Below are 72,089 nucleotides of genomic sequence, written 5' to 3' on the forward strand. Positions count from 1 at the left end.
TGTTTAAGTTCCTTGTAGATTCTGGATATTAGCCCTTTGTCAGATGGATAGATTGCAAAAATTTTCACCCATTCTGTGGGTTGCCTGTTCACTCTGATGATAGTTTCTTTTGCTGTGCAGAAGCTCTTTAGTTTAATTAGATCCCATTCAAGAAAAAAAAAAAAACATCAAAAAGTGGGTGAAGAATATGAACAGACACTTCTCAAAATAAGACGTTTATGCAGCCAACAAACAGTTGAAAAAAGCTCATCATTACTGGTCATTAGAGAAATGCAAATCAAAACCACAATGAGATACAATCTCACACCAGTTAGAATGATGACTATTAAAAAGTCAGGAAACAACAGATACTGTAGAGGATGTGAAGAAACAGGAATGCTTTTACACTGTTGGTGGGAGTGTAAATTGGGTCAACCATTGTGGGAGACAATGTGGCGATTCCTCAAGGATCTAGACCCAGAAATACCATTTGACCTGGCAATCCCATTACTGGGTATATATCCAAAGGATTATAAATCATTCTACTATAAAGACACATGCACATGTATGTATATTGCAGCACTATTCACAATAGCAAAGACTTGGAACCAACTCAGTGCCCATCAATGTTAGACTGGATAAAGAAAATATGGCACATATACACCATGGAATACTATGCAGCCATAAAAAAGAATAAGTTCGTGTCCTTTGCAGGGACATGGATGAATCTGGAAACCATCATTCTCAGCAAACTAACACAGGAACTCAGAAAAACAAACACTGCATGTTCTCACTCATAAGTGGGAGCTGAACAATGAGAACACATGGATATAGGGAGGGGAACATCACACGCTGAGGCCTGTTGGTGGGTGGGGGGCAAGGGGAGGGAGAGCATCAGGACAAATACCTAAGGCATATGGGGCTTAAAACCTAGATGATGGGTGGATGGGTGCAGCAAACCCCCATGGCACATGTATACCTATGTAACAAACCTGCACGTTCTGCACGTGTCCCAGAACTTAAAATATAATAAATAAATTTTAAAAAGTAATAGCATTGAATCTGTAGATTACTTTAGGAAATATGGCCAATTTAATAATATTGAATATTGCTATTCATGAGCATAGAATATTTTTTCCATTTGTTTTTGTCATCTCTGATTTCTATGCACAGTTTTTTGCAATTCTCTTTGTAGGGATCTTTTACATCCCTGGTTTGCTGCATTTATACATGTTTAATTCTTTTTGTAGCTATGGTGAAAGGGATTGTGTTCTTGATTTGCTCTCATCTTGAACATCATTGATGAATAGAAATGCTACTAATTTTTGTACATTGATTTTATTTCCTGAAATTCTGCTGAAGTTCTTTATCAGATCTAGAAGCTTTTGAGCAGAGACTATGGGGTTTTTGGCATAGAATCACAACATTGACAATCAGAGATATTTTGACTTCCTCTCTTTCTATTTGGATGTGTTTTATTTCTTTATCTTGCCTGATTGCTCTGGCCAAGACTTCTAGTACTATGTAGAATAGAAGTGGTGAGAGTGGCATCTTTCTCTTGTTTTGGTTCTCTAGGGGAATGCTTCCAGCTTTTTTCTTATCAGTGTGATGTTGACTGTCATTTTGTCACAGATTGCTCTTATTATTTTAATGTATGTTCCTTCAATGGTTAGTTGGTTGAGGGTTTCTAACATGACGTACTGTTGAATTTTATTGAAAACCTTTACTGCATCTATTAAAATGATCATGTGTTTTTGGTTTACTTGTTCTGTTTATGTGATGAATCACATTTATTGACTTGCATATGTTGAACTAAATTTGCATCTCAGGGGTAAAGCCTACTTGATTGTGGTGTATTAGATTTTTGATATGCTGCTGGATTCAGTTTTCTAGTATTGGGTTGAGTATTTTTGCATCTATGTTTCTCAAGAATATTTAAGTTTTATTTTTATGTTGTTTCTCTGCCAAGTTTTGATATCTGGATAATGCTGGCCTTATATGAGTTAAGGAGGAGTCTCTTTACCTCAATTATTTGTAATAGTTTTAGTAGGAATGGTACCAGCTCTTTTTATACATCTGCTAGAAATTCACTGTATCTGGCCCTGGGCTTTTTCTGGCTGGTAGACTTTTTATTACCGATTCAATTTTGGACCTCCTTATTAGTCTGTTTAGGGATTCAATTTCTCTCTGATTCAATATTGGGAAGTGTAATTTTTAGTAGCCTCTGAAAGTTTTTTTTTTTTTAATTTCTGTGGGTTTGATGGTAATGTCCTCTTTAACATTTCTGATTGTGTTTATTTGAAACTTTTCTCTTTTTTTCTTCTTGGGTAATGTGATACCTCCATCTTTGTTCTTTTTGCTTAGAATTGTATTCTCTAGTCTACTTAGTTGTCTATCAGTCTTATTTATTCTTTCAAAGAAAAAAGTTTTAGATTTGTTGATCTTTTGTATAGTTTTTCCTATCTCAGTTTTCTTTAGTTAGACTCTGATTTTGCTTATTACTTGTTTTCTGCTAGTGTTGGGTTTTAATTGCTCTGGTTTCTCTAGTTCCTCTAACTGTGATTGTGATGTTTAGTTATAAATTTAAGATCTTTCTAACTTTTTTTATGTGGGCATTTAGTACTAAAACTTCCCTCTTAATACTTCTATAGCTGTGTTGCAGAGACTCTGATATGCTGTATTATGGTTATTAGTTTCAAATAATTTCTTTGTTTCTACATTAATTTCATTGTTCACCAAATAGTCATTCAGGAGCAAGTTGTTACATTTTCCTGTTAATTGTATGGTTTTGAGAAATATTCTTTGTACTGATTTCCATCAAAAGTGTGCTGGGTATGATTTTTTTTTCAATTTGCTGAGAATTGTTTTATGGACAAAAGTGTGGTTGATTTTAGAGTATGAACCGTGTGTAGATGAGAATGCATATTCTGTAATTTTTGATTGGTGAGTTCTGTAAATGTCTGTTAGGACCAATTGGTCATGTGTTGAGTTCAGGCCCTAAATATCTTGGTTAATTTTCTGCCTTGATGATATGTCTAACACTGTCAGTGGGGTGTTGAAGTTTTATACTCTTATTGTGCAATTATCTAAGTTCCTTTGTACATCTCTAATAACTTGCTTTATGTATCTCGGTACTCCTGTGTTTGATGCATATATATTTAGGATACTTAGATCTTCTCATTAATGTCAACCCTTTACTATTATCTAATGATCTTCTTTGTCTTTTTTATTGTTGGTCTAAAGTCTCTTTTGTCTAAAATTATAGTAACCCCTGCTTTTTTCTGTTTTCTATTTACTTTGTAGATTTTTCTCCACCCCTTTACATGGAACTTATAAATACCATGGTTTGTGTTGTGTGTCTCTTGAAGACAGCATACGATTTGGTCTTGCTTCTTTATGTGACTTGCCACTCTGTGCCTTTTAAGCAGCATTTAGTCAATTTAGTTTTTGGTTGTAAAAGTTAATATTGATATGTGTGGAGCTGATACTGTTATCATGCTGTTAGCCAGTTATTATGCATATTTGATTGTGTGGTCACTTTATAGTGTCACTGGTCTATGTACTTAAGTGTGCTTTTGTGGTGGCTAGTAACAGTCTTTCCTTTCCATATTTAGTCCTCCCTTAAGGACCTCCTTTAAGGCACGTCTGGTGGTGATACATTACCTTAGCATTTTCTTTTCTGGAAAGAAGTTTACTTTTTATTTGCTTATGAAGTTTATTTGGGCTGGAAATAAAATTTTTGGTTGAATTTTTTTTTTTTTAAGAATGCTGAATATAGGCCCACAATCTTCTGTGGCTTGTAAAGTTTACACTGAAAGGTCCACTTTTAGCCTTATTAGGTTTCATTTGAAGGTGACCTTTCCCTTATGCCTAGCTGCCTTTATCATTTTGTAAAAAATGTCTACCTTGGAGAAACTGATATCTATTTGTCTTGGGGATGCTCATCTTGTATAATATCTTTCAAGAGTTCTATGCATTTCCTGAATTTTAATGTTGGCCCTTCTAATAAGGTTGGGGAAATTTTTATAGATGATATTCTAAAATATGTTTTTCAATTTGCCTGCTTTATCTCTCTCCCTTTTAAGGATGCCAATGTGTTGTAGATTTGGTCTCTTTACATAATCTCATATTTCTCACAGGTTTTATCCATTCTTTTTTAGTTTTTTTTTTATTGGTTCATCTGACTGAGTTATTTTGGAGAACCAGTCTTTGAGCTCTGAGATTCTTTCCTCAGCTCCATGAAGTCTGCTGTTAATATTTATGATGATACTAGGAAATCCTTGAAGTGCATTTTCAGCTCTATCATATCAGTTTGGTTCTTTCTTAAAATGGCTGCTTTGTCTTTCAGTTCCTGTATCATTTCATTATATTTCTTCAATTCCTTGGAGTTTCAACTTTCTCCTGGATGTTGATGATCTTCTTTCCTATACACATTCTAATTTCTATTTCTGCAATTGCAGCAATTTCAGCCTGGTTAAAAACCATTGCTGGGGATCTACTGCAGTTTTTTGGAGGCTGTAAGACCCTCTGGCCTTTTTAGTTTACAGAGTTCTTGTGCTGGTCTTTCTCATCTGTGTGGGATGGTGTTTCTTCAGTCTTTCAAGTTTCTGTCGTTTGGATGTTTTTGTTGTTGTTTTTGCTTTTATCTTTTTTGAAGCCCATGAGGGTTTGATTGTGGTATAAAGTGAGTTCAGTTGACTGGGTTTGTTTCTGGAAGATTTTAGAGGGTCAAGGCTCAGCTCATCACTTCTGCTCTGCATGATTTAAATCTGGGATGATGGTATCAGGCTGTGACTTTGTTCTCTGGCCCCTCAGTTTTAGGAACTTACTGGGTTGGAGGGGCCAAATTGTTCCTGTTCCATTGGCTATCACACTGTGTTGGGTGTTTCCAGCCAAAGCACTTTTTCAGGGCTGTAGCAGCAGGATCAATGCTTGCTCATACATGCCAGCAGGCATAGCAGTGCAGAGGAGAACATGCACATTAGCTGGGGTGGGGTTAAATTGGCAGCTTTAATATTTCTACATAGCAAACATTTTTTCTTTTTACTTAACTAGATGTATAAATATATGTGTAATATATCTGCAAATACCATTTGTTAAGATATATTTAACTTTTATTAAAAAGTCAATATCTAATAAATAAGATTTTTCAATATCTTAAATCTTTAATAAAATAATCTTGTTTTTATCAAATATTATTTATGGCTGCATTATTGCTCACAATAAAGCCAGACATTATTGACAACTATTTATTGAGCACCTTCTATATGTTATTTAATTAATCTACAGTGCTTTAAAAATTCAGAGCCATTAAATTAAATAGCTGAAATTAAGTAGCATGTCTTTTCTCAAATATAAAACATAGTGAAATAATAAAGATAATTTTTTTTCTAGTTAACTTTTTCAGGTTAATATGATTTATGTAACACATACTTTCTGAGTATACACAAGGTCCTAGGCATTGTAAAGAAAGGAAGTAAGTACAGCAGATGAAATGAATAACTAATTGAGGGCTTCCAGGTGACTTCACAAGAGAAAGGACCTATTAAGCTGTATTTCTCTCCAACTTTACTGAGGTGTGATTGACAAATAAAGATTGTATATATTTAAGATGTATAACATGATGTTTTGGTATACATATACATTGTAAAATTATTGTTACAATCAAACTAGTTAATATATCCATCAGCTCACAGTTATACTTTGTGTGTGTGTGGCGAGAACAATTGAGATCGAGTCTTAGCAAATTTCAAGTATGCAATACACTAATTAACTATAATCATATGGTGCACATTTGGTCTCTAAAATTTATTTACCTTGCAACTGAAAGTTTGTATACTTTGGCCAAAGTTTCCCCATTATTCTCACACCCCAGGCCCAAGTAACCTGATTTTGCCAAGTTCTGTATCCAGGTTTTCCTGTATCTGGTTAAGCTTCCTTAAAACTATTATTTTGAATTATTTACCAATCAAATTCTAGATCTCAATTCCTTTGAAGTTTGTTACTGGGTGATTATTATGTTCTTTGAAAGGCAGCTATGCTCACCACTTTACCACCAGTGCCATTTATTGTGTTTCTTTGGTGTTGTCATGTTTCCTTGATTTTACCTGTTTCTTGAAATCTTCTACTGCTATCTTCCCATTTGAAGAAGCAGTCACCTCTTTACTGACTGGCTTTAGAAACAAAAAATGCCTTTACCAGTAAGTCTTGTCAGGGATTCTGAAGTTTTCTCACACCTTTTCTGTGAATATGTCTGTTCTACACCTCTTATTTATTCTTGGTGGTGGGGGAAGGATTCTTAAGATTGTGTACCTTCTCCCTATTCTGCAAAGCCAGGACAGATGCTGAGAGTCTCTTATTGGTTTTCCATAGAGTGGTCCCCTAAAATATTCAAGTTTGTGTGTCTTCTTCCAATCACACAGTGTCAAGTTTGCTGTGTACAAGTGCTCACAAGCCATTTTCGGAGGCTCACATATACTGTCTGTGGAAATGAACATGGGGAGCAAGCCACATGTTTGAGGGGCAGAGTGTGAAGTGAGTGGAGCTTTGGGGTGCCTTTGGACCACTTGGGGGGGTCTCCAGGTAAGGGTCATAAGTGGGCTTTCTGTTTAAGTCTATGAAGCAGTTTGTAGAATTTATGACTGTTTTTGAAATTCCAAGCCCTGGTTGCTGTGAGTTTCTGCCTCCCTTTTCTGCTTCCAGCCTTTCCCAACCACTCAGTCATGCTGATCACCTCAGTACTGAGTGAAGCAAGTAAGAATGCTTGCCCTCTTGAGCAGTATACCACCTGGCTTGGAAGCCAGATGCTCACTGTCTAGCCCCCCCACTTTTCACTTTTCTCTGTGAGAGAAATTGTGGGCTGAGTTTATCTCCATTGGCAATTAGCTGAGCCACCTCAGAAGAGTGGTGGTGTGGGTAAAGTAAAGGTGTTCTTTCTATCCTCTTCAGTGCATCTATTATTGAAATATTATTTTTATCCAGTGGTGTGCTAGAACTTCTACCCTAGACTCCCACACAAGCACTCTCATCAATCTGTGATTGCCAAAATTGATGTTTCTGTGAAAACATGACAGTAGACTCCTAGTCTGTCATATTGCTGATGTCACTCTTGAACAATTATTTTCTAACTGAGTAATTCTTACATGTCATACAGGAGTAAACAATTAGCTGTCCATTTTAGTTACAGAAATATAAGTTTAACCTATATCGATACTACCAATTCAAATACACTGTTATTGCTTTATTTCCTCATTTTTTCTTAAAGTTTTATGATTAAAATTGTAAAACATCAAAATGTAATCGTTGAAGATACCAGTTTCTATCATTCAAGCTTAACTTATATATTTTATTATGTATACTTTCAAATAAAATTCTACATGGCTTTTCCTAAAAATCAAATATATACTAGTAGCCAAACACTATAGAAGGAACCAGAGTCCACAGACACATAAAGACATGTTTACAAAAGTGAGTGATATATTTTTAGAATAAGAAAACTATCTTAACTGTATCTTTTGAAATAAAGATGAGCTTAAAACTTAGGACTCATGAATTCCAATGTTCTTGTTGGTCTTACTTACAGCTACTAAAATTCTAAATAAACAGTAAAAAAAAATGACATGATGGCAAAATTAGTTATGTGTACATTTTATTTACATTTATAGTCTTCCTAAGTGTCAGAAGAGTGAGATTGTTTAAATTTCTCTATAGATATCTAAGGAAGCTCTTAGGGTACCTGAAAAACTACTTACCCAGTGAGTAGATAGTTATTATATGTGACAACACATACTCAGTATCTTTACAAAGGAACTAACAACTCTTCAGCAAACCCCACACAAAAGTTCATTTTGTAAAGCTAACATACACTTTTTAATAGCATCGACTTATCCGACACTAAGACAAGTAATCAAAATAGTGCAGTTCATTAGCATGAGTAAAAGAAAAACATCATTTGCCTAAGCCTAGGCAGATATTTCTTTTATGAATAGCAATAATTTTAATTTGTAAAATAATCTTACAGAATGACTTATTTAAAAATCTTTATAGATATAACCTCTCTATATTCATTAATAAGTCCTCAAAATATTGTATTTTATCACCTTAAAGTTTAATTTACTGTTAATATTTACAAACATAGTTTTTATTTGAAATAATTTTAGCACTGAAAAACAATGTTATCTGAAAGCAATCATTTTCTAATGATGTTTGTCACTAAATGAAAGTTTGTTGATATTATACTGAGATGGTAGATTTTTATGTTTCTGATCTATGGGTACATAGCTCTTAAAATATATTTTCCATGACACCCTTTTCTTGAGATGATGCTAGGTAAATATATTAACTCCACAACTGTGCTAAGTAAGAATCTTTGAATAAACAAAACTTTACAGTGAGAAGTCTTATCACTGCATAATAATGTAAGCAGTATTTCTCCTTGAAATACTTTATAATTTTTCCGGATACTTGAATTTGATTGGTCTAAGACTGTCTATTCAGCATATCCTATTTTTGTTTCAAGTAGGCTTTCCATGTTTAGCAAATAAATCCTAGTCTCAAGCTGCCCCTTGACTATTATTTGGCTGTCTACTGTTTCTTCTCATATTGGTTTATATGATAAAAAAAAATATTGGCATAATCACAGGGAGAGATACTGATATGTAGATTTCTATGGTTTAAATGTTTCCCCTCCTAAATTCAGGAGTTGCAGAATTTATTATCGGGTTGTGTCTTTAAGAGGTGATTAGGCCATGAGGGGTGCTCCTTTGAGGATGGGATTAAGGCTCTTATAAAAGAGGCTTTATGCAGTGTTTGTCTAGCTTACTCTTCCATATTACTTTAGAAGAGGAAAGTAGCCTTCACCAGACAATAGAACCTGCTGGTTCTTTGATCTTAAAAGGGGACAGCACTGTCACACATTATGCAGTACATGTTTGTGCTTAAGCTGGTGCTAAATCATTCAAAGATGACCTACTTCCGGGTCACAAAGTTGCCTTAGGTCTTTGTTTCCTGCATTCTAGCCTAGTGCTCCTTGCCCCAGTTGTAGTTCAAGTGGGCCTAGGCATGGCTGAGGCTAGCACTTCAGAAGGCACAGTAATGAGCCTTGGTGGTAATTTGGTGCTAATGGAGTGCTAACTCCATGTGGTGCTAATTTTACAAATATGCAGAGTGCATGAGCTATGGAGGCATGGCATGGTTCACTTAAATGTCAAATAATGTCTTAGACAGTTTTGGGGTCTGGGCAGAGACCTGCCACCAGATCAGAGTTGTTGCAGAAAGCTCTCTCGAGCAATACTTAGAGTGGAGCTGTGGGATTAGGGCCACTCCTGAGACCCGAGACCTCTAGAGCCACCAACATGCAATGTCAGCTTGGGAGAGCCACAGGTATCTCACTGCAACTTGTGAGAGCTGTGTCATGGGCTGCGTCCAACAAAGGGGTGAGTTTACCTGGAGCCTTAAGGACCCTGCCCCCACTGCAACTTGTATGGAAGGTGGGACATGGAACAAAGAAGATTATTCAAGCCTCAAGATGTAATAATTTTTGCCTTGTGTTTTGGACTAACCTATGACCTGTTTCTCCTTTCTCCTTTCCTATTTCTCCCTTTTGGAATGGAAATGTCTGTTCTTGGCCTACACTGCCACTGTATTTTAGAAAGACATAACTTGTTTGATTTTACAGGCTCACAGTTGGGGGGAGATTTTTCCTCAGGATGAATTGTACCTTGAGTGGAACTCATATGATATTTAGCTAAGACGTTGGACTTAGACTTTAAAGTTGGTGTTGAAATTAGTTAAGAATTTTGGGGCTAGTTAAATGGAATAAATGTATTTTGCATGTGAGAAGGACGTGAATTTTTGGGAAGCCAGAAGATGGATTTTATTGTTCGAATGTGTCCTCTCCAAAATTTGGGTGTTGACAATTTGATAATATTAACAGGTAGGACCTTTATTATATAATTAGGCCTGCTACCCCATCAGTGGAATTTAAGGCCCTTTTAAAAGTGGCATAACAGTGTTAGGTTTACGTGCTCTTCTGACTTCTTTGGAAGCAGAAAGAAGCTCTAACCAGAAAACTGAACCTGCTGAAAACTTGATCTTAGCCTTTCCAGCCTCCAGAGTTCTGAGAACATAAATTTATGTTTACAATTACCGAGTCTCAAGTACTTTGTTATAGCAGTACAAATGGACTAAGACACAAATGAATGTGAGCATTTTCCATCAGTTTAATACATACTCATTCTGATTTCTGGAAGATAGATCCATTTTGATCATCTGTGTTATTTAGATAAAAGTAAAGTTTTATATTCAAAATTATGAGCAAGCATTTTTGAGATATTATTTCTGCATTCACTATACATTCATTTATTAAGGACCTTGACCACCCATGTATTCTTCATTAATAGATTCTTTCTTCTAGAATCACGTGTAAGCTTGACATCTTTAATATTTGTTCCTATCACAATTCCAGCAAGATATTTTCTATATGCATAAGGGAAAGGAATTACCAGCCAAATCATTGAATTTATCTATAACATGTGCAATACCATTCACTAAAATTCACACATTATCTACATCCACTGAATAACTTGTAGGGGTTTTCTGACAGAAGAAAATCATTTCTGTTTGCTAAATTCCTTGATTTTTTTTGAACTTGACACAAATAATAAAGAAATATTTTTTGTGAGGAATACAGAATTGAAATGATAGTATTTCTTCAGTATTTTCTTTTTTCAGTCTCTCCTTAAACTCTCATTTTCAAGCTTGAAATACTTCATTTTAGTGAGGTTGTTGTAGGATTAAATTAGATAATATATGTAAAGAACTTAATGCAGTTTGTGTCACAATAATTAATATTAGCTCTTTGTGAAATGATGTAAATAATGACATCAGGCACACAATAATGATGATGATAATGAAGGCTATAACAATATCAATCGTAACTAAATTGCTGAATCATCGAGTTTCCAAGATACACGTTCAAATTCTAGCCATGGAGTAGAGATGCTCCATGTTGCTCATTCAGTTGTTCCGTCATAAGTGCTAGCTTTTGTTCCATCCACACATTGTCATCTCTCAGCCAATTTGTGCATTGCACCATGGGTACAACTGTGCGCTCATCTGGCCCAAAGTTTCCTGACTGCCGATATTTAATGGTTGCCACAGTTACCTGAATAGTATTGTTGAATGGCTGCTTTTGCTTTATGTTTGCCTTTTTTTTCCTGGTGAATATTTGTCAGGATTGTTTATTTCTCATGAAGTAACCAAGATCAAATTATATACATTTGAAAAAAGTATATGTATATATATATATGTTTACAAGGATAGAGAAAAATAAGTTGAAAGCTTTCATTGATACATTAAAATAATTTTGTCTAATTAGGCCCCCACTATTTCTCTTTGTTTTTGTTGCAGTTGTTTTTGGGTTCTTGGTCATAAATTCTTTGCCTAAGCCAATGGCTAGAAGAGTTTTTCTGATGTTACCTTCTAGAATTTTTATGGTTTCAGGTCTTAGATTTAAGTCTTTGATCCATTTTGAGTTGACTTATTTTATAAGGTTAGAGATAAGGATCCAGTATCACTCTGCTACATACAGCTTGCCAATTATTCCAGTACAATTTGCTTAATAGGGTGTCTGTAGGGGTTCTGCCAGTTGCTAAGTATGTCTATGCTAATTATGCATTCTGGCACTGGGTAAATGACCACAGGATGAGTCTGGGGACCAACTGGACCCACTGTAAGTCAGACCTGAGATAAAACTCCATTAATTACCTGTCCTCCATAAGCCCCTACTTTAAGTGGAGGACCACAGTGACATTTTGGATCCCCTGGAAACAACGTAAGCTGAGAGCCGGTGTCCAGTAGTCCCTGATATGTCTGATTCATTTCCCTTTCCTCAGTGCACAGTTACCCTGGTAAAAGGCCAGAGGTCTCCTTGCAGAAGGTTGGGAGGAAGATTCACTGCATAAATTGTTGGTAATGTAGTGGAGTCCTTCCTCAAGGGACCTGGCCTCCCCTTCATTCAAGGGGTTCTGGGTCTGTAAACTGGCTTGAGTATGGAAATTGATCGAGAGGCTGTGATTTTCTGTTTTTATAATTCAAATTAGTCTTTTGTCCATTTGACCTAGAAGTTTTCTGTTTGTATAAATTAAGTAGCAGTCCAGAAGGCTTCCTATTAATTTCACTTATAGGAGCACTGTGATTAATTAGCCAATGCCACAGCTCTACACGAGTGAGACAATTCTGATTGCCACTTTGCCTCTGCTGTCCATTATGGTAGTTACACCCACCTTGCCTTTGATGGCTGAGTGCTACCACTTGGCCCTCGCCACCTCGGGATCCAATTATTCCGTTGTAATTAAATTTTGTAATTGACTGACTATGGCTCCCACCGTTAGATCTGACATACAGAGAAGAGCAATTACAGGGCTCTTCAAAGACGCAAGTGCTGTCCTCACAAATCTATTTTGCAAGGCATTGGTAAAGGGTATATCTTCTGGACCCTCCAAGCTGGGATGAGTAGGTCTAAAATTACTACTCCACTCCACCATCCCAATCTCCTTAAGCCTTTGGATCCCTTTCTCTACATTAAACCTAGGGAGATCAGGCATTTCCAGCTCACTCACATGGGCCATCTTTTAATCTGTATTTCAGCTAACCAAGCAAATAAACTATTAGAACCTTTGTTAACTCCCCAAGCTACAACATCAAAGGCAGAGTCCCTACTTAGTGGGCCCAAATAAATAAATTCAGCCTGATCCAACTCTATGTTCCTTCTACCATCATCCCACGCCCTTAATATCCATTCTCATGCCTGTTCTCCAGATTTCTGTTTATATAAATTAGAAAACTCAAGCAGGTCTTTTCAAGTGTAGTGCACCTCCTCATGGGTCACAATCTTAACCCCACCTCTAGTGACCCACCAGGACTTTAGTCTAGTTATAGGTTTAGAAGCAAACAGGGGTGTTGGGGGTGGCTCCTAAGGAGAATCAACATTATCTTGCCTGGCAACTGTCTCAGGGGAGGTCATCACTGTTGCCTCAGGCAGTGAAGGGTTTATCTCCTCAGACAAAGGTGGAAAGGTTTATGGTAGCAGGGGTTGAGGAGAGGATGGGGAAGCTGTTTCTTCTGGCAAAAAAGGTTCATCAGAGTTTACAAACTCAGTGTCCCCAGCTTCATTAGGGTCCTCCCACACATCACCATACCAAGTTGCAGGGTCCCATTCTTTTCCAATCAATGCCCTCACTTTATCAGTGGACACCTGGTGAGGCTGTGTAGGCACCTTTTGTTGCAGGTCAGACACTTGCATGATAATAGCTTGTGTCTGTTTTTTCCACAGTTTCAGTTATTTCTCTACAAGAGATAAGGCTCTCACTCAGGACAATCTTAGCAGACTTGCGGCTCTGTGTCTGCTTCTGAAGCCCAGATATAGAATCCCTGAGTTTATCATTTTCTTTCATCACTTTGTCCACTGAACTTAGGAGCAGTCAACCATCTTCATTATGTTCCTTGGTTCTCCATATATGGTCAAAGGTATTATGTATAGAGTCACTAAACTCCTTGCCTCTCATGGGCAATGAATCAGGAGTGTCAAATGCATTTATTTTGCCTAACTCTCTAAACAGTTCATGCAAAGGACTATCAGTGTTCTCCATACTATTAGAAGTAGAGTTCTTAGCATTTGGGGGCCTAATCATATTAAGCAGCCAACTCCAGAAACCCCAAAACCAGTGAAAGAACTCCATCCTTAATATTCTGTTCCTCTAGAACCCCTCCTGGTACCAAAATCTGTATTAGTCAAGGTTCTCTAGAGGGACAGAACTAATGGAATAGATATATAAATAAAGGGGAGTTTATTAAGTATTAACTCACACAATCACAAGGTCCCACAATAGGCCATCTGCAGGCTGAGGAGCAAGGAGAGCCAGTCCAAGTTCCAAAACTGAAGAACGTGGAGTCCAATGTTCAAGGGCAGAAAACATCCAGCATGGGAGAAAGATATAGGCTGGGAGGCTAGGCCAATCTCTCTTTTCATATTTTTTTTTACCTGCTCATTTATTAGCTGAGTTGGCAGCTGATTAGATTCTGACCACCCATATTAAGGGTGGGTCTGCCTTTCCCAGCCCACTGGCTCAAATGTTAATCTCCTTCAGCAAAACCCTCACAGGCACACCCAGGATCAATACTTTGTATTCTTCAATCCAATCAAGTTGACACTTGGTATTAACCATCACAGTGTCCTTCACTGCACTTGATGTTTTTGTTAAGTTTCTGCACAGCAAAATAATAATAATAATAATCAGCAAAGTAAACAGAGAACCCCAAAAGTGGGAGAAAATACTCACAAATAATGCATCCAACAAAGAACTAATATCCAGAATCTATAAGGAACTCAATCAAATCAGAAAAAACAAAACAAATTATCCCATAAAAAAGTGGGCTAAGGACATGAATAGACAATTCTCAAAAGAAGATATACAAGTGGCCAACAAACATATGAAAAAATATTAAATATCATAATGATCAGGGAAATGCAAGTCAAAACCACTGTGCAATACCGCCTTAGTCTTGCAAGAAGGGCCATAATTAACAAATCAAAAAATATTAGATGTTGGCATGGGTGAGGTAAAAACAGAACACTTTTTTTTTTAATACTTTAAGTTCTAGGGTACATGTGCACAACGTGCAGGTTTTTTACATATGTATACATGTGCCATGTTGGTGTGCTGCACCCATTAACTCGCCATTTACATTAGGTATATCTCCTAATGCTATCCCTCCCCCGCCCACCCCACTGCTCATGAAAATCTAAACTAATACAACCACTATTGAAAACAGTATGGAGTTTCCTTATAGTACTAAAAGTAGTGCTACCATTGATCCAGAAATCCCACTACTGGGTATCTACCCAGAGGAAAATAAGTCATTATATAAAAAAACACTGGCATGTACATATTTATTGCAGCAAAATTTGCATTGCAAAAAGATGGAACCAGCCTAAATGCCCATCAATCAATGAATGGATAAAGAAAATGTGGTGTCTATACATAACATGGAATATCACTCAGCCATCAAAAGAAATGAAATAATGGCATTCACAGCAACTTGGATGGAGTTGGAGACCATTGTCCTAAATGAAGTAACTCAGGAGTGGACAGCCAAACATCATATGTTCTCACATATAAGTGGGATCTAATCTTTGAAGATGCAAAGGTGTAAGAATGATATAACAGTCTCTAGGGACTCAGGGAAAAAGGTGGGAGGGGGTGAGAGATTAAAGACTATACATTGGGTACAGTGTACACTGTTCGGGTGATGGGTGCACCAAAATCTCAGAAATCACCATTAAAGAACTTATTCATGCAACCAAACACCACCTGTTTCCCCAAAACTATTGAAATAGTAAATAAATAAATAAAAATAAATAAAATATAAAAAAAGAAATAATTTTTTCATTAGTGAGTTAAGGCAGCAGATTTACTTGATTCAAGATGCAAAATGCTAAATATAAAATGATGATAGAATTTCTTCTGTACTTGTTTGAATTTCTGTATAAATAGCACACTGGAGAGTCAATGAATAAAATGTGCATAACATGTATGATGTCAAACAGACTGGCATTCTATTCCTTGTTTTGCATCTCTTGGACAAGTAGTTTTCTAAGGTATAGCTGCTTATCTGTAAAATGTAGAGGATATCTATCTCAAAAAGGTTTCTGAGAGGTTTAGAGAGAATGTAAAGTACAGCTACCTGTATAAAATTCTATAATTTTTTGTTCACATATTATCACTTTGGGTGTATCCTAAATGTAATAGTTTGTTTTCACATTGCTATAAGGAAATACCTGAGACTGGGTAATTTATAAAGAAAGAGGTTTAATTGACTCACTGTTCTACATGGCTGGAGAGGCATCAGGAAACTTAGAATCATGGCATAAGGCACCACTTTGCAAGGCAGCAGGAAAGACAATGGGTGCAAACAGGGGCAATCCCAGACACTTATAACACTATCAGATATGGTGAGACTCACTCATTATCATGAGAACAGCAAGGGAGAAACCACCTCTATGATTCAGTTACCTCCATGTGGTGCCACTCTTGACAAATGGAGATTATGGGGATTACAATTCAAGGTGAGATTTGGATGGGGATACAGAGCCAAACCATATCATTCTGACCCTGGCCCCTCCCAAAATCTTATGTCCTCACATTTCAAAACAAAATCATGCCTTTCCAACAGTCCCTCAAAGTCTTAAACTTATTCTAACATTAACTCAAAAGTCCAAGTCCAAAGTACCATATGAGACAAGGCAAGTCCCTTCTGCCTATGAGCTTGTAAAATCAAACACAAGTTAGTTACTTCCTATATACAATGAGGGTACAAGCATTGGGTAAATACACCTGTCCCTAATGGGAGAAGTTGGCCAAAACGAAGGGGCTACAGGCCCCATGTAAGTCCGAAATCCAATAGGGTAATTATTAAACTTTAAAGTTCCAAAATTATCTCCTTTGATTCTGTGTCTCACATCCAGATCATGCTGATGCAAGAAGTGGGCTCCCATGGCCTTGGGCAGCTTCACTCTTGTGACTTTACAGGGTACAGCTGCACTCCTAACTGCTTTCATAGCTGACATTGAGTGTCTGCCACTTTTCTCGGCACATAAGGCAAGCTGTGGGTGGATCTACTATTCTGGGGTCTGAAGGATGGTGGCCCTTTTCTCACAGCTCCACTAGGCAGTGCCCCAGTGGGAACTGTGTGGGGGCGCTAGCCCCACATTTTTCTTCTACATTGCCCTAACAGAGGTTCTCCATGAGAGCTTCACCCTTGCATCAGACTTCTGCCTGGAAATCCAGGCATTTCCATACATCCTCTGAAATCTAGGTGAAGGTTCTCAAACCTTCACCTCAGTTTTTGTCTTCTGCACACCTGTAGGACCAACATTAGATGGAAACTGCCAAAGCTTGGGGCTTTCACCCTCTGAAGCAATGGCCTGAGCTGTACCATGGCCCCCTTTAGCCATGGCTGGAGTGGCTGAGACGCAGAGCACCAAGTCCTGAGGCTGCAGACAGTAGGGAGGCCCTAGACTCGGCCCAGGAGACAATTTTTCTCTCCTAGGCTTCCAGGCCTTTGATGGGAGGGACTGCCGCTAAGGTCTCTGACATGCCCTGGAGACATTTTCCCAATTTTTTTGGCAATCACATTTGGCTCCCAGTTACTTATGAAAATTTCTGCAGAAGGCTTAAATTTCTCCCCAGAAAATGAGTTTTTCCTTTCTATTGCATCATCAGGCTGCAAATTTTCCAAACTTTTATGCTCTGTCACCTTTTGAATGCTTTAATGCTTAGAAATTTCTTCCACCAGATACACTAAATTACTTTCTCAAGTTCAAAGTTCCACAGATCTCTAGGACAGAGGCAAAAAGCCACCAGTCTCTTTACTAAAGCATAGCAAGAGTGACCTTTACTCCAGTTCCCAACAAGTTTCTCATCTCCATCTGAGACCAGCTCAGCCTGGACTACATTGTCCATATCACTATCAGCATTTTGGTCAAAGCCATTCAACATGTCTCTAGAAAGTTCCAAACTTTCCCACATATTCCTGTCTTCTTCTGAGTCTTCCAAACTGTTCCAACCTCTGCCCATTACTCAGTTCCAAAGTCACTTCTGCATTCTCAGGTATCTTATAGCAATGCCCCACCCTTAGTACCAATTTAATGTAGTAGTCTGTTCCCACATTGCTATAAGGAAGTACTCAAGACTGGGTAATTTATAAAGAAAGGAGGTTTAACTGACTCACAGTTCCACATGGCTGGGGAGGCCTCAAGAAACTTACAATCATGGTGGAAGACACCTCTTCACAAGGTGGCAAGATAGAGAATTAGTGCAAGCAGGGGAAATGCCAGACTCTTAAAAAACCATCAGATCTCGTGAGACTCACTCATCATCATGAGAACTGCATGGGGGAATCACTGCCATGAACCAATTACCTCCACCTGGTCCAACCCTTGACACGTGGGTATTAGGGGGATTACAATTCAAGGTGAGATTTTGGTGAGGACACAGAGCCCAACTTTATCACTAATCATAACATTTAAAAAATTTTTAGATTTTATCATATTATGATTTTTCCTGCTGTCAAGTTGTGTTCTTATTTTGTTGTATATCTCTCTTAGCATTTGAGGTATTGCTCCTCACAAGAGGGCATAGCTGCAGGGGTCTGCCTGCAGACCCTGACCCAAATGACGGATGAATAAAATGTACAGTGACACACAGATATTCTGTTTTGCCTGTCCTGCTGAGTGTCCCACCACCTATACACCAAGAGAGGTTTGTCACTGTGGCCGGCCCTGAGCAGTTTGCACTCCAGGCTTTTATTTAGTATACAATTAACAACAGAAGCGCTGAGTCAACACACGTGTGGATAATTAACATGGTTAAGAGAGTAGTTCTACGAATGATTAAAGCTCAGGTACCTGGGTTTAAAGTAAATGCCATTAGGGGGCAATATCCCTGGTCAACCTTCCCCCAACAACCGCCCGCCCCAGGGCCATCTGGCTCAAAGGTTAGTTAATGGAGGTAGGGTAAACAGACTTAACTGGGGAAGCCTCTATTGTCCCTAGTATTTACTCTATGACCTAATGCTCTAAGGTAAGAACCGGCTGCCTTTAACCTGTTCAATTATTACAAGCTATGTAACCTTTCAACCTTCCAAAAAGGTTTGTGACTATTCCCTACAACTTTAGCTAATATTTCCCTTTAATATTTCTGCCACCATCCTGAGTGAATCCCAACAGTGTTAGATTTACTTATATATTTTAGAGTATTGGTGTGCCAACTTACCCTGGGTGGGATAATTTTTTGCTTATTTTCTCTCTTTTTCTCTCTCACTCTACTTACTGACCTGGAAGTTTTCCAACTGCATTAATCTGACCCCAGGGAGGCTAGAATAGAATTGGATATGTTATTAGTATTCTGAGATTCCTGTAGTTTAGTGATATTGGGGTTTTCATATAACTGGCTGTTGGGCCATTGAGGAACGTGACTCAATCTTTGACATGATGATGCATCTGTATCTTTATTTAAAATACCCTAAATAGGTGAGCTTTTTATTTTATATTTTTTATTTATGCCAAAGATAATGGTTTCTATTTCTTTATAAAGATGATTGCCAAAAGACATTTGGTTGCACCCATGCAATGTTGGCCTGAGTAGTATTTTAAATATAAATTCGATGTCAGCATTTTAAGAGTAGAATATTGCACATAAAAGTCTTGACTATGTGGAAAAATTAGAATATCTGTAAGCCACACACCTGCATTATTTTATTACCAACAATCTGTGGGGCCTAATAGCTGTGCCTTTTAGGCTTAGTATATATGCTGTAATCTTTCCATTGTCTTCATTACTCTATGTTTTTTCCTCAAAATCAGAGTTTGACTCATTTTAATTATCTATAATATTACTGCAGCCTCTTTGCACATTTTGAGAATATGCTTCAGTACATATATATACACATATATATATACACACACATATATATACATATATATACACACACATATATACATATATATACACACATATATATATTCTAAAAGAAAAAGCAAAAATTTTTGTTCTAAATGATTCATCTTTAAGAATAAGAAATAAACTTTTCCTATTCTATTACACTGTATATTACCTTTAAACTTAGCCACCATTAATCGGTCAACAACTATCTGTAACCTTGGGTATGCCACTAATATATTTGGAATTTAGTTTATTTTCCTTAAAAAAGTGAGAGAATAGTTGACCTATCTACTCTACAGTGTTGTTATGATAAAACAACCATAGGAAACTGAAGAAAGACATAAAAGATTAATGCTGTATGAATGCTGCCATATATAAGATAGTGCCAATTTAACAGATGACTACTGAGGGGGCAGAAGAAGAAGAAAGAATGGGGAGGCTTCATGAATCATTCCTCCCCTCACAACAAGGACATCAATTTAACAATTTAACAACTATCTACAAAAGAAAAGCACCTTCATAAGAACCAAAAAATCGGGTTAGCACTCACAATACCTGGTTTTAACTTTGTATTGCAAAAAGAGAAATTGAAGAGGTAGAAAACAAAACAATCTTGAATTACCAATGCCAACTCTCCCCCATCCCTGGCAGCAGTTGCTTGGTGCTGAGAGCATCTCTCTTTGAGGAAGTGGGAAATGAAGAGCACAACAATTGTGAGGCATTGAACTCAGTGCTGTTCTGCTACAGCAGAAAGAAAAGCTGGACCAAACGCAGCTGATGCGTCCCCACAGAGGCAGCATTTAAACCAGCCACAGCAAGCAGGAAATTACTGATGCCAGTGGTAGAAACTTGAGTTTCTGCAAACCTTTCCATCACAGGTTAAACTGCTCTGGGGCTCTCAACTAAGTTGAAAGGCAGTCTAGGCCACAAGGACTACAACTTTTAAGCACTTCCTTGTGCTGAACTGGGCCCAGAACCAGCAGACTATGGAGGTAAGTGACCTACTGAGACACCAGCTGGGTAACAAAGAAATTGCTGGCATTATCCCTCCCCTAACTCCAGGCTGCACAGCTCACAGCTCTAAAAGAGCTCCCATTTTATCACTTACAAAAAGGAGAAGAAAGAGTGGGGAAGACTTTGTCTTGCATGTTGGATACCAGTTCAGCCACAGCAGGATAGGACACTGATCAGAGTTGTGAGGCAATAATTCCAAGCCCTAGCTTTCAGACGATATTTTTAAACATGTCCTGGGCCAGAAAGGAACCTACTGCTTTGAAGGGAATAATCCAGTCCTGATAGGATTTATCACCTGCTAAATGAAGAGCCATAGGTTCCGAATAACCAGCAGCAATACCCAGGTACTATGTCAAGGGCCTTGGGTGAGACTCTGAGATGTGCTGGCTTCAGGTGAGACTCAGCACATTGCCAGCTGTAGTGACTATGGGGCAATACTCCTTCTGCTTGAGAAAAGCAATGGAAAAGTAAAGGGGACTTTGTCTTGCATCTTAGCTACCAGCTTGGCCACAGTGGGGTAGAGCACCGAGCAGGATCTTGGGGATTCTGACTCCAGGACTTGGCATTTACAGCATTTCTGGAACTTCCTTGGGTGAGAGAGGAGACCACTGCCGTGAAGGGTGAGTCCCAGACCAGAAAGCATTCTCTAAAAGGTGACCGAGGAGGCTTTGGACCTTAAGGGAACAGCAGTGGTAGTCTGGCAGTAACTCTCCATTGGGCATGTGGTTGCAGTGGCCACAGGGTGAGGCACCTCTGACTTTGGAAAAAGTAGGGAAGATTGTGAACTGTATCTTGTGGTTTGAATGCCAGCTCAGCCACAATAAAATAGAACACCAGATAGACATCTGAGGCTTTTCACTCTAGTTTTGGCTCCTGGATAGCACCTCTGGACCCACCCAGGACATAAAGGAAACACACTTTATGGGAAGGACAGAGGCCTGGCTTTCTTTGCCACCTGCTGATTGTAGGTCCCCTTTAGAAACCATGGGTAGTAGTCCTTGGGCATCCGTGTGCAGTAGTGGTTACAGCAGGCCTTGGCTGAGGTACTGTGCTGGCCACAGGTATGACCCATCAAAGTTATAATGATGATGGCCACAAAGGAGCCTCTGTCACCCCAAGATTCAGCTGGAACCGAACACACACACACAAACAGACGGGGAGAGAGAGAGAGAGAGAGAGAGAGGAGAGAGAGGAGAGAGAGGAGAGAGAGGAGAGAGAGGAGAGAGAGGAGAGAGAGAGGGGGGAGAGAGAGAGAGAGAGAGAAAGAGAGAGAGAGAGAGAGAGAGAGAGACTCCATTTGTCTTGGAGAAAAGGAAAGAGAACAATAGTCTATTAATCCAGAGAATTCTGAATCTTGGCCAAGATCATCAAGGATCAAGGCAGTACTTATATGAGTCTGCAAGAGCCACAGCATTATTGGTCCTGGTGTGGCCCCTAAATCAGATACAGCTTAGATCTGTACAACACCCAAGTCCTTTCAAATATCTGGAAAGCCTTCCCAAGAAGAACAAATATAAACAGTACAAGACTTAAGACTATAACAAATGTTAATTCTTCATGCCCAAACACAGATAAACATCTACAAGTATAAAGACATTACAAAAAAACATGACCTCACCAAATGAACTAAGTAAGCCACTAGGGAACAATCCTGGATAAAAAGAGATATTTGACCTTTCAGACAGAGTATTCAAAATAGCTGTGTTGAGGAAACTCAAAGAAATTGAAGATAACACAGGGGAAAAAAATCAAGCAGAAATCTGCAGCTGAAAAAAATGCAACTGGCATAGAGAAGAATGCACCAAAGTATTTTAAAAGCAGAATTAATCACAGAGAAAAAAGAACTAGTGAGCTTGAAGACAGGCTATTTGAAAATACAAAGTGAGAGAATTCAAAAGTAAAAACAATGAAGCACACATACAGGATCTAGAAAATAGTCTCAAAAAGGCAAATCTAAGAGTTATTGGCCTTGAAGAAGAGGTAGAGAGATAGGAGTAGAATGTTTATTCCAAGGTATCATAACAGAAAACGTCTCAAAGCTAGAAAAAGATATCAATATCCAAGTACATGAAGGTTATGGAACATCTAGCAGATTTAACCCAAAGAAGACTATTTCAAGGCATTTAATAATCAAATTCCCAAAGAATAAAGAAAGTATCCTAAAAGGAACAGCAATAAAAAAGAAACAAGCATGCAATGAAACTCTAATATGTCCGGCAGCAGACTTTTCAGTGGAAACTTTAAAAATCAGGAGAGAGTGGCATGACATATTTAAAGTGCTGAAAGAAAAGCACTTTTACCCTAGAAGAGTATATCTGTAAAAAATCGTCTTCAAACATAAAAGAAAAATAAAGACTTTTCCAAACAAACAAAAGCTGAGGAATTTCATCAACACAAGACCTATTCTACAAGAAATGCTAAAGGGAGTTCTTCAATGTTGGGGTGACCAGATCCAACACCAGGTCGTGGGGTCAACAAAGTCTGGTGGAGTCAAAGGATTGAGAAAAGACAGTTTGAGAGAGAGAAGTGGTACCAGGGGGCCATCGCCATCATGGAGGCTGCAAAGGCCCAGCTCAGGGAGCCCACACTATTTATTGGTAATCCAACAAAGAAAGAGGTGGTTGGAGTTCGAAAGGGCAGCTGCATGATCTACAGCTGTGATGGTTTAGCATTTATATGGAACATGTTCTGCTACTTGAGAAAATGGGAATAGGAGCCTAAGAGGGCTAGAAGCAAGGAGCTAGCAAGTCTAGACACATTCCAGAGGACATTATGTCATTCATGCAAGCCCCGCCTCAGCTTTCTTCCCAACCCTCAGCTTTTTTCCCAACATGCCCCCCTTCTCTTTTTTGTAAAAGAGAAGGTATCATTATTATTATCATTATTACTAGCTATCATTATTGCTAGAGTCACTCTGGTTTGAATGCTTCCAACATATCTCCCCTTTCCCTTTTACAAGAGGACCCTTAATCCTAGAGGTTGCAGAAGGATGAAGGTCTATCTTCTGTAACTTCTTCATGCTGAGTAGGGATGATGATACTCCTGCCTAACTATTAGGGTCTCTTTTATACAGCGTAGAGAGGAACTGAGTCAGAAAGCATTGGTCCATTAAGCATCATGACTCTGGTCGGTCTTCGTTCCATCTTCGCATTCAGATTCAACTGGCTCATGGCTCATACTAGGGGATCCCAGTCCATGGTTGGGATCCATGGGTCCCTCCAGTCTCCCATTCCATGGTTGTACACATCTAGAGGGCATCCACATGGTTAGTTCATCTCCTGCAAAAACACAAGCATACCCTCACCCCCACATTAGTAAATCTACTGAAACAGAAGCAAAAACTTTTGTGGCTGTAGCCGGGAGGCCACTGATAATGAGAAACAGTCCCCTTCTAACGAAGGCACAGGGAAGGCAAATTGAGGCTTTTCAAACCTTCAATTTGCACTGTACAGGTGGGTCCACTAGATGCTGTGGCTCATGATAGATCTTCAGATATTTGGTGGGCACCCACACAGGCACCTGATTGTCACCTGGAGAGACACAAGCAAATCCTCTTCCCCATATACTTTTCTTTTTCCCAGCTCTTTGTACGTGCATCCCTCCAACATATATCTTGTCCAGCCTTTTTATTTTCCTTTTGCCCTTCACGTGTTATTCCACCGCAGTTATGGGTTGATCTTTTTGTAAATTTAAGAAATTTAATGTTAATAAAGCTAGATGCAGTTGCATATGCGGTGTTTTATGTTCCTGGTCTCCTGCCTTCTACTTTTGTATTTGAGTTTTTAAAGTACGATTAGCTCTTTCCACTATTGCCTGTCCTTGTGAATTATATGGAATACCCATAGTATGGGCAATATTCCGTTGTTGAAAAAATGTAGCCATGGCTTTACTACAGTATCCTGGGCTGTTACCAGTTTTGATTTTTTCTGGAATTCCCATAACAGAAAAACAAGATAAAAGACATCTTTTAACATGAGCTGTAGCCTCCCCTGTTTGACATGTGGCCCAGATAAAATGTGAATAGGTATCTACTGAAACATGAACAAAGGACAATTTTCCAAAAGCAGGAATATGTGTTACATCCATCTGCCAGATGGGATTTGGAGATAAACTTCTAGGGTTAACTCCTGTTCCTTGATGTGGCAAATGCAGAACTTGGCAGGCAGAAAAGTGTTGCACAATTTCTTTAGCTTGTTTCTACGATAGACCATATCTTTTTCTAAGGCCTGCAGCATTATGATGGGTTAAAGAATGAAATGTCTGTGCATCAGCAAAAGTTGCAGACACCAATGCATCCACCCTTTAAGTTTAGTTAAAGGGCCAGGGAGGTTAGTATGTGCTCTCATATGAGTGATATGAAAAGGTAAGTGCCTTTGTTGTACCACTTGCTGTAAAGAATGAAATAAAAAATTAAGTTGTTCATCAGTCACATTTTGAATTAAGGCACATTCAATATTTTGTGTGACTTGCCCTACATAGGCTGAATTGGAAACAATGTTTACTGGCTGTTTAAAAGTTTTTAACACTGTTATCACAGCCATAAGTTCAGCCCTTTGAGCAGAAGCAAAGTCAGTTTGCAAAACTTGTTGTTGAGGTCCTGCAAATGAGGCTTTTCCATTACGAGATCCATCAGTAAAAACAGTAATGGCCCCTTTAATAGGGGCTTTTTGAGTAATAGAAGGCAATATCCAGGATGTTAATATTTGAAACTGAAATATCTTAGATTTAGGATCATGATCATCAAGAATGCCAATAAAACCTGCCAAATTAACTTGCCATTCTTGAGACTTAACATAGGCTTGTTGAATTTATTGTTTAGTTAATGGAACTTAATCTAATTTGGATCATATCCCATTAGCTTTGTTGTGCGCAACCTTGCTTGTCCTACTAGCACAGCAATTTGATCTAAGTACAGAGTGAACATTTTGGTTGTATTGTGAGGTAGAAAGAGCCACTCAACCAGATAATCCTGTTGAACTATAACTCCTGTGGGTGAATGCTTAGTAGGAAAAACTAAAAACTGTAATGGCTGTATCAGATTAATTCATTCTACTTGTGCTTGCTGAATTTTTTCCTCAATTAATTGAAGTTCCTCCAATGCTTCTTTGGACAGGGAGCGTTTACTGTTAAGGCTAGAATCACCTCATAAAGTAGAAAAGAGGTGAGACATAGCATAGTTAGGAATCCCTAAAGTTGGACGAATCCAATTAATGTCTCCTAATAATTTGTGAAAGTCATTTAAGGTTTTTAAATTATCTCTTTGAATTTGAACCTTTTGAGGCTTAATAGCACTTTGCTCTACCTTCATTCCTAGATATTGAAAGGGTGTAGAAGTTTGGATGTTATCGGGGGCTATAATAAACCCTGCCACATTTACAGCCTTTTCTAACTATTGGTAGCACAACATCAATTCTTCCCTATTTTAGCTGCACACAAAATATCATCCATGTAATGGGTAATATAACATTTTTTAAACTGTTCTCTAACTGGCTTAATAGCTTTCCCAACATAAGTTTGATAAATAGTCGGACTATTTAGTATGCCTTGTCATAGTACTTTCCAATGGTATCTGTCCACTGGTTCTTTATTATTTATGGAGGGAACAGTAAAAGCAAGTTTTTCATAAACTTGGGCAGCTAAAGGAATGGTAAAAAAGGAATCCTTTAGATCTATCACTATGAGAGGCCAGTATTTTGGGATCATTGTTGAGGAAGGTAACCCTGGTTGTAGTGTACCCATGGGTTGAATTACAGCATTGACAGCCCTTAAATCTGTTAACATTCTCCATTTCCCTGATTTTTTCTCAATAACAAATACAGGAGAATTCCAAGGGGAGAAAGTAGGCTCTGTATGACCCTTTTACAACTGTTCCTGTACCAGCTCTTTTAAAGCCTCCAGTTTTTCCTGTTTCAGTGGCCATTGCTCCATCCAAACTGGTTTGGCAGTTAGCCAAACAAGAGGAATGGGAGCCAGAGGCTCAACAATGGCCGCTCCTAAAAATGACACCGCAATCCAGTCTGATCTATTTGTCCTTTTAATTTTAAAGGTTCTGATTGCCATTTTTATCTTTTCCTAGTCCTTTTCCCAGGCATTGTCCCATATTTCTCACCATTCGTCTACTATTACTACTATATTGATCCATAGGAATAGATATTTTAGCATCCCATTGTTGCAATAAGTCTCTACCCCATAAATTAACAGGAATAGGTATAATAATAGGCTGAATTGTCTCTTCCTGGCCATCCAACCCTTGACATGGTAAAATCAAGGAACTGTGAAAAATTTCTGAGGCAGCTCCTACTCCAGCAATACCAATGGGTGCCTTTTGCTTAGGCCAATGCTGGGGCCATTGATTTATAGCAATAATAGAGACATCAGCTCCGGTATCTACTCGTCCTTCAAAATCTTTTCCCTGAATAGTTACTGTGCAAATAGGTCTTTTGTCAGACACTTGATTAACCCAATATACAGCCTTTCTTGCTGGATTAGTACTACCAAAGCCTCCTGCTCTTTTCACTGTGCTGCTCCCTAGTTTTATGTAAGGTAACAGCAACAACTGAGCAATTCTTTCTCCTGGGGAGGCAGACCATGGAGTTGAGGAAATAATGGCTAATTGAATTTCTCTGGCATAATCAGAATCAATTATTCCCGTATGCACAGTGATACCTTTCAAATTTAGACTACCTACGGTTCCTGAGGGTAAAGGTCCTTCAACTCCTGTAGGGACCTTTTTTTGTGGCTGTCTGGGAAGCAAGGAGACGGGAATTACGCTGCAGAGGTCTGTGACAGCACTGCCTGCTGTGGCAGGGGACAATTGTTGAACATTTGTAAGGGCACTGGCTATGCTGGATATGCCTCAGTTTGTTGGGCTCGAGGCGGGCCCCTCTTCCTGTTTCCTGAGAGAGATTGTCCATCTTTGCTAATTTTAGAATGACACTGACTTGCCCAGCGATTGCCTTTTTCACAACGGGGACATACACTGGGGCTTTTCTGTTGTTTGATGGTAGTAGCTCTCGCCTTTTGGCTTCCTTTTCTGCATTCCTTTTTTGTGTGCCCAAATTGCCCACAATTGAAGCAAGAGCCTGAGAAATGGGGCATATTCTTTCTGGCTTTTAATCCAGCCATAGCCTGAGCTAAAAGAGTAGCCTTATGTAAGTTACCTCCAGTGCCATTGCAAGCCTTAATATATTCAGCTAAATGAGACTTCCCTCTCAGGGGTCTAATAGCAGTTTGACACTCTGCATTAGCATTATCATATGTGAGAAGCTGTATTACAACATCTTGAGCTGTTTTATCAGTTATGGCTTTATACACAACCTCTTGGAGCCAAGCAATAAAATCAATATATGATTCTTTAGGTCCCTGATGGACAGAACTGAAGGAAGAGTATTTTTCCCCTGTAACATTTATCCTTTCCCATGCCCATAAGCATACAGAGCACAGCTGAGCAATGACAACATCCTCCATTACTGCTTGATATTCTAGTCAACCCCAATCAGGTCCGACTCCCATTAACTGTTCAAAGTAAACAGGCACAGGTGGTTGTGCTTGTTATTTTCCCTTGCCTGAGTTTGAGCTTCATCAGCCCACCAGGTTTTAAACTGCAACTACTGAGATGGAGTGAGAACAGATTTTGTTAAAGTATCCCAATCATATGATATTAATCTATTATCAAGAGAAACATTTTTTAATAAAGTTTGCACAAAAGGAGAGTTTTACCCATATTGACTAATGGCTTGCTTGAATTCCTTTAACAGTTGAAAAGGAAAGGTAGTCCAGTTAGCTATATTCTGTCCTCCCTGCTGGATTATAGTTACAGGAAATTGCCATGCTTCAAGATCTCCATTGGCTCTAGCCTTTTGAATAGAGTTTTGTATAGCACCACCAATGGCTCCAGGTTTTAATGTTGCAACTACAGGAGCAGTAAGTTTTGTAGCTAATTCATCTTCTCACCCATTAATGGGAGAGAGAGGAGGTGGCCTTTCACTTAATTCAGCAGTAAAACATACTTTGTTCAGTTTCCCTTTCTTTTCTTTAATTTCCTCCATTTCCTGTTCCTCACATTCAGAATCTGAATTTAGTTCTTTACACCCATCCTCCTCTTCCGCATCTGAATCTGCCTCATCATCTGTTTGAAATGGCTCAAGAGCTGCTTTTATTAGCACCCACATTGACCAAAACTGAGACTGGAATTTTTGCTCCATCTTTATACACTTTTAAAAAATCTCTGACAATTCTCTCCCATTGATCCAACTCCATAGTCCCTTGTTCCAGGAACCGTGGGCAAAACTGCTTTACTGCACTAAAGAGTGATAACAAATTCTGAATACTAACTTTCACTCCCTCTCTTCGTAATAAATGCCTTAAGAAATTTAAATAAGCAGAATGTCTGCTTTCACTTTGTCCCATTATTACTCTGGTTCTTCCGAGTGCTCAGCTTTCCCACCGAGCTTCTTTTAGATGTCCTCGGGTGTCCTTTGACGATGCGTCCTCCACTTTCACATGCTCTGGCATTCCTTCACTGGGTTCTTTGTCACCCCATGTTGGGCACCAGGAATGTTGGAGTGGCCAGACCCAACACCAGGTCATGGGGGTGATGAAGTCTGATGGAGTCAAAGGATTGAGAAAAGACAGTTTGAGAGAGAGAAGTGGGACCAGGAGGCCATCGTGATTATGGAGCCTGCAAAGTCCCCGAGCTCTGGGAGCCCATGCTATTTGTTGGTAATCCAACAAAGAAACAGGTGGTGAGAATATGGAGGTTGAAAGGGCAGGTGCATGATCTACAGCTGTGATGGTTTAGCATTTATATGGAACATGTTCTGCTACTTGAGATAATGGGAATAGGAGCCTAGGAGGGCTAGAAGCAAGGAGCCAGCAAGTCTAGACACATTCCAGAGGACATTATGTCAGTCATGCAAGCCCTGCCTCAGCTTTCTTCCCAACCCTCAGCTTTTTTCCCAACACTTCGATAAGAAATAAAAACATGTTAATGAGCAATAAGTAATCAACTGCAACAACTTATCAAGACATATAGAATACAATAAGATTTAAATTTAAAAAAAGATTTAAAAATGACAGGGCAAAGTTAAGATGTAGTTTTATTATTCCTTGTTTGCTCCTCATTCAAACAGTTTTAAGTCATTATCAGCTTAAAATAATGGATTATAAGACGATATTGGCAAGCCTCATAATAACCTCAAACCAAATAACATACAATGAATACAAAAAAATAAAAAGAAAAAAAATAAATCGTATCACCAGAGAAAAGTACATTCGCTAAAGAAAGGCAGGAAGAAAAGAAAAAAGAGAAAATTACAAAACAACTAGAAAGCAGATAGCAAAATGGCAGAAGTAAGTCTTTACTTATCAATAATAATATTGAATTTAAATGGACTAAACTCTTCAATCAAAAGATATAGAATGGCTGAATGTATTAAAAAACACGACCCATTGTTCTGTTGCCTGCAAAAAACACACGCCACCTAAGAAGACACATATAAACAGAAAATAAATGAAAGCAAATCGATATTTCATGGAAATGGTAACCAAAAGAGAATGACAGTAGCTTCAATTATATCAGACAAAATAGATTTCAAGACAACTTTAAGAGGAAACAAAAAACCACTATATAATGATAAAATGGTCAATTTAGCAAGTGTATATAATAATTTTAAATATATATGCATCCAATTATGGAGCACCTAGATATATAAGCAAATATTATTAAAGCTAAAGAGAGAGGTAGGCTCCAATACAATGGTAACTGGAGGCATCAACACTTAACTTTCAGTATTGGACAGATCTTCTAGACAGAAAGTCATCAAAGAAACATCAGACTTTATCTGCACTATAGGAAAAAAATTGATCTAATAGATATGTACAGAACTTTTTATCCAAGAGCTGCAGAATACACATTCTTTTTATCAGCATATAGATTATTCTCAAGGATAGATGATATGGTAGGTCACAAAACAAGTCCTAAAACTTTTAAAAACTTGAAATAATAACAAGTATCTTCTCCGACCACAATGGAATAAAATGAGAAATCAATAAAAAGATAAATTTTGGAAATTATACAAACACATGGAAATTAAACAACATGCCCCTGAATGACTGGTGGGTTAATGAAGATATTAAGCAGAAAATTGAAAAACTACTGAAACAAATAGCAATGGAAATACAACATACCAAACTCTATGGGATACAGCAAAGCAGTAGTAAGAAGGAAGTTTGTAGCTATAAGTGCCTACATAAGAAATAAGAACAACTTAAAATAAACAATCTAATGATGCATTTTAAAGAACTAGAAAAGCAAGAGCAAATTAGTAGAAGGAAAGAAAAATAATAAAGATCAGAGCAGAAATAAATGAATTTGAAATAAAGAAAATTATATAAAAGATCAATAAAACAAAAAGTTGGTTTTCTGAAAAGTTAAATAAAACTGACAAAACTTTTATCAGACTAAGAAAAAAGAGAGGAGATTCAGATAAATAAAACTGGAGATGAAAAAGAAGACATTAAAGCTGATACTGCAAAAATACAAAGGATAATTAGTGGCTCCTATAAACAAGTATATGCCAATAAAATGGAAAATCTATTTAAAAATGAACAAATTCCTAGACAAATGCAACCTACCAAGACTGATCCAGAAAAAAATCCAAAACCTGAACAGACCAATAACAAGTAAGAAGATCAAAGCCATAATAAAAGTCTCCCAGTAAAGAAAAGCCCTGGGACCCCAATGCCTTCACTGTTGATTTCTACCAAATATTTAAAGAAGAATTAATGCCAATCTTACTCCAACTTTTCTAAATAATGGTGGAGAAGCAGGTACTTCCAAATTAATTCTATGAGGCCAATATTACTCTGATATTAAAACAGGACAAAGACACATAAAAAAAAAAACTACCAGTCAATATGTCTGATGAATATTGATGCTAAAATCCTCAACAATGTACTAGTAAACCAAATTCAACAATGCATTTCAGAGATTTTTCATCATGAAAAAGTGGGATTTATACCAGAGATGTGAGGATGGCTTAACATATGTAAATCCATTGCCATCTGCAATAACATGGATAGAACTGGAGGTCTTTGTGTAAAGTGAAATGACCCAGGCACAGAAAGAGAAACATCACGTGTTCTCACTTATTTGTGGGATCTAAAGATCACAACAATTTAACTCATTGACATAGAGAGTAGAAGGATGGTTATTAGAGGCTGGGAACATAGTGGGGGTCTTATGGGGAAGTGGGCATAATTAAGAGGTTAAAAAATAGAAAAAATGAATAAGACCTATTATTTGATTACACAATGGGCTGACTATAGTCAATAAGTTAATTTCAGATTTTTAAATAACTAAAAGTGTATAATTAGATTGTTTGTAACACAAATGATGTATGCTGGAGGGGATGGATACTCCATTTTTCCATGATGTGATTATTTCACATTCCATGCCTTTATCAAAATGTCTCATGTACCCCATAAATATATACATCTATGTACCCACAAAAATTGAAAATTAGAAAAAATTAAAAAGAAAGAAAAACAAGAAGCCACTTTTATGAGACACAGAGACAGGCCTGCATTAAAAACATTAAGATTCATTTAATAATTTTACCTCTGTCTGAATTAATGTAATTTATTATATGACTTGATAATAAATAATTTAAATGTTTGATTACTGATGGGATTTTTTTCTGTCATTTTCAAAACTAGAAAGGGATTATAACCTTTTTGTTTAAAATATTGTGAATTCCTTCTGTGTGTGTTTTTCTTTTCTTTTTTTTTTTTTTTTTGCCTCCAGAATTGCAAATTATTCAACCCCTCCAGGCCTAGAGACTGTCATATAGATTGTAAGGGTTGGTTTCGAGCAAAACATTAAATCAGACCTTCCAAATCAAGCATGGGCACACATATGCCTCAACAGCTGGCCAAAATGCTTGTGTTTTATATAGCTAATTACTACAAGCCAAGATTATGGTAGCTCAATGAATGGAATATATAGATAAATCAATTTTATATCCTTGCCTCTTGGCTTTTGATTTTTGGCTCTTATGTTGCTTAAATAGGATTTTAACGTTAATGAGCGCCTGCCCACCTCCACTGCCATCTGGCCTAGAATGTTTAATTGACTATAAGTCTTCTGAGTTTAAGTCTCTTGGTCACAGGTTCCTTCTGAGGGATATGATTGGCCTGGGGCAGGTAGCACACAACTCGCACATAGATTTGGGATAAAATAAAAGCTTGCCCATCAATACTACCTTGACAAAAAAGGAGGAATATAAACTTATACAAATAAAATGAAATAAGATCCTAAGCCCTCCAACAGAATGGAAACCCCTCTAGGCCAAAGAGAATCCCCTCCAAAAAAAAAAAAAAAGAAAAAAGAAAAAAGCTGAAAAAACTAGCTCTTGCCATGATGGAAAGCTGGGGGTCGAACCCACATCCCTATACCTTTGCTCCCTTGTAATTCAGGTACAACTTTTCAGCATTAACATTAAAATAGAGATCATAAAACTGACAGAACAGACCCTTTATGACAATAAATATCAAATTATAAACTGGATCTAAGACCATGCCAGGCAAGGATTAAGTCTCCACCCAAATATATACAGAGTCATATGTTACATTTATGTTTGTTCAATATACCTGTGTCAGGAACACTTCCATAAACATTCATAGCTCCCTTGTTTAACCAAGAGACTTCAAGTATTATTAAAAACTTGGAAAAAAGAATGCCCCAAAGATCAATTACAACCAAAATGGAAGGGTACTACGAGGATATTGTTAAGCACAACCACTGCTGTTTAACTTTAGGGAAATACTAGATGGCTACACCATTGGACCTGTTTTATATGAGTCCCTGCAGTCACCTGAGAAAGACACCACTATCTACCCTTGTGAAGCCCTGGTAGACCTAAAACTGCTGTTTTGCAAATAAACAGATAAGTAACATCTTTAATCCCTCCTGCAGGTATGCAACCTTCTTAACAACTGCCATCTCTACTTTATGCTATACCATATACAATTGGTTAAATTGGTTAATGGGTACTCAAAATCAGGTGTCAGGTGAAGTACCCTTATGCTTTGAGAGACAAGATGACAGCTACTTCTAGGCTGACATCCAGAACATAAACTCCTTCTAACAGACAAAATATAGATGGAATGTCAAAATAAATCTCTATAGTTAGGTGCTGATATGGTTTGGCTCTGTGACCCCACCCAAATCTCACCTTGAATTGTAATAATCCCCACATGTCATGGGAGTGACCCGGGAGGAGGTAATTAAATCATGGGGGCAGGTTTCTCTCAAGCTGTTCTTATTATAGTAAATAAGTCTAGAAGATCCGAGGGTTTTATAGAGGGGAGTTCCCCTGCACATGTTTTCTTGCCTGCCACCATATACGACATGACTTTGCTCCTTGTTTGCCTTTTGCCATGATTGTGAGGCCTCCCCAGCCATGTGCAACTGTGAGTCCATTAAACCTCTTTATAAATTACCCAGTCTTTGATATGTATTTATTAGCAGCATGAGAACAGACTAATATAGTAAATTGAGGCCAGGTAGTGGGGTGCTGCTGTAAAGATACCTGAAAATGTGGAAGTGACTTTGGAACTGGGTAAAAGGCAGAGCTTTGAAGAGTTTGGAGGGCTCAAAAGAAGATAGGAAAATGTTGGAAAGTTTGGAACTTCCTTGAGGCTTGTTGAATGGTTTTGACCAAAATGCTGATAGTGATGTGGACAATGAAGTCCAGGTTGAGGTGGTCTCAGATGCAGATGAGGAAATTTTTGGGAACTGAAGTAAAGGTGACTCTTGCTATGTTTTAGGAAAGAGACTGGTGGCGTTTTGCCCCTGCCCTAGTGATGTTTGGAACTTTGAACTTGAGAGAGATGATTTAGGGCATCTGGTGGAAGAAATTTCTAAGCAGCAATGTGTTCAAGAGGTGACCTGGATGTTGTTAAGAGCATTCAATTTTATGTATTCATAAAATATGATTTTGGATTAGAACTTATGTTTAAAAGGGAAGCAGAGCATAAAAGTTCAGAACATTTTTACCTCGATGATATGATATAAAAGGGAAACCCATTTTCAGAGGAGAAATTCAACCCAGCTGCAGAAATTTGCATAAGTAATGAGGAGCCAAAAGATAATTGCCAAGACAATGGGGAAAATGTCTCCAGGGCATGTCAGAGGTCTTCACAGTGGCCTGTTGCATCACAGACCTAGAGGCCTAGGAGGAAAAAATGGTTTTGTGGGCCAGGCCCAGGGACTTGCTGCTTTGTGCAGTCTCAGGACTTGGTGCCCTGCGTCCTAGGTGGTTAAAAGGGGCCAATGTAGAGCCCTGGCCATTTCTTCAGAGGGTGAAATCCCCAAGGCTTGGCAGTTTCCACATGATGTTGGGCTTGTGGGTGCACAGAAGTCGAGAATTGAGGTTTTGGAACCTCTGCCTAGATTTAGAGGATGTATGAAAATGCATGGATGCATGGGCAGACGTGTGCTGCAAGGCTGGAGCCCTCATGGAGAACCTCTGCTGGGGCAGTGCAGAATGGAAATGTGGGGCTGGAGCCTCCACACAGAGTCCCCACTGGGTCACTGACTAGTGGAGCTGTAAGAAGAGGGCCACCATCCTCCAGACCCCAGAATTGTAGATCCACCAACAGATTGCCCTGTGTGCCTGGAAAAACCACAGCCACCAAATGCCAGCCCATGAAAGCAACTATAAAGACTGTACCCTGCAAAGCCCCAGTGGTGGAGCTACCCAAGGGCTTGGGAGCCCACTCCTTGCATCATTATGCCCTGGATGTGAGACATGGAGTCAAAGGAGATCATTTAGGAGCTTTAAGGTTTGACTGCCGTGCTGGATTTAGGACTTGAATGGGGCCAGTAGCCCCTTTGTTTTGGCCAATTTCTCCCATTTTTAAGGGTTATATGTACCCAATACCTGTACCCCCATTGTATCTGGAAAGTAACTAACTTGTTTTTGATTTTATAGGCTCATAAGCAGAAGGGACTTGCCTTGTCTCAGATGAGACTTTGGACTGTGGGCTTTTGAGTTAATGCTGAAATGAGCTAAGACTTTGGGGGACTGTTGGGAAGGCATGATTGGTTTTAAAATGTGAGGACATGAGATTTGGAAGGGGCTGGGGCAGAATGATATGATTTGGCTCTGTGTCCCCACCCAAATCTCACCTTGAATTGTAATAATCCCCACGTAATGAGAGGGACCCGGTGGGAGATAATTGAATCATTGGGGCGGGTTTTTCCTGTGCTGTCATCATGATAGTGAGTAAGTTTCATGAGATCTTATGGTTTTATAAAGGGGAGTTCCCCTGCACATGTTCTTTTGCCTGCCACCACGTCAGACGTGACTTTTCTCTTCATTTGCCTTCCACCATGACTGTGAGGCATGCTTAGCCATGTGGAACTGTAAGTCAATTAAACCTCTTTCCTCTATAAATTACCCAGTCTCAGGTATGTCTTCATTAGCAGCATGAGAACAGACTAATACAGGTGCCCAATCTTCTTCTTGGGAATTGTTATGGGCATGTGGGTCTCATGTTTGGCCATCCTATACTACAATTGAACTGGACGATGTACTTGGGGTTGTCCCTAACTTCCAGGACATATCCTTTATACATCTAGATTCCCTCGTCACCAACTGGGAAACAGTCAATGCTTATAGACAACAAAGCAGGCTTCTCAGTGCTTTTATCCTATGACAATATTCTCTTCTCCGGCAGCAGCTGTGGACATTGAATTTCAGGTAGAAGCCTTAGCAGAACACATTGCTGCAGCTTTCAATAAACACTAATCAGGCTATCATCACCCTTCTAACAGAAGAATAGTTCCAAATAAGACAAGTAAGTCTACAAACATGTATTACTTTAGATATTTTAACTGCAGCCCAGGGGGAATGTGTGCCTTGATTAAAACTAAATGTTGTGTTTATATTTCTGATTACTCCCATAATATATCCCAGGCTATAAGATCCCTGGAAACTCATATCTTAGTAATTGATTCCCTGTCTCAAGACCTCATAATGGCATGGTTTCATCAGCTCTCCAGCATTTGGAAAGCATTTTTTTTGCCATGCTTAGTATTATAGTATTCTTTATTATTAATAATTGTGCTATTTATTTCTGTTGTGCTTGTTGTATATGGCTACAAGATAAAATAGCTCAGTTGCTTCTTTGCTCATTTACTTACTAACCTAGTGTATTGACTTTCTAGGATCTATTGGGACATCACACATGCAAGAAACTTTATAGCTCCCTGAAGAGGCTCACTGTAAACTCTTATAGAGGACTCTGTCCCAGTGATCAATTTCCACTGTCAGAAGGAATAAGTTACAGAAGAATGAGTCTTGCCCTTCATCTCCCCTTAAGAGTAAGAATTCTTTCATAAATAGAGAGGGAAAAGTTAGGAAGCAGGAACCTAAGAAAGCCAGAGTGACACCATCTTAAAACTAGCAAGGCATATGTCTTGCCAGTCATGACCCATGGTCCTAAGATGTTTACAGCTAAGGAAGCAGCTTGGTAACGCCTGCAAGGACAAACTCTTAAAATAACCGAAAATCAAAGTGTCCCAAGACCCATAACAATATATGCTTTCAAGATCATTATAGATATGCTTTCCTGTACTCCACACAATAAATTGTCAAGGATAGTTCTCCTTAAGTCAATAAAATAATAAATGTTGTCATGCTGTCAGTCCACCCACCCAGAGGCACAGCTTAGTTTAGTTTTTACATAGACAAGACCCCTATATAAGAGAAACTTAAAACAAAGATGGTGCATTTTTCCACTTGCTTTCTGAGGATGCCTTACTCTGTAACAGAGTAATTTCTAATAAACTTGCCTTTTTCACTGAATTCTGACTCATTTTGAATTTTTTCCTGCATGAGATCCAAGAATCCTCTCTTTTCTAGTAACATTACTTTCTTTTTTTCTTTTTAAATGTACTGTTTTCTTTCTTTTAACATTTATTTTGGGTTTAAGGGTACATGTGCAGGATTGTTACATAGGTAACCTGCATGTCATGGGGTTTCGGTGTACAGATTATTTAGTCACACAGAAAAACAAAGTACTTAATAAGTATTTTTTAATCCTCTTTCTTCTCCTACCCTTCATCTTCAAGTAGGCCCCAGTGTCTGTTGTTCCCCTATTTGTGTCCATGTGTTCTTCTTGTGTAACTTCCATTTATAAGTGAGAACATAAGGTATTTGGTTTTCTGTTCCTGGTTAGTTTGCTTAGGATAATCGTCTCCAGCTCTATCCATATGGCTGCAAAGGACATGATCCAATTCTTTTTTAAGGATGCATAGTATTCCATGATGTATATTTACCACATTTTCTTTATCCAGTATAGTGTTGATGGGCATTTAGGTTGAATCCATGTCTTTGCTATTGTGAATAGTGCTGCAATAAACATGTGTGTGCATCTGTTTTATGGTACAATAAATTATATTCCTTTGGGTATATACCAAATAATAGGTTTGCTGGGTCAAATGGTAATTGTTTTAAGATATTTGAGAAACCAGCACACTGTCTTCCACAGTGGCTGAACTAATTTGCACTCTCACCAGCAATGTATAAATGTTCCCTTTTCTCCGCAGCCTGGCCAGCATCTATTGTTTTTAGACTTTTTAATCGTAGTCATGCTGACTGATGTGAAAGGTAACTCATTGTGGTTTGTGTTTTTCTAATAATTAGTGCCGTTGAACATTTTTTTATGCTTTTTGGCTGCATGTGTGTCTTCTTTTGAGAAGTGTCTGTTCATGTACTTTGCCCACTTTTTAATGTTTGTGTGTGCGCTTGTAAATTTGTTTGAGTTTCTAATAGATTGTGGATATTAAACTTTTGCCAGATGCGTAGTTTGCAAATATTTTCTCCCCTCTGAAGGATGTCTCTTTACTCTGTTGATAGTTTCTTTTGCTGTTCAAAAGCCCTTCAGTTTGTTTAGGTCCCATTTGTCTAATTGTCTATTTTTTGTTCTTGTTTCAAATACTTTTGGCATCTTTGTTATAAAATCTTTGCCAGGTCATATGTCCAGAATGGTATTTCCTAGGTTTGCTTTCAGGATTTTTATAGTTTTACATTTTAAAGTGAAGTCTTTAATCTATCTTGAGCTGGTTTTAATACAACTCAGTTGTATTAAGAGTTTCAGTTTCAATTATCTATATATGACTAACCAGTTATCCCAGCACCATTTATTGAATAGAGAGTCTTTTAGCCATTGCTTGATTTTGTCAGTTTTGTCAAAGATCAGATGGTTGTAAGTGTGCAGCATTATTTCTAAGCTCTGCATTCTGTTCCATTTGTCTGTGTGTCTGTATTTTTATGAGTGCCATGCTGTTTTGCTTACTGTAGTATTTTAATATAGTTTGAAGTCGAGTGACGTGATGCCTCCAGCTTTGTTCTTTTTGCATAGGATTGCCTTGGATATTCAGGCTCTTTTTTGGTTCTGTGTAAATTTTAGAGTACTTTATTTTTTAATTATGTGAAAAAATGCAATTGGTAGGTTGACAGGAATAGCATTTAAATTGTAAATTGCTTTGGGCAATATGGCTATTTTAACAATATTAATTCTTCCTGTCCATGAGCATGATTTTTCCATGTTTGTGTCATCTCTGATTTCTTTGAGCAGTGTTTTGTAATTTTCATTGTAGTAATACTTTACCTCCCTGTTTAGCTGTATACCTAGCTATTTTGTTCTTTTTGTGGCTATTGTGAATGAAATAAAATTATTGATTTGGCTCTGAGCTTGGAGGTTGTTGGTGTATAGGAATGCTAGTAATTTTTTGTACATTGATTTTCTTTTTCCTGAAATTTTGTTGAGGTTGTTTTTCAGATCTAGGAGCTTTAGGGCAGATACTATGGGGTTTTCTAGGTATAGAATAATGTTTTCTGAAAGCAGGGGTAGTTTGACATCCTCTCTTCCTATTTGGATGTCTTTACTTCTTTCTCTTGCCTGATTGCTCTGACCAGGATTTCCAGTGCTATGTTGAATAGGAGTGGTAAAAGGGGGCATCCTTGTCTTGCGCTGGTCTTAATGGGGACTGCTTACAACTTTTGCCTATTCAGTATGATGCTGGCTGAGAGTCTGTAATAGATGGCTCTTATTGGTTTAGGGTATGTTCCTACAATGTATAATTTATTAAGAGTTTTGAACATAAAGAGATATTGAATTTTATCATAAGCCTTTCCTCCATATGTTAAGAAAATTCTGTGGCTTCTGTTTTGAGCTCTGTTTATGAGATGAATTATGTTCTCTAATTCGCGTGTGTTGAACCAACCTTGTGTCCCAGAAATGAAGCCTATTTGATTTTAGTGAGTTAGCTTTTTGATGTGCTGCTGAATTATTAATAACATTACTTTCAATATTATTAGTTGTGTTAAGTAAAAACCAAATTCTGAAGTTAAGTCATGAGGTAAAATTTTAAATAATTATAGCATAAAGGCACAGAAATGTTGCAAAAATAATTATCAAAAAATTCTATGAAAGTATTAGTGACAAGAAAGCTATATTAATATCAAACAAAATATTCTTAGGACAAAAGACATTGTTAGCATTAAAGAACTTCCCTTAATCACACTGCAATGTTTATCTCACCAAGAAAATATTAATTCTAAATTTTAATGTACTTAATATAGTCTCAAAGTAAATAAGGTGAAAATGACAATTAATAGAGAAATAGCAAAAAAATCAGTTAGTGATTTTAATACATTTTTCTCAAAAATTCATAGAGCAAGTAGTAAAGATAAAGAAACTTTAAACAAGAATTAGAAGACTTTACATAAATAATGTCTATATAATAGTGAATTCAACAGCAGATTACATATTTTTTAAAGGACTAAAAAATAGGTAAGGAGATTATAGATTGCCTATATATAGATACTTTATTTATGACCAAAATGGCACTTAAAGCAATGGGAATAGAAGAGTCTTTTCAATGAATTGTGGTGAGAAACCTGGTTAAATATATGGAAGAAAATGAAATTGGATCTCATTACTACACCATACACAAATATCAATTTCAGTTCTAGTAATACAAAATAGTGAAAGGTAAAAATGTAAAAGCTTCGAATAAATTGAAGGAAAATATTATATTGAATTTAGAGTAGGGTAAGATTTTCTAAACAAAACATGTAAAGCATTCACCATAAAGGAAAACATGGCTGAATCTGACTGGAGAAAAATGAAGAACCTCTGTTCACCAAAAGACAGCAAAAAAGAATGAAAAGACAAGCCATGAAGTGAATGAATATATGTGAAAAAGTTACGACCAAAAAAGGACTAGTATAAAAACAGATAGGCTGGGTGTGGTGGTTTACGCCTGTAATCTCAGCACTTTGGGAGGCCGAGGCATGCGTAACTCGAGGTCAGGAGACCGAGACCATCCTGGCTAACACGGTGAAACCCCGTCTCCACTAAACATACAACAAATTAGCCGGGTGCGGTGGCGGGCGCCTGTAGCCCCAGTCTGGAGGCTGAGGCAGGAGAATGGCGTGAACCCAGGAGGCGGAGCTTACAGTGAGCTGAGATTGTGCCACTGCACTTCACCCAGACAGAGAGAAAAAGAGAGAGATCCTAGTACAAAAATAGCAAAAGACATGAAGATATACGTTATGAAAGAAAATATCCAAATAATGTGTAAAATTAAATTATAAAATGATTCTTAAATTCATTAGTAGACAAGGCACAGTAGCTCACACCTATAATCCCAGCATTTTGGGAGGCTGAGGTAAAAGGATCCCTTGAGCCCAGTAGTTTGAAACCAGCCTGGATAACATAGTGAGATCCCCCCTCTACAAAAAAAAAAAAAAAAAAAAAAAAAAAAAAAAAAATCAAAAAGAAAAATTAGATGGGTGTGGTGGAATAGCTAGGAGTTCCACCTAGCTATTCAGTCGGTTGAGGTGGAAGGGTCACTTGAGACCAAGGGGTCAAGGCTGCAGTCAGCTGTGGTTGTGCCATTGCACTCCAGCCTGGAAAACAGAGTAAAACCCTGTCTCAAATAAATAAATAAAAATAAATTTTGAAAATTCATTAGTATTCAGGGAAATGTAAATTAAAACCAAAATAAGATAGCTGTGTATACCCCCATGTTTGCTGGCTGGCAAAATCAATTTTAAAATTTCAGATCTAGGAGCTTTAGGGCAGATATTACAAAAATAATAAAAATAACACTATTATGTATTAAGAATGTAGGGAAACACAATCTCATGTAATCTGATGGTTGGACTTTAAATTTCTATGACCTCCCACCAAAAAATAATTGCTATTTTCCAGAAAATTTGAGGATATGCATATCCTAATACCAGTCAGTTTAACTGCAAGTTACACACATAGAAAAGCTCATTAACATTAATGTGAGACTACTGTTTCAAAAATATTCTTAGAAATATCATTTGTAATTATCAGAAACTGTACATTTGAAATATTAAACTATAGTGGTATTCTAAATTTTGATATATTGAGCCTAGGGAATATTATACAACAGTAAAAATGCAAAACAAAATGATAAATACAAACATAATATAGGGTGAAAAATCAAGACACAGGAGAATGTAAGCAATTCTACATTTATGTAAAGTTCAGTAACAGGTAAAACATAAAGGGTAGTATGTAGGAATGCAAATATAGTTGGTAAAATTGCAAAGAGATGTGAGAAGAAATAGTACCATAAAAGCCAGGACTCTGAGAAAAAGCCAGGTTCTCTCTGATGTTTACAGGTATTTATGAATGTATTTTAAACTCTCAATTTACATTTCAGGTCCATTTTCTCTAAGTATGTGTTATGCCACAATTTAATTTTTTCCCCATTTTCATAAAGGAAGGAGTAATTAACTTGGTCAAGTACAGAAAGAGTAGGATGAGGGCTGAGAATTGACAACTGAACTTAGTGTTAAGGAGGCAACTCGATATATGTCAGTTTGAGAATGGAAACCACTCTTTATATTTCTTTTATAATAATTTTGGTACCCACATTGGAGCTAAACAGAACTATACCAAATACCAGTCTCTGCTTTTTATCAGCTGAATGACATTAAATATTTATGCATTCTCCATCTCAGTTTATTTGCTTATAAAATAGAAGCACAATACTTGCCTGACTGTGTTATATTGAATAAACTGATGGAGTAAAAATTATTTATGTCTGACATATAGAAGGCATTCAGTAAATGTTTAACGTCCTACAATCCAGTTTGGTAAGCAAGTGATTATAAACATATGTTGATTTTTCACTTTTACTTGACAGGAAGTAAAAATTATAAATAAAAATATTTAAATTAAAATTTACATGTTCCCTAGACTGATGTTAAGTGACGCTTCAGAATGTTACTTTTTAAATTAATACTTAATATTTTTACATGTTTATGGGGTACATGTGATATTCTGTTATATGCATAGAATATGTAATGATAATTCAGAATATTTAGAATATCCTTCACGTTGAATATTTATCATTTGTGTGTTAGGAACATTTGAAGTCTTCTGTTCCAGCTGTTTTCAAATTGACAATACATTATTGTTAACTATAGTCACTCTATTCTGCTATCAAACATTATAACTTATTCTATCTAACTGTACGTTTGTATCCATTAACTAATCTCTCTTCATCCCCCCAACCCAAATACACTTTCCAGCTTCTGTTATCTATCATTCTTCTATCTTAATGAGATCAATTTTTAGAGCTCCCACATATGAATGAGAACATGTGATATTCGTAATTCTGTGACTGGCTTATTTCATAATGATTTGCAGTTACATCCATGTTGTTGCAAATTACATGCTTTCATTCTTTTTTATGAGCAAACGGTATTGCATTGTGTATACATACCACATTTTCTTTATGCATTCATCCATTGATTGATACAGGTTGATTCCATATTTTTGCTATTCTGAATAGTGCTGCAATAAATATAGGGGTGTATTATCCTTTTGATATTCTAATTTCCTTTGCTTTGGATAAATGCTCAGTAATGGGATTGCTGGGTTAGTTTTGTGAGAAATCTTCATACTTTTTTTCATAGTGGCTTTACTAACTCAATTTCCACCAACAGTCAGGCAGTCTTTTTTAACCAGATGCTTCAAAATCCTACCGCTTATGTCAACAACATCTATAAGATATGGGCGTTCTTCAGCTATTAAACTCAAGCTGTAAATCTATGAAAATAGAGTAAGGTTTGCAGAACTCTCTCATTCAGTCTAAACCTCTGTACAAAGAGATGACCAAACCCTGGCATGGCTTCTAATAGCATAAGGCCATGTCCCTAAGATCATCCCAGACCCCTACTAAAAAGAGATCTATTGTACAACATGGTTACTATAAAAACATTGTACTGTGCACTTGAACATTAATGAGAGTACATTTGAAGTGTTCTCACATGCCTGGTAAGTATGTGAGGTAATGGATATGTTAATTGGCTTGATTTAGTCATTCCACAATGTATACGTATTTCAAAACACCATGTTGTACACCATAAATATATGCAATTTGTATTCATCAATTTAAAAAAATAAAAATTGGAAAAAACAAAGCCTTCCCTAGAAAGCTCAATGCTGCAGGAGAACTGTTTGTTCTATTCCATACCTGGTGATAGGCCTCTTACCTCCCTTTCTAAGAACATTTACCAAAAAGGTCTTACAATTGTAAATCTTTACTCTGTCTCCTTGAGATGTATACAAATCTCTAAGATTCTGGAGTGTCTTTCTCAAGGATTTGAAAATCAATCATTTCAAATGTAATAATTCAGAAGGATAGGGTCTCTGTTGTCCAGTCTCTTTGCCAGGATAGAACCTTAACTTTGATTGTTGCCAGTGAGAGGTGACAACGTGCTAGCAGCCCTTGCTTGCTCTGGGCGCCTCCTCGGCCTTCGCGTCTGCTCTGGCCGCGCTGGAGGAGCCCTTCAGCCTGCCACTGAGCTGTGGGGGCCCCTCTCTGGGGCTGGACGAGGCCGGAGCCAGCTCCCTCTGCTCGCGGGGGAGGTGTGGAGGGGGAAGTGTGGAGGGGGAAGTGTCGGCTCCGCCGGGGCTGCGTGCACCACTGTTGGCGCCGCTTCTCGGTGGGCGCGGGTGGGCTCCTCAGGCCCGCACTCGGCGCCGCCGGCTGGGCATGCTGGGGCTGGCACGTGCTGGGGTTGATCGGGTAATGAGCTCCCTCTGGGCTGCCGGAGTGCCAGTGGCGAGTGCCAGTGAGAGGTGAAGCCGGCTGGGCTTCCAAGATGGGTAGGGACTTGGAGAACTTTTCTGTCTAGCTAAAGGTTTGTAAACGCACCAATCAGCACTCTGTCAAAACGGACCAATCAGCTCTCTGTAAAATGGACCAATCAGCAGGATGTGGGTGGGGCCAGATAAGGGAATAAAAGCAGGCCACCCAGCCGGCAGTGGCAACCCGCTGGCATTCGTTCCACTCTGTGGAGCTTTTGTTCTTTTGCCCTTGCCAGTAAATCTTATTGCTGCTCACTCTTAGGGACTGTGCTGCCTTTATGAGCTGTAACACTCACGGTGAAGGTCTGTAGCTTTGCTCCTGAGGCTAGCAAGACCACAAACCCACCAGAAGAAAGGAACAACTCCAGACGCCCAGCCTTTAAGACCTGTAACAGCAGGGTCCACAGCTTCATTCTTGAAGTCAGCCAGACCAAGAACCCACCAATTCCGGACACACCAGCAAGCAGACACAGCTGGCCTCATCATACTTACACTGAGTAACCCTTTCTAATTTTTTACTTAATCCCCCATTCACTCTCCCTCCCTTCTCTCTCATTCTTGTTTTAAACTCTCCAGTCACCTGCGAACAAATCTGAGTGGAGCTCAGCTCTTTCTTTACTGTCAGTAGTTGCTAAGTAAAATCTGTTTGTACTATCTTTGAAAAAACATGAAAATTTCCCAAACATCTATTGTCTTAGGAGAAATAGTCCTAGCAGCAACAAGCAGCAAACAAGCACATATTTCATTACATATTGCAGTATTTGCAATAGCAGCAAACAATCAGGTGTTTCATTCAGTAATAATACTGTGAAATAAAACATTCCTTAAGTACCTGGCACTTAATGAATATGTTGTGGATGTGGAGATGAAGGAAGAACATAGGAGTAGCACCCAGCAACAGAAGGAAAGTGAGAAAAGCCAAAAGGAAAAGTAGTAGAAATCTTACCAAGTTACTTCGGATAAGGCAAAATGTCTAAAGGCATAACTCTCTGCTTTGGCTCTAAGCGTAAGTGAAATACGAATGGAAATTCAAGAGAAATGCTTCTCCAAAAGCAAAATGTAACAGAAAACAAACTCACAGTTGAAAATAACAAAGTCAGTAATAATTATGTATGTGGAGAGGTTTTCCATTTTTGTGTAGATAAAAAACTGAAAGTGTCAGTTAAAGAAAAGTTTGAAGGTAGAACTGAAAAAAATTATGTGGTCATATGGCCATAAGATAGGTTAAACTTGCATCTTTTTTCTCATAATAGAGCAAAAAGATGTCCTTCGAAATTTAATATGCATGCAGAACACATAAATGAAATTTTTATTTTACAAATAGAGTAATAAACTTCTGCAGTATACTACCACAAAAAGAGAACAAGGGAAAATATTACATTCAAGAAAGTTTTAGATGAATCAGTAGATGCCAGAAACATAACTTTCTATAGGAAACTTTTTGAGGTTGACAACCATATTTATTGCCCAGTGACCAAATCAATGGATATTAAGCTTGTAAGATTATTTGTTTGATTAGTATGTCATGGTTTACATACAGACACACTGTAGTTGTCCTTACCCACTGTGTTAGCTTGTTAGGGCGCCTATAACAAACTACCACAGATTGGGTGACTTAAACAACAGAAATGAACTGAAAAGTCTCACAATTTTGGAGGCTAAAAGTCCAAAATCAAAGCAGGTGAAGGTTGGTTCCTTCTGAGGGATGTAAAGGAAGGAAGCCTTTCTCTTGATGGCTTTCTCTTTCGCTTTCAGATCGGTATCATATCTATGTCTCTTCACATGTTCTTCCTTCTATGCGGGTTTCTGTGTTCAAATTTCTTCTTATTTTAAGCCTACAAGTCATATTGAATTAGGTCCCACCCTAGCGACTTTATTTGAACTTGATTACTCTTTGAAGACCCAATTTTCAAATAAAGTCGCATCTTGAGGTACTGGGGGATAGGATTTCAACAAATAAGTTTGAGGGGAACACAATTGAATCTGTAACATACACTAATATAGTAACTGATATAATACAATAATCCTTTTGACTATTTTTCCTTAAAATGGGAAAGCTTCATTTTACAATTAAAACACTGAAAGTGCTATTTCTTGCTGTTTTCAAAGTAGCATTTTCTTTATTTTTTTGTGTGTTCGTGTGTGTGTGTGTGTGCGCGCGCGCAAAGGGGTCGGAGAACAGAATCACTTTACCGCACTGCATTTGTGAATGGCTTCATTGCTTCTTATTATCATTTCCGAATCAATATTATTGGTTTGAAATTTTCCACTCTCCTTTGTCGATACTTATCTTTGACACAGGACATGCTATTTTGATCCTGTCATTTAGCTCCCTGAATATATTTGCCTTTCATGGTTGTGTTCTTGTATAAATTTAAAATTACAGAACAAATCATACTCCAGCAGACTCTCTTTATAACAAATTACGAAATAAAAGAAACTTTCAATAGTACTCATATTTTTGTGAATAATATCTGGCTTCTAATATACAGGAAGGGATTTTATCTCCAAAAGAGATATTAGTAGAACAGAGAGTTTATAATTCAAATAGTTCCATTTAATACAGCAGATGGCAATGTTACTGAAATTGAAACAAGTGCAAAAATAGTACAGAGCATCATAAGCACAGATTTGTTTATTTCTTATAATTGATTTGAATAAATACATTAAAATTGAATTTACTTGATTTTACTACACATCTGTCAATTCAGCCTTCTGTTTAGATCATGGAAAAAAATGCTGTTGTTAATGTTTGAAATTAATTGGAAGAATTTTGCTAAAATTTGGCTTCTCAAAATTTGGGGATGACATACGTACATCACAAATATTATTCCAGGCCTGAAAAATTGTGTCACTTTAATAGTAGAAATGAAATTTCTATACAATTCTATCCATATTCAATTCAAGCCTGAAATGTATGTTTATTTTCAAGTTGATATGAAAATACCTACTACTTCAGAGGTGATGGAAGTCATTTATTATTTAGAATTATGACATTGGTATGTGTTTCAATGTCCATCGGGTCAGGAAGTTTGCTTGTCACTGGGAAGTTTATCTACAGTGTTTATTGCTGATTAAATTACATCATTGAATTATAATTCACTACAGTTTCACCTCACATTAAAAGTGATGGTTGGTTGACCAAATGCATTCCAATATCTTTATATGCTTTGTGTACGTCCTTGTGTAGATATGACTCTGTGGGCACTAGGAACCTAGGAAGTACCAGACTAAAGTTGGCAAATATGCAAATGACTGTCAGACTCATAAGGCTGTGGCAAAAAAATAAAGAGTGGTCTTACTAGTGGATAAAGGGAGAGGTCAGAATAGTGGAAAAATAAGAAAGACTAAGTGCATGGAATTAAAAGTGTCATAAATAAGACTCTGGACCTTCAGAATATTTGGGTAGAGGTGAACCAACAAGCCTGAATTATTTTTTCACTTGGGAATAACTGCAAAATGAAATACTGAATCTGTGTACTGAGCTGCATGTCCAGTTGTGGATAAATTAAAAAAAGAAGAGGAAAAGTGTTCATTCTTGTGCCAGTTATTGTGTTAGGTACCTTAAACAGAGTATCTTCCTTCATCCCCTAAAAATTCCTGTGAAGTGAATGTTATTACCTTAATTTTACAGAAAATAATGGCATGTTTTAAGGAGACTAAATAGTAGGTCCAAAGCTATATAATTAATAAGTGGTGACATAAACAATCAAATCTAGGTATGATTATATTAATTAGGCTCCAAGTTCATAAGGAGACTAAATAATAGGTCCAAAGCTATATAATTAATAAGTGGTGACAAAAACAATCAAATCTAGGTATGATTATATTAATTAGGATCCAAGTTCAGAAGCTGTAACAAATACTGAAAGAATCATGACTTAAAGCAGGATGGAAGTCTAAATAATAGTCTGAATGTAAATTACAGAGCTAATATGGTTGCTTTACTTTGTCAGGGCCGCTACTACCTTAATGTTCTATCATTTTCAATTGTGACTTTCATTTCATAGATTAAGATTTCTGCTTTAGCTCCATTCTTTATGTTTGTATTCTAGCCAGTGGGAGGGAGAAAAGGGAAAATGGAGGGTAATCCCCTACTCTTTAAGGATACTACTCTGAAGTTGCACACATCACTTCAATTTACATGGCTGCCTCTACTGCAATGGAGGCTTACAAATATTTTTAGCTGGTGGCCATGAGTCCAGTTAAAATGTGAGGATTCTATTACAAAAGAGATAAAAATAGAATGGGTACTGGGAGATAGCTAGCAGACCCCATGGCCTGTGTATTTAAAATTAACATCTTTCCCTCTATGAGTCAACGTTATTGTTCTTTCCCTTTACTCAGTGTCATAAGTGAAGATGTTAGTCCCAGGCCTAGGTACAGTTTTTTCTTCTTGATTACCGTGAGACAATCTGAATACTTCTAAAAGAAGTTTGACATAATGGGGTAAGTTTCCTAAAACCTTTCGTCTACAACTTTAGAAGCTTGTGTTTCAGTTTTCAAGGCTGGTCTTCGTAAGTCCAGTTAGTTCAGTGTAGAAGAAGACTCTATTAATCTATGACTCCAGGGTACAACAGATTATACATTGACAAAGCTTTTAGGTAAAAGATGTAATCATGTCTTATTTTGTACTTCCAATTTAGATGCTGGTTTCTCAACAATATGTTTCATTATTTTGGAAAGAGAGGTACCAGAAAATGTCTGTAAATCAGTTTTTAAAAACTCAATCTTTTTTCATTATTGTCCCATAAGGAGTCTTTTTAAACTTTTTTTCCTAATCACTAGTTTTCCCCCATCCCCACCAAATTTTAATACTGCGAATTTATTGCATATTCTTGAAGTAGTATAGTCTTTTGGAGGAACACAAACCATTATAACATATAAGGCTTTTCATCTTCCAAGGTCATCCCCTTAAGGTCAAACTTGCCTCCCTTAATAATGCATGTGGTAAAGTAACCTGAAGACTTTATCCCACTCATCTTTAAGCGCTTTCTGTCTCAATTTCTTTAGAAATTATAGCCATCACTATTTTGAATCTGTTGGAAGGACCATCCATGTTAACTCAATATCCTACTTTGGCTCTGCTAACTGGACCTGATAACTCAGAAATAACCTAGTTTATGACAGATCTTTCTCTTATTATATCCCCTACCTTTTGCAGCCATTATGTATAGGTACATTTCAAAGGAAAATTGAAGTGATTGTCTTGGATGATTTGGGAGACTTAGGCACGAACCATCATTCTTTCCAGGGAGAGAAAGAACTTCTTGGAAGTTAAAGAGTGGAACTATAGAATTACTTGACAAATTGCTTCCTGATTGACTAATACTGATTTATTACACATTACTACTGAACCGTAAACCAGCTAGTTGTATCTGCTCTTAGGTCACAGAAGAAATTATGGCTTATACTCCAAAGGAATACTTTGGAGAATTTCATCACTTTGGAAAGGGTCACGCAGGTGAGCTTGAGAGGTTTAATTGAATTTCTCTGGCATATGAGATTTTGTTTGTTCATATTTTATTTTATGTAGGGGGAGGATGCCATGTAGCAAAACTTCAGAAGGTATTATTACATTATAGCCTATGTAAATGGTCCCTTAGTGTTGTTCAGTGTATATACTATGTAGCCATACATTGCATCCCTTGCAGGCAGGATCTGTTTTTGTAGCAAATTAGTTACTCTATTAATGAAGATACACTGATATAAATTTGGAAGCCTGGAGAACTACTTAGGGCAGTGGCAGTCATCTTTCTGTGCTAAGAAAAGGTAGAGGCAGAATAAGTTGAAAAACATAGGTGATATATACTCAATGTTTTGAAAAAATATACATCCAATGTTGAAGACTTGGCAAGATCAATGATCTTCAAATATCTTGCAGTACCTTCTATAAGAGTTTTGTAAATGTTCTCCCCTTGCATATTTTTAAATTGACATCTAAAACGTGATCATTGGTTTAAATAGTTGCAATACTTGTAATCACTAGAATATTGTAAATATTAAATTTTAAAACAAAACATTACAATACTCTTTTAAATGAATTTATAGGAATATAAATGCCACATCATCAATATAATACACACTATTGTCCATTTAAAAATGAGTGAACAAGTTCATTTTTGTCAGATGGATATTTTACGTTTTTATCCTGCTTATTGAACTTGTATTTCCATTTCATTTCCCCCACAAAATTTTATCTTATGACAATGTATTTTATGCCTGAGAGTATTTTATACATGACCCTAACATACTCTTTGGAAATAAAATATGTGTATAAGTTAACTTTTAAAAAATTTCCTGTAGCATTAAGCCTCTCAGGAATAAGATATTTTACTCTGGATTAAGCTATCATTACAATTAGCGGTAGTAAATTGTTCATTAGACATATATATACACATATATATGTGTATATATATGTGTATATATATATAGAGAGAGAGAGAATATTTAAATATGTAATATTAAATACTAAACATTTATTGGAAATGCATTTCCTAATGAGATGGATAGACTTATTTTCAATTAGTTTATGTACCTGTGAATGATTATTACTTATTGCTAGAATGAGACTAAGTTAAACATAATTTCTATTTTTAATTTCAATTTAGATAGACAGAAGCACTGAGAAAACATAGAGAAGCACTGAGAAAATTCATACATGTAAAGAAATGGAAATTTTTTATAGCAATGTCACTTTTCTTTAATCACTTTTTGACTTGTAGGTCAAAGATCTTCTAGTGATGCATCCTCACAATTTATTTTTAATTATATATAAGATAACATTAAGTAAAGAACTATAAATAATGTAACTTAAAAAATTGTTTACCTATCATTAGCCTTGTGATTTCTATTTTTAATTTTTTTTTTAATTTGGTCTTCAGATCGCTGTCTTGAGAGTGGCTGTTTCAAGATAGCCACTCTATAGGAGAGTCCTGACTACAGGGAATATCAGGTTCAGGTGTTGTCAGTTGGGTGAGACACAATAAAGGATTAAAACCCGAATGAATATAGCAGAGGAAATTTATTGTATTACTCACATATCTCAGAGAGGTTAGTGGTACCCACTGAGTATGGGGGAGGGCTGATGAGTCCAGAGCCCATCCACTAGTTGAGCAGGGAGCTCAATTAGTAGGTGGGGAGTAAGAAAGAGAGAAAGAGAGGACCTGTGAGACTATGCCTTTAATAAGGATCATAGGCATTATTCCTTAGATTTTTGTTGTTGTTGTTGTTTTGTTTTACAGGGATTGTGGATTGGCTAGTTTAAAGAAAGCGTGTGCAAGGAAAGGAGCTTATTTACATAACTCAGGTGTTGATCATTAGGTTTGACTGTGGTCAGCAGCTGTGGGATATGTTGAGTTTTGCTTCAGTGAGATGAGGGACAAGGGTAATATATCACAAACAAGCACACAAGGAGGAGAAGTTTTAACTAGACCAAACATGGTGAGGTGAAACTGCATCCCAAAAAACTTATGTCAGGCCTATAATGGATGCCAAGGCAGCAACTATATTAAACACATTTATGAAAATTAGAGTCATCAATTCTCAATAAGGACAGCATTATTTTGAATTGTCTCCTGTTTGCTTTCTACGCTAAGGGACAGTGCACCATAATAAAATATGAGAATGGTAAGAGATAAGAGTGTTATCTGTCTTTTGCAAAGTGGAGGAAAGACAATTGTGAAATGGGATATATAGAAAGAGAAATTTTCTCTTCATGAGAGGTGCATTCTCAGGGAGCTCAACATCAGAAAACAGAATATTTTGAAGATGTGATTCTCTAAACTGATAAATTTAAAAGTATCTGTGAATGCATTACTCTTGGAAAGCCTTCATATACTGTGGGGGTTCTGTACATGACAATAAGACCATTAGACCAGGTCATGAGACATGACTAGGTTAATGTTTGGTGTTTTCACAAGAGTGGACTCTTGATAGTGGTGGTTTTCAAAAGCTTATTTCAGTCTAGAAGCAAACATTTTGGGTAGAAGAATGGACATAGCCAGGGAATATTCTATCTCTTCTTCAAGTATATCAAGAAATAGTCTTGGTATGATTCCATTGAGGACTTTCCAAGTTGTTTGAAATTAAGTAACAATGCTGAATTTTTTCAAAGCCTTCTGTTAAAGATATAATTGGAATACCTGCTCCACAAAGGAAATAAATGGTCAAAATTATTAGCATTGAATTTTATGTCTTATGACTATGTTGATATGGGAATAAACAGCAGGGTATGTATTATAGGGAGTGGATCTAGTTGACAAGAAAATGAGCCAGAGCAGTGAATGGTCAATATTCAGGCATTGGAACACAGTTTCAGGAATTAAGTGAAGGAAGGCAGAAATTTATTGGTTGATAAAAAAATAAAACTAAAGCACAAGTGAGATAATACCAGTGAATACGACTGGGATACAAAGTCATAAAAATAAATCATTTGCCTTGCCTGGTTTGTTGCTGGAACATTGGCCTAGATATCATTAGCTTTTCCTGGATTAGGTGAACTATTCAAATCTAAATTTTTGTTTGTGGATGAAATAGACCAAACATTGAAGGTTAGAGGAGGCATGAGAACAGAGAGCCTAGCAGGTCGTTTACTCGTCTTAACTGTTTTATATATACCCATAAAGACATTTTTAAACGAAAGGCTATGTTTTAAAATTAGAAATTTTGTGCATTGTCGGTGGGAATGTAAAATGGTGCAACTTCTGTAGAAAACTGTATGGCAGTTCTTCAAAAAGTTAAAATTAGAATTAGCATATAATCCAGCAACTTTACTTCTGAGTATATACCCTCACAAAACTGAAATCAGGAATTTAAATGGATATGTTCACACCCATGTTCATAGAAACATGGTTCAAAAAGCTAAAAAGTGTCAGCAATTAAAATGTCCCTTGATGGATGAATGGACAAACAAAATACAGTATATGTACATGATGGAATAATATTTAGCCTTAAAAAAGGAAATTCTGACACATGTTACATCATAAACAAACTTCGAAGACATTACACTAAGTGAAGTAAGGCAGTCACAAAAGGACAAATAATAGGAAATGTTACTTATATGAGATTTATACAGTAGTCAAATTCATAGAGAAAGGTAGAATGGTGGGTGCCAGAGACTGGATGAAGGCAGACATGGTGAACTATTGTTTAATTGGTAAAGAGTTTCAGTTTGGGAAGATGAAAAAAGTTCTGGAGGTGGTCGGTGGTAATTCTTCCACAACAATGTAAAATTTACTTAATGCCACTAAACTGTATAGCTAAAAGTTGTTAAAATGGTAAATTCTATATTATGAACATTTTGTAACAATAAAAACAGACTGTTTTGGAAATACTCCTCATAGTATTGTTAGTTGCTTTAATACAGGATGAAACCATTCATTACAATCATGTAATTTTATGTTTTGAGTTAAAATATTGATGACATTCTCTTGTTAATGCCAAAAGAATGTTAACTTTCTTCAAAAAGAAAAGTGGATGAACTAAAGTTTATTTAATACCAATTCTAATGGGAAAAGTGTAATTGATAACAGAATCCTCATCTGCCATGTAAATCTGCCAACCCTGACACATGTCAACAACTATTTGCAGGGACTAAGAAGATTAATGATTGTAAATATACCCTATTGGTCCATTTTCTTACCAAAAAATTAGAGATCTGGCAGACTAAGATGACACTGAAAGCAAAAGGTTGAGTGTACCATATGTATGTAAAGCAAAGTCACCTTGTTACATTCCATATTTGAACATTTTCAGAGCTAAAATGCAAAATAACTTTTTTTTTTTTTTGAGACAGAGTCTCGCTCTGTCGCCTAGGCTGGAGTGCAGTGGCGGGATCTCGGCTCACTGCAAGCTCTGCCTCCCGGGTTCATGCCGTTCTCCTGCCTCAGCCTCCCGAGTAGCTGGAACTACAGACGCCCGCCACCACAACCGGCTAATTTTTTTTTGTATTTTTTTTTAGTAGAGGCGGGGTTTCACCATGTTAACCAGGATGGTCTTGATCTCCTGACCTTGTGATTTGCCCGCCTTGGCCTCCCAAAGTGCTGGGATTACAGGCTTGAGCCACCGCACCCGGCCCAAAATGCAAAATAACTTCTATGTGTAACTTAATACTGAGAATGAAAATGTGAGGTTTGATGATTAACTTGATAACTAGTTAGTAAAATTAAAGTGCATGTAAACTGCAATCAGTTTGAAGCCAAGCTATACCTACATAACCTCTGTTGGGTCTTAATAATAAGAATCTGAGGAATCTTTGAAAAACAGCTTCAGACATATTTATTTAATTTTTAATACTAAAACAGCAATATTGCTTTTACTAGCATTATAGTTATAGTTTCCATGGATGCAAATCTTTGAATACTAAAAGTGAAAGACTCTGTTAGAAGAGGGTAATCATATTTTTTAGAATACTGAATTCCAGCCTGTTTTTCAGTTTGTCTTCCATCTTCTCTAGGGTATTCCTTTGTCTCTTTGGTATCTTCTTTGTACATCTTCCATGTATATTTGACTTCCTTTTTCATATATATATTATTTTTGTTTTTTAATTTTTTATTTCCACAGGTTTTTGGGGAACAGGTAGTATTTGGTTACATGAGTAAGTTCTTTAGTGACGATTTGTGAAATTTTTGTGCACATATCACCCGAGCACTATGCACTGAACCCAATTTATAGTCTTTTGTTTCTCACTCCTTTCCCACCCTTTCCCCCGAGTCCTGAAAGTCCACTGTGCCATTCTTATGCCTTTGCAGCCTCATAGCTTAGCTCCCATTTATGAGTGAGAACATGTGATGCTTGGTTTTCCATTCCTGAGTTACTGCACTTAGAATAATAGTCTCCAATCCCATCCAGGTTGCTGAAAATGCCATTAATTCATTGCTTATTATGGCTGAGTTATACATATATATATATATGAATATGATATATGGATATATATATGAATATGATATATGGATATATATGAATATGATATATATATATATCAATCACAGTTTCTTTATCCACTGATTGATTGATGTATTGATGGGCAGTTGGGTTGATTCCACATTTTTGCAATTGCAAATTGTGCTGCTATAAACATGCATGTGCAAGTATCTTTTTTGTATGACTTCTTTTCCTCTGGGTAGATACCTAGTAGTGGGATTGCTGGATCAAATGGTAGTTCTACTTTTAGTTGTTTAAGGAATCTCCACACTGCTTTCTGTAGTGGTTGTACTAGTTTACATTCCCACCAGCAGTGTAGAAGTGTTCCCTTTGCACTGCATCAACACAAACATCTATTTTTTATTTTTATTTTTTATTATGGCCATTCTCGCAGGAGTATGGTGGTATCGTATTGTGGTTTTGATTTGAATTTCCCTGATCATTAGTGATGTTGAGCATTTTTTTCATATGTTTGTTGGCCATTTGTATATCTTCTTTTGAGAATTGTCTATTCATATCCTTAGCTAATTTTTTTGATGGGATTGTTTGGTTTTTTTCTTGCTAATTTGTTTGATTTCGTTGTAGATTCTGGATATTAGGTTTTTTTTTTTTTTGTCATATGTATAAATTGTGAAGATTTTCTCCCACTTTGTGGGTTGTCTGTTTATTCTGCTGACTGTTCCTTTTGCTGTGCAAAAGCTCTTTGTCCCACCTATTTACCTTTGTTTTTATTAGATTTGCTTTGGGGTTCTTGGTCATTAAATCCTTGCCTAAGCTGATGTGTAGAGGGGTTTTACCAATTTTATCTTCTAGAACTTTTATGGTTTCAGGTCTTATACTTAAGTCCTTGATCCATCTTGAGTTGATTTTGTATAAGGTGAGAGATGAGGATCCACTTTAATTCTCCTACATGTTGGTTGCCAATTATCCCAGCACCATTTGTTGAATAGGGTGTCCTTTCCCCACTTAAATGGTTTGACTCTGTGTCCCCACCCAAATCTCATTTGGTAGCTCCCATAATTCCTGCACATTATGGGAGGGACCTGGCGGGAGATGATTGCATCATGGGGGTGGGTCTTTCCCGTGCTCTTCTGGTGATAGTGAATGGGTCTCACGAAATCTAAAATCACGATCTCTAAAATCACAATCTCTAAAAACAGGAGTTTCTCTGCATAAGCCCTCTCTTTGCCTGCCACCATCCATGTAAAATGTGGCTTACTCCTCCTTGCCTTCTGCCATGATTGTTAGGCCTCCCCAGCCACGTGGAACTGTGAGTCCAATTAAACCTTTCTTTTGTAAATTGCCCAGTCTTGGGTGTTTCTTTATCAGCAGCATGAAAACAGACTAATACACCCACTTTATGTTTTTGTTTGCTTTGTTGAAGATCAGTTGGCTGTAAGCATTTGGCTTCACTTCTGGGTTCTCTATTCTGTTGCATTGGTCTATGTTCCTATTTTTATACCAATGCCATGCTGTTTTAGTGACTATGGCCTTATAGTATAGTTTGAAATCAGGTAATGTGATTCCTCCAGATTTGTTCTTTTTGCTTAGTCTTGCTTTGACTATGCGGGCTCTTTTTTGGTTCCATGAGGTGCCTAGGACCCTCACACAACATGATTTGTTGGCCTAGAAAAATTTCTAGAAACGTTACATCCCCAAAAAGCTGTAGAGCTCCTTTTAGTCTAATACATTTTCCAAACTAAGATACCATAAATATGAAGCTAGCAAAATTTAGAGTTGTTTTTAATCATAAGTACATAATGACCATTGATTATTATAACTGCTAACTTCTTGCTCCTGATTTCCCATTACACAATGGACAAAGATGTGATAGCAATAGGTCATTATTCTAATAATGCATTTTGTATATTCAGATATTTAATTTAATTAATTTAATTTCCTGCACTAAAATATAATTGAGACCGTTATACAATGAAATAAGAAAAGCTTGTAAAATTCAGGAAAATATTCCAAATATTAATATAAATAGCACTTCCCAGGTTTAATAATGTATAAACTAGGTCTTTAATGTTTATGCTTAATAAATAATGAACTTTTGAAAAGTGAATTTAATTTAATGATAAGTGCACTTGATAAATTGCTTATATGGTAATAACAAATGTGAAAATAGTTGTTCAAATATAGAAACTTTATCTGAATAAAATTTTATATGTACCTAGTATATTTTAACTTTGTTTTTTGTATTAGAGGTACGTATTTTAATTTTATAATATGTATGATTATAACATGTACATCTAGTCATTGTAAGAATTAGAATAGCTCGCATATAATGTAGTCATTAAGCTTGTTTACTTTATAATATTAAGCATGATCGAATTTTATATCTCAGATGATATTATGACCTTGAATTTGCATAGAGTCTTTCATGCAAAAATCACAAAGCATTTTTGCATTAGTCACAACTAGATGAGGTAGAGAGTTGTAACAGTTAACTTCCTTTTATAGCTGGAAAAATATAAAGTTCAAAAAGGTTAAATGACTTGTTTAAAGTTGTAAAAGAAAGCAGTTACAACCTAGAGGGTAAATCCTAGTAAGATTATTTATATTTATTCTTTTTCCTTTATTTGTCTAAAATACATATAACAAAATTTGCCTTCTTAATAATTTGTATATGTACAGTTCAGTACTAATGGGATTGACTTTGCATACATATGACAGAAATGACTAGTTTAGAATGTGAATACTTTCTCACTTTAGCCTATCACGAAATTTATATACTCTGTGCATTGTTCATGTTATAGTTCTGATATTGGGTTTTGTTTTATAGTGCTTCATCTGTGGTCTATGAATTGTATATGATTTGGAGCTGTAGAAGATTGTCATTTTCTCACTTGTTTTATAATGTTACTTTTTAGTAATAGCTAGAACACAGTCGTTAAATAGTTTAGTTGTCTTTATTACCTTGGGTTAACTTGCAGGTGGTCATCCTCTTCCTGTTAGGTTGTTGAGCTGTCCTCACTTCTTCCCCTTGTTTACGTTTATGTATTTTGTAACACTCACTTTATATATTGCCTCTTTCAGGAAGCTTCCCCTCACAATCTTCCCACTCCCATCAGTCTGAGTTAAATGTATGACATTACATATGCTGCTATAGTAATAGATACAGTGCTTCGTATTGCAATAATTCCTTTACTTGACTATACCATTGCTAGCACAGAATATAAACTCTTTAACAGAAAAAAACTACATTTTATTAGTTTTTGTATCTCAACCATAAAATATAGTGCCATGTGCATATAGACAGATGTTCAGTCAATGAATATTCAGTGGATACATAAGTGAATGTGTGATGAATTCTTCACAGCATCTAATACATTTCTACTTGTTCAGTATCTTTCTTTGCTAAATTATAAACTCTAAAAAGCAGGACTGTATCTATTTTGGTCATCATTTTCACCTCAGCACCTAGGTGCATTATAAACTCCCATAAATGTTGAATAAATGACTGAATGGATGTATGCTCATCTCTCTCAATTGTGCAACACAGAAAATTGAATTACAATGACAGCAGTTACAAAACGTTGTGTTACCAGAGATCATTATGGGTGAACCTATCCCACAACAGAAAGTAAGTATGGCATATCTCTGATTTATTGGTACAAGAGTTATTATTTAGGCAGCCCTCCAGTAATTATATGATCTCAGGCCTTTTCTGTACATGCATTTCTAACTGATTTTCAACATCAAAGATTAGAAAATATTGCCTGCCAAGTTATGGAAAACTCTCACTTGCAGTTATGGAATGTGAAAGAAATTTTAAAAGATCTTACAGAGATGAGATCCAGGAAAGCAGGCCCACTGTGTAATAACTCTTTTGTAATAACTTCTATCTTATCTCTAAGATCTAATTCTATGTCCTATTTCTAAAGTACTTTACTTTCAAATAAATAGTAATTTGTGCTGCTGTGCAGAGCAATGAAGAATGAAAATATTTATATTCCTAGGGGCATTTGTATTTTAATAAAGAGCAGTCGAAAATAAAAATAACCTGCTACCCAAAATCATTTATTATGAAATATGGAATATCAGGTAGTATAATAGACTGAGATAACTTGAGGGTGACCTTATTTAGGAGTTGGCAGGAACCCATATGATATTATTTGCAGGGTTTGTAGTAGATCATCATGTTCTTAAATATCTCTTACAGTTAGTTTTTTTTCTTTACCGAACATGTTATCAGTAGCTATCCTGGAATGCTTTTTGGCATTATGTACCCCCATTTGAAATGAAAATGTAATAAATAAGACACTTCAAGAAAGTGAAAGGAAAACAAAACACAAGACGAATCCCAGGCAAGGAGAAATAATAGGGTTAGATAGCAGTAGAACCAAAACTGAAAAACCAGCTTAGAAGGGTAATACTATATAGAACAACAATTCTGAAGTTCAATCAACAGACCACTTTTCTTAGATACAACATACAATTCTTCTATTCATTTAGTCAGCACAAAGGTGTGAACCACAGTTGGAAATCACATTTATAACTAAAAATATGAATGAAAACATTTTTATCAAAGTGTAATCTGGTTCTTTAATAAGCTGAATCTGAATCCAAAATCATCTTGTTGTATATTTTAGTAAATACTGACAGCTAATTGTCACTATTCTTTGATACTAAGTCATGAAGTTTCTCAACGGAATAAGGAAGAAATTGTTTCTCCAAATTTATATTATTTTAGGAAGTAAGCAGGTGCTCTCCTACAAGGCATTATTGGCCAATAGCAAAGACTGTCCTGGAACACAGTTTCCTCAATTATAAAACATTAAATAACAAAGTTGAGAGAAGCTTCGGAACCTATCCAGCTTGTATATATTTCTGATGACAATGTGATGATTTGATACATGTATACATTATAAAATGATTACCACAATCAAGTTAACACATCCATTATCTGACATAATAACCGTGTGTGTGCACATGTGTGTGTGTGCTGAGAACACTTAAGATCTATTCTCTCAACAAATTTCAAGTATAATTAACTATAATCACTATGCTGTACATTATATCCCCAGAAATTATTTATTTTATAACTGAAAGTTTCTACCCTTTGACCAATACATTCCCATTTTCCCACCCCTAGCTCCTGGAAACAATCATTCTATTCTGTTTATATGAGTTAGACCTTTTAAGATTCCACATACAAATGAGATCATTTAGTATTTATCTTTCTTTGACTGGCTTATTTCACTTAGTCTAGTACCCTCCAAGTTCATCCATGTTGTCACAAGTGGCAGAATGTTCTTCCTTTTCATAGATGAATAATACTCCATTTTATTCATACACTACCTTCACCATTAGTTTGTTGATGGACACTTAGGTTGTTTCTGTGTTTTGGCTATCATAAATAATATTGCAATAAATATGAAAGTGGACATATCTATTTAAGATACTGATATTGTTTTCTTTATATGTATGCCCAGAAGTAGAACTGGTGGAACATACAGTAGTCCTATCTTTAATTTTTAAGGCAATCTCCATATTGTTTTCATAATGGTTGTACAAATTTACTTTCCCAGCAACAGTGTGCAAGGGTTCCCTTTTTTCCACATCCTCATCAACACTTGTTATCTCTTGTATTTTTGATAATTGCCATTCTAAAATGTGTGAGGTGATATCTCATTGCAGTTTTGATTTGTATTTCTCTAATGATTATGTTAATCCCCTTTTCATGTAATTGTAGGCTATTTGCATGTCTTCTTTGAAAAATGTCAGGACATTTATTTGGGTCTTTTACCCATTCTTAATTGGATTATTATTTTTATAATATTATCCTATTGAGTTGTATGAGTTCCACGTATATTTTTATATTAGCCCTTTATCAGATATATGTTTTTCATTTTGTTGATTTTCTTTGCTATAAAAAAGATTTCCAGTTTTATTTAGCACTATTTTTTTTTATTTTTTTGCCTTAGTTATCTGCACTTATTTTTTGTTTATTTTTTCCTATTCAACCACTGTGTGTCTTTTTATTAGATAATTTAATCCATTTGTATTTAAAATAATACTTGAAAGGCAATGACTTACTATTGCCATTTTTCTAATTGTTCTTTGACTGTTTTGTACTTTGTAGTTTTTTTTCTTCCCTCTTCCTGACTTTCTTTGTGATTTGATGGCTTTTTGTGGTGATATGATATGATTTCTTTTTCTTAATCTTTTATATATCTATTGCAGGTTTTTCTTTTTTGGTTACCATGAGTCCTGCATAAAACATTGTATAGTTATAATATCTCATTTTAAGCTGATGCAACCTAACTATGATTGCATGAAAAATCTCTATAGTTGTACTTCTTCCTTCCTAACATTTTAGGTTATTGATGTTAAAATTTATATTTTTTAATATTGTGTATCCATTAACAAGTTATTTTGATTATAGTTATTTTAATGCATTTGTCTTTTAATTTTTATACTAAAGATGAAAGTGATTTATGCACTATCATCATTACAATATCAGAGACTTCAAAATTTGATTATAAATGTACCTGTATTAGTGAGTTTTACACACTGTTGTTTTAAAGTTGTTAGTTAGAACCCTTTTATTTCAGCTTAAAGAACTCCCTTTAGCATATCTTGTAAGTCAGGTCTACTGTTTATGACTTCTTCAGTGTTTGTTTGATGAAGAAGTCATTATTTCTCCTTCATTTCTAAAGCACAGATTTGCTGTGTATAGTATTCTTTATTGGAAGTCTTTTATTTCAATATTTTGAATATACCATCCTACATTTTTCTTGCCTATAAGGGTTCTGCTGAGAAAATCACTTATAATTTTATGGATATTTTCTTGTATTTGATGCATCATTTTTCTTTTCCTGCTTCCAAAATTCTCTCTTTGTCTCCTCATAATGTGTCTTGGTCTTAGTGTAGATCTTTTTATGTTCAGTCTGTTTGGAAATGTACTCATGAAGCTCAATGTTCATTTATCTTCTCAGATTTAGAATTTTTTTAGACATTGCTGTCGTCCTCCCCACAACCTTATCTGGCGTTTTGTTTTTTTTTTTTTTTGTAGTTTCAGTTACCTGTGGTCAACTTCGGTACAAAAACAAATGAGTACGGTACAATAAAATATTTAGAGATAGAGGGAGACAATATTCATATATTGTGTACTGATTAGCAGTTATTCATAAGTGTGTAATAAAGAGTAATTTAAGGTAAGCTAGTAAGAAGGCACACATGTCATTACACTATTTCTTTACCAAATGATTTTGAGGTATTCTCTAGAAATATTTATATTGTGCAATGACAAACATAAGCTTTTATTAATTGAGTTAAAATAACTTTTATTTAAAGATGGAATCTAATCACTATTGTATGTACAATTGTAAATCAGTATATAAAATATGATTATTGCTATATGTCTATATTTAATAAACTTTTTAGAACAATATTTTAATAGAGGAGTTCACACTTTTTTAAAACTTTATTCACTTACGAAGGAGACAATACCTAAAGGTCTAAAGGTCTGATGTCTAGAGCAAGAAAATAGGTTCATCCACACATAACATACCACAGGAGCCCATTGAATATATGTGTCACAAATACTGTTCAGAAAAGCCCAATTTCTATCAACTCAAAAATCTAGCCAACCAAGGAAGAGAGCCACAAACTTACTATTGCTGCTTTTGTGTATAGGTATCCCAAACTTTTACAAATAGCTTATCATCGTGACTCACACTTAAACTTATTACCTTATTCTGGTTATTTGTTGTTATGAATACCCTGAAAATACTTGCATAATTTAATAGAAAATTATGAACCAACAGAATAGCAATGTGGCATTACTACATTAAAGGAAGGTTAAGAGAAGGTTAATAGAAACAACTAGTAAAGTTACAATAACACCATACATATTCATAATAAAAGGCATAACAATATTCAGAGTGTTTGTGAAATAAAGGAATTAGTTATATTTTGAGTTCTACAATTGTCTGATTTTTAAAGAATACTTTTCCCCAAATGGAAAGAAGCTCTATGGAAAGAAAGGAAAAATATAAATAAGATGGTAGTAACAATGGGATTTCTTCTCACCAATGAGTCTGGGATGATATATGAGGCATGCAGTTACAACACCAGTTTCTAACTTAAGCCGGTATCTGTCAGTGAATTAAGTGCATATTTATCCAATCACTAAATATTTCAACACTTTAGTTTTGTCTTTGAAAAGCAATAATTATCACACTGCTTTTCTCACTAGATTATTGTGAGACTTCAAGTAAAATGTAACTGCTTAAGTAAATGGAAAAAAACTGAGTGCTCTGATTTAAAAAAGTAATGTTGTGATAACTAAAAGAGTTAAGTTGTCATGACTCACTCAACCTTTAGCAGCAAGCTTTAGCAGAATGCGTCATGACATTTTCATGGGAAATTTCTCCAACGTGTTTGGCAGATGACATAAAGTGAATGTCCTTCCCTGTGGGATACTGTTATGCAGTCTACCGTAAGCTGTGAATGTATTCCAAGTGCCCAGTGCTGTCATCCTGCTATTCAGGCTCCTTCACTATGTCATTGTATTTGTAAAGCAGCACCCCATTCTTTAGAACATGGTATATTTTTTTCTCATTTTCTCAGCAATGCAGCATTCATAGTTTAGCACATATTTTACCAGCCCTTCGAGGCTTAGCTAGATGTCTAGATCATCTTACACATTTATTCAAACACAGATAATCCTGGTAAATAATGTTTTGGGGCCAGGCATGGTGGCTCATGCCATTTGAGAGGCCAAGGCAGGTGGATGGCTTGAGCCCAGGAGTGTTAGACCAATCTGGCAACATGGCAAAATCCTGTCTCTAAAAAACGTACAAAAATTAGCTGGGTGTGGTAATGCACGTTTTTAGTCCCAGCTACTCAGGAAACTGAGAGGTGGAAGGATCCCTTGAGCCCAGGAGGTCGAGGCTGCTGCAGTGAACCCTGATCAGGCCACTGCACTCCAGCCTAGATGAGGGAGTAAGACTCTATCTCAATAATAATAATATTTTTGATGTTTGCATGTTCAAAACAAAGCCGCATAGACTGAGGATAGAATGGCTGCTCACAATTCTTAAATATGTGATAAAAATATACGTTGCCAGGCCCAATTTCCAAGATTCCAAATTAATAACACTGGGATACAAATAAAAAATCTCTAAAGTAATTTCTTCAGGTGACTTTTCTGTGTAGCTGGTTTTGAGAACCACTGATACAGAAGTGCTATGGCTTGAATGTCTATGCACCTCCAAAATTTACATTAAGGACACCATATAAGGGCACAGGGTTTGTCCCTTCTACAATGTGAGAATGCAGCAACAGAAACCATCTTGACAACAGAGAGCAAGTCCTTAACTGACACACAGTCCAAGATTACTGGCAACTTAATCTTGGAATTCATAGCCGATAGAACTGTGAAAAATAAATATCTTATTTTTTTTAATTACCTGGTCCAGGGAAATACATTTTCTAAAACCAACTTTGTTTTTGAAGAAATTTAAATGCATTCACCAAAGAAACACAAGGAAATAAGGAGATTTTCATAAGACAATGCATTCACTGTTATCTGACATGAAATATATATGGCAGCAAGAAAAACGTCTATTATAACATCCTGGAAGTACACAATAAAGGAGGATGAAGAGAATAAACACTTAGGTAGAGTGTGATGTCTTTTGTTCTTTTTTATTTTCAACATTTCTTTTAGATTCAGAGGGTACATGTGCAAGTGTGTTCTGTGAGTAAATTGCATGTCACTGGGGTTTGGAATACAAATGCTTTTATCACCCAGGTGTAGTGAGCATACTATCCAATAGGTAGTTACTCAACCCTTACGATGCTCCCACCCTTTTCCCTCAAGTAGACATCAGTGTCTGTTGTCCCCCTCTTTGTTTCCATATGTATTCAATTTTTAGCTCCCACTTATAAGTGAAAGCAGGTGGTATTTGGTTTTTTGTTACTGCATTAATTTGCTTAAGATAATGGCCTTCAGTTTGATCCATGCTGCTGCAAAGGACATTATTTCATTTTTTTCTATGGCTGCATAATATTACATGGTGTATATGTACAACATTTTCTTTATCCAGTCAACCATTGATGGGCATTTAGGTTGATTCTGTGTTTTGGCATTGTGAAAAGTGCAGCAATGAACATACAAGTGGATGTATCTTTTTGGTAGAATGATTTATATTCCTTTGGAAATATACCCATTAATGGGATTGCTGGGTCGAATTGTTTTTCTAAGTTCACTAAGAAATATCTAGACTGCTTTGCACAGGGTCTGAACTAAATTTACATTCCCACAAGCTGTACATAAGCATTACCTTTTCTTCACAACCTAACCAACATCTGTTATTTATTTTTTGCCTTTTTTTTTTTTTTTTTTTTTTCTGGAGACAGAGTTTCACTCTTCTTGGCCAGGCTGGAGTGCAATGGTGTGGTCTTGGCTCACTGCTACCTCTGCCTCCTGGATTGAAGTGATTCTTCTGTTTCAGTCTCCCAAGTAGCTGGGATTACATTACAGGTGCCTGCCACCATGCCTGGCTAATTTTTGTATTTTTAGTAGAGACAGGGTTTCACCATGTTGGCCAGGCTGGTCTTGAACTCCTGACCTCAGGTGATCCATCCACCTCGGCCTCCCAAAGTGCTGGGATTACAGGCGTAAGCCTGTATCTACTTGTTGTTTTGATTTGCATGTGCCTGTTCACGTCCTTTGCCCATTTTTAATGAGTTTTTTTCTTGTTTTTTGATTTGTCTAATTTATTTCTAGATGCTGTGTATCCATTTTGTGTTTTTTGATTTGAGGTTTCCACATGGCTTGCAAATAGCATCTTATTTTAAACTGATGACAACTTATCACTGACTGCATAAACAAAGATAAAATTAATGTAAACTCTACACTTTAACATCATCCTCCTCTTTTCAACATTTTTTGTTTCCATTTATATGTTATTGAGGATGGGACCTGGTGGGAGGTAATTGGATCACGGGTGTGGTTTCCTCCATGCTGTTCTAATGATAGTGAGTGATCTATGAGAGCTGATAGTTTTAAAATTGTTTGGCAGCTCCCCCTTTGCTCTCTCTCTCTCTCTCTCTCTCTCTCTCTCTCTCCTGCCACCATGTAAGGTATGCTTGCTTCCCCTTTGCCTTCTGCCATGATTGGAAGTTTCCTGAGGTCTCCCCAGCCATGTGGAAATGTGACTCAATTAAACCTCCTTTCTACACAAATTACCCAGTATCAGGGACCAATCCCAGAGAGACAGAGATATGTGACATTTCAGACAGAGAATTCAAAAGAGCTGTTTTGAGGAAAATTAAAGAAATTTGAGACAACACAGAGAAGGAATTAGAAATACTATCAGATAAATTTACCAAAGATATTCAAAATTCAAGAGTCCAGCAAAAATTCTGCACCTGAAAATTCATTTGACATACTGAAGAATACATCAGAGTCTTTTAATAGCAGGATTGATCAAGCAGAAGAAAGAATTAGCTCAAAGACAGGCTATTTGAAAATAAACAGTCATAAGAGATAAGATAAAAAATAATAAGAAAAATGAAGTACACCTACAATATCGTATTTGTCCATTTTCACACTGCTATCAAGATTGGTCCCTGGTGCTTTTTTCAGTATTTTTTGTGAGGTCATATTTTTCTGGATGGTCTTGATGCTTATGGTGTTCAACAGTCTCTGGGCATTAAAGAGTTAGGTATTTATTATAGTCTTCACAGTCTAGGCTTGTTTGCACCCATTCTTCTTGGGAAGGCTGTTCATGTATTTGAAGGGATTTGGGTGTTGTCATCTAAATTTTCGGTCACTGTAGCCATATGTGCATTAGGGATCACCCCAAGCCCAGAAACATTGTGTTTTTTACAGACTCATAGAAATACTGCCTTGGTAGTTTTAATTAACATCCAGAATAATTCTCTGGATTACCAGGCAGAGACTCTTGTTCTTACTTTCTGCCCAACAAACAGAGCCTCTCTCTCTCTGTCGAGCTGCCTGGAGCTGTGAGAGGAGTAACACAGGCACCTCTCTGGCCACCACCCCTGGGTGTATGCTGAGTCAAATCTGAAGCCAGCACAACACTGGGTCTTGTGCAAGGTCTGGTATAAACACTACCTGGCCTCTTCCTATGTTTGCTCAGGGCCCTAAGGCTCTGCAATCAGCAGGTGGTGGAGCCTGCCAGTCTGGTGACCTTCCCTTCAGAGTGGCAAGTTGCCCCAGGCCCTGAGTAGGTCCAGAGATGCCATAGAGAAGCCAGAGCCTGGAGTTGAAAACCTTAGAAAGCTAACTAGTGGTATATTCTACTGGAGGTGAGCCAGCACCCAAACTACAAGACAAATTCCTTCCCATTCTTCCTTCGTCTTTCCTCCTTTTTTTTTGTTTTCTTTTACAAATTACCCAGTCTCAAATAGTTTCTTTATAGCAGTGTGAAAATGGACTAATACAGAGAATTGGTACCGGCAGTGGTGCACTGCTATAAAGATAACCTGAAAATGTGGAAACGACTTTGGAACTGGATAACAGGCAGAGATTGGCACAGTTTGGAGGACTGAGAAGAAGGAAAATGTGGGAAAGTTTGTAACTTCCTAGACGCTTGTTTATCGGTTTTGACCAAAATGCTGATAGTGAAATGGAAAGAGACTATGGAGTTTTCTAGATATATAATTATATCTTCTGTTAAGAGAGACACTTTGGTTTCCTGTGTTTCTGTTTGGATGTCTTTTATTTCTTTCTTTTGCCTGTTTGCTCTGGCTGGCTAGGAGTTCCAGTGCTATGTTGAATAGGAGCAGTGAGAGACGGCGTCCTTGTTTGGTACCGGATCTCAAGGGCAATGCTTCCAGCTTTTGCCCATTCAGTATAATGTTGGCTGTGGATTTGTCATAAGTGGCTTGTATTATTTCGAGGTATGCTTCTTCAAAACCCAGTTTGCTGAGAATTTTTTAACAGAAAGGAATATTGAATTTTATCAAAACACTCCTCTGGATTTACTGAGATGATCATAGGGTTTTTGTTTTTAGTTTTCCTTATACAATAAATCCAATTTATTTATTTGTATGTGTTGAACCAACCTTGCATCCCAGGAATAAAGCCTACTTGATTGTGGCAAATTACTTTTTGATGTGCTGCTGGATTTGATTTTCTAGTGTTTTGTTGAGGATTTTTGCATGTATGTTCATCAAAGATACTCACCTGAAATTTTCTTTCTCCTTTCTGTGTCGGCCAGGTTTTGATGTAAGAATAATTATTTCCTTTTAAAATTAGTTGTGGAGGAGTCTCTCCTCAATTATTTGAAATAGTGTCAGTAGGATTAGTACTAGTTCTTTATAAGTCTGGTGGAATTTGGCTGTGAATCAATCTGATCAAGGGTTTTCTCTGATTGGTAGGTATTACAGATTCAATTTCAGAACTTGTTATTGGTCTGTCTAGATATTTAATTTCTCCCTGGTTCAATCTTGGAAGGATGAATGTTTCTAGAAATTCATCAGTTTCTTCTAAGTTCTCTAGTTTGTGTGCATAGACAAGTTCATTATAGTTCCTAAGGGTTAATATTAATTTTTTTTGTATTTTTGTGAGGTCAGTGGTAATGTCAGATTTGTCATTTCTGATTGTGTTTATTTGGATCTACTCTTTTTTGTTTTCTTCTTTAGTATAGCTAGTGGTCTATCAGTCTTATTTATTCTTTCAAAAAACCAACTTTTGTTTACATTGATCTTCTGTATAAATTTTCATGACTTACTTTCATTCAGTTCAGCTCTAACATTGGCTATATTTTCTTCTACTAGCTTTGGAGTTAGTTTGCTGTTGTATTTCTACTTGGCTTAGCTGTAATATTATATTGTTAATTTGATATCTATTTTCTGATGTAGACATTTAGTGTTACAAACTTTTCTCTTAATACTATTTTAGCTGCGTTCTAGAGATTTTCATATTTTTATCTTTGTTTTCATTAGTTTCAAAGAATTTCTTGATTAATGCCTTAGTTTCTTTCTTTACCCAAAAGTTATTCAGGGGCAGGTTGTTTAATTTCCCTGTAAAGGGATGGTTTTGAGATATCTTATTTGTATTGATTTCTATTCTAATGAGACAATGGTCCAAGAGTGTGGTCAGTATGATATTTTTTAATTTTTGAATTGGTTGAGAATTGCTTTATGGCCAAGCATGTGGCCATTCTTAGAGTATGTTCCATGTGCAGATGAGAAGAAAGTACATTCTGTTGTTGGGTGATATGTTCTGTAGATGTGTGTTAGGTTCATTTGTTCAAGTGTTGCATTTAGGTCTCAAATATATTTGTCAGTTTTCTACCTCAATGATCTGTCTCATACTGTTGGTAGGGTGTTTAAGCCTTCCACTATTATTGTGTAAATATCTAAGCATATTTGTAAGTTTCTAAGAACTTGTTTTATTAATCCGAGTGCTCCAGTGTTGGTTGCGTATATATTTAGGATTGTTAAGTCTTCTTGTTGGACAATCTCTGTTTAAAGTTATAATCAGTGTCTTTGAAAATAAAAGTAATTGTTACATGATGACATTTGCCTTTGATGCCTTCCAACTTCATTGTTCAACTACTATATTTTATCTCTTGAACTTTTAATCTCCCTTCTCTCAATCCAATGTTAACAGCCCTATGATCTTCAGAAACCTTACTTAAATAAAACCATGGTGGTCTGTTCTCCTTGATTCCATAGTATTTATAGCAATTAAGGCAGTTTTAAAGCCATAATAATGATAAAATACAACAGTATGTATAATAATGTATAACCATATACACATATAACTTTGCATGTAACTATATTTACATATATAAAACATTAAAACAATAACAATCAAATAATTCAGTGGCATTAAACACATTCACAGTGTTGTCAATTCATCACTACTATCTATTTAGAAAACTTTTTCATCATTACAAATAGAAACTCTTTAGTCATTAAACAACAACTCTCCATTCCTCCATACCCCCAACCCGTAGCAACCACTATTTACGTTATCTGTGAATTTCACCATTCTAGTTGCTTCACATAACTGGAATCACACAATATTTGTCCTTTTGTATCTGACCTATTTTATTTAGCATAACAGTTTTAAGGATTATTATTGTCATATCTTATAATTGATTTTAAGGCTAAATAATATTCCATTTTATGTATATGGCACATTTAGTTTGTCCATTAATCTGTTAATATACATTTAATTTTTTTGACTTTTGGTTATTATGAATAATGTCATAATGAACATTCATGTACCAGTACCTTTTTGAGTCTCTACTTTCAATTCTCTTGGTTATATACCTGCAAGTAGAATATTTGGATCATATGGTAATTCTACATATAACTTCCTAAAGAATTGTCATACTGTTTCCACAGGAGCTGCACCATATAGATTTCCACCACCAAAGCAGAAAGGTTTCAATTTCTCCATATTCTTTTCAACATTTATTTTTCATATATATATATATATGTGTGTGTGTGTGTATATATATATATATATATATATACACACACACACACACACACACATAGCCATCTGATGTGCATTAAGTGGTATCCCATTAGGGTTTTTATATGCATTTTCCTTATGATTAGTTTTGTCGAGCATCATTTCATACAATTAATGAGCATAAGTTCATTTTCTTTGAATAAATGTCTTTTTAAGTTCAATGCCTATTTTTATATTGGATTTCTTGTTGTTGGGTTGTACAAGTTGGTTATTCTGCATATTCATATTCTATTCAATATTTTATTTAATGATATGTTCTCCCATTCTGTGGGTCACCTTTTCACTGACTTGATTGGGTCACTTGATGAATAAAAATTTTTAGTTTTGACGCATTCTAATTATTCTACTTTTTTTTCTTGACTCTGCTTTTGATGTCATATCCAAGAAATTATTATCAAATCCAATATTATAGAAATTTTCCTGCATATTTTCCTCTAAGGGTTTTATAATTTTAGATCTTAAGTTTAGCTTTTGATCCATTTTCAGTTAATTTTTATATATGATATAAGATAATGGTCTAATTGCTTTTCAGTGTGTATATACAGTTTTCCTAGGACAACTTGCCGAAAAGAATATTTTCACTTTGAATGGTCTTGAAATTCTAGTCAAAGAGTCATTGACTAGAAAAGTTAGGGGTTATTTCTGGGCTCTTTATTATATTCCATAGGTTCACATATTGCCAGTTTATTTCTTTCAAATATATAACTTCAAATATATATATATTTACATATATATGTGTGTATATATATATATGATAGGTCTTCAAAAAGTTCATGGAAATGTATATTATGAAAAAACAATGCATGGATTTCAAAAATTTTTATACACAAATAAACTCATATTAACTTGTTAGAACATGTCTGCACAGGATCTAGTTTAAGGGACCAAGAATTATAAGACATCAGTTTGAAAAGAACCCCTATAAGAGTGACATAAATTTTGCTAAAATTGAAGCAAGAAAGAACAACAAATGTATC

The 72,089-nt window shown here is 36.5% G+C and overlaps 2 annotated features.

Moving 5' to 3' along the window:
• Window positions 8,865-9,366: an enhancer, noted in NCBI's record as "NANOG hESC enhancer chrX:88083247-88083748 (GRCh37/hg19 assembly coordinates)". NCBI's record gives its function as "activates a minimal SCP1, AML or CMV promoter by ChIP-STARR-seq in primed H9 embryonic stem cells {active_cell/tissue: H9 hESC(primed)}" and the evidence as "EXISTENCE:reporter gene assay evidence [ECO:0000049][PMID:30033119]".
• Window positions 67,627-67,921: an enhancer, noted in NCBI's record as "tiled region #3371; HepG2 Activating DNase matched - State 9:DNaseU". NCBI's record gives its function as "activates a minimal TATA promoter and a strong SV40 promoter by Sharpr-MPRA in HepG2 cells {active_cell/tissue: HepG2}" and the evidence as "EXISTENCE:reporter gene assay evidence [ECO:0000049][PMID:27701403]".

The sequence above is a fragment of the Homo sapiens genome, chromosome X (genome assembly GCF_000001405.40).
Source record: "Homo sapiens chromosome X, GRCh38.p14 Primary Assembly".
NCBI classification, from domain to species: domain Eukaryota; kingdom Metazoa; phylum Chordata; class Mammalia; order Primates; family Hominidae; genus Homo; species Homo sapiens.